The sequence below is a fragment of the Muscardinus avellanarius genome (genome assembly GCF_963383645.1).
Source record: "Muscardinus avellanarius genome assembly, chromosome: 4".
Taxonomy (NCBI): Eukaryota; Metazoa; Chordata; class Mammalia; order Rodentia; family Gliridae; genus Muscardinus; species Muscardinus avellanarius.
This window is the reverse complement of record NC_137789.1, coordinates 117,503,838-117,575,417: the sequence shown is the minus strand read 5'-3', so window position 1 is coordinate 117,575,417 and position 71,580 is coordinate 117,503,838. Positions and strand designations below refer to the sequence as shown.

The 71,580-nt window shown below is 50.3% G+C and overlaps 1 protein-coding gene across 1 annotated transcript; it reads right to left on the bottom strand.

The window, feature by feature from the left end:
• Positions 1-16,547: 16,547 nt before the first annotated feature.
• On the bottom strand, positions 16,548-70,827 carry TSPAN15 (tetraspanin 15; the record flags this gene model as incomplete). The annotated part of the gene is made up of 8 exons (XM_080693681.1): positions 16,548-16,697; positions 17,146-17,262; positions 20,463-20,510; positions 24,006-24,128; positions 26,290-26,385; positions 33,897-33,971; positions 36,256-36,441; positions 70,732-70,827. 8 exons carry the CDS (start codon positions 70,825-70,827, stop codon positions 16,548-16,550), a joined length of 891 nt encoding a protein of 296 aa, XP_080549807.1.
• Between the last annotated feature and the right edge of the window lie 753 nt (positions 70,828-71,580).

Genomic DNA, 71,580 nt, shown 5'->3' with positions numbered 1-71,580 from the left:
TCTTGTATGAGATGCTTCTGCCTCCTCTTATATTTTTTCTTGTCCCAAAGTAGGAATCTTCTGCTTCTCTAAAATCCCACTTTTAGCACTATAGATCTGGGTCTTAGGAATGCTCATTGCTGCTGAGTTAGTCATTGTTCCCCGGTCTTTTGGTAGACAGAGCTAGAAAATATAAATAAAATACATAACGCTTTCAGATAAAATATGTCAATAATTCATACGTGGGCTTCCTACTAAAATTTAATGTTACAGTTTTAATTTAACCTCTGCTATATTGCATCTGTATCTACGTGCTTCCATGCCAGGATTCCTGGTCATCAGCGCATCTGAGATGAAAGGACTAGAATGGCTCATGAACAGCCCTTTGCTGTATCCCGCATTGCACGCACAGCTCGATCACAATGACAATGGCAATACTACCGCCGCCACCGGCATGATTACTGAAAATGGCTTAGAGTACTTTTGCATTTCCCATTATCTTCCTGCCTCCATCACTTGGGAGACTGCACTATACTTACACAGTCAGACCATATAGCCACTATATTCTACAACCACCCCTGTATTTCACATGTATCTTTGGGCCTTAGGCAACTGCCCCTACAGTCATTCTGCTGTCTGAAGCGCATTCTCTAGCAGACCCCTCAGGACGGGCCATGGAAGTAGTATTCCCTGAATGCTTGCACATTGATAACAATTTGTCTCTGATTTTGTACTTAAAAATCCGTTTTGCTAGGTATAACATCCTTGGCTCATGCCCTCTTTCCTTGAGTTATTATTGTTGTTGTTTTGTGGTGCTAGGGATTAAATCCAGTGGCATTCTACCTCAGAGATACAGCCCCAGATCTATTGTATTCTTTAAAAAAAAATTGTCTCACTAAGTTTTCAAGGCTGGCCTTAAAACTGCAATCCTCCTGTCTTAGTTTCCCAAGTACTGAGATTACAGGTGTGTGTCACTGTGCCTGGCTTTTTGTTGAATATCGTGTGTGTGTGTGTGTGTGTGTGTGTGTGTGTGTGTGTGTGTTTTACTGGGGATTGAACCCAGGAACATTATACCTCTGAGCTACAACCCCAGCCCTATTTTTTTATTCTGTATTTTGAAACAGGTTCTCACTAATTTGCAAAGAACCTCACTAAGTAGCTGAGGCTGTCTGTGAACCTATGATCCTCCTGTCTCAGCCTCCCAAGTACTAGTATTACAAGCATGTGCCACAACACCTGGCTTCCTTGAATATTTAAAATATGTTATTTCATTTAATCTGGCATATTTATGATACTATGATAATTATGTTAATTTCATTTTCCTCCCAAATCACTTGAAATCTTTTTCTTTATCTAGATAACCAAATATTTTTTTTTTCTTTTTCTTTTTCTTCAAACTCCAGTCATTTTCCTAGAATGTGTTTCTGGTATTGTTAAATCTGAATTGATATTCTGAGATATGTACTCTTTTCAATACGTAGCTTCTCTTTTTATTTTTATTTTATTTATTTTTTATTGGTGCATTGTAATCATACATCACATTGGAATACAAGACTTGAGAGGATATACAAGCACACATCATCCAATTAGCCCTCATCCAGCCCCCATCCCATCCCCTCCCCCTCCCTCGATCCCATGCTTGTCTTTTTATTTGAAGAAAGTTTTCTCGCATAATGGTTTTTGTTATTTGCTCTGTACTCTTACTCGGTGTTTCTTTCTCAAGGACTCCCGTGATCCTTGTATTGGCCCATCTTCCATATTTGTCATCTTCTGTTTTTCTTAAAGCATTTCTATTATATTTACTAACTGCTGTGTTCCTTCTGTTTTAGTTTTAATTTATGATGTGAGGTCTTCCCGTTTTTTGTTTTGTTTTGTTTTGTTTTTTGGTGGTACTGGGGTTCCTAGAAACCCTTCTACCTCCGGGCTACACTCCCAGACCAATTTTTTAATATTTTTATTTGGAAACAGGGTCTCTTAAGCCAGCGCAGCTGGCTTCGAACCTGCGTGATCCTCCTGTCTCCACCTCCCAAGCGCGGGGATTACAAGCGTGCGCCACCACGCCTGCCTTCCCTTTTTTTTTTTTAAATGGCACAGTACTTGAGATTGAACTTGGAGTCATTCTGCTTCTGAACTACAGCCCTAGTTCTTTTTCATTCTTATTTTATTTATTTATTTATTTTGGTGGTACTTGGGGTAGAACCCAGGAGCTTTCTACCTCCAGGCTATATACCCAGACCTATTTTATATTTTATTTGGAAACAGGGTCTCACTAAGTTGCTGAGAGCCTCACTAAGTAGCTGAGGCTGGCTTCGAACCCGTGAGATCCTCCTGTCTCAGCCTCCCAAGCGCGGGGATCACAAACACGTGCCACTATGTCCGGCTTTAATTCTTATTTTATTTATTTATTTATTTATTTATTTATTTATTTATTTATTTATTTTTTGTGTGCGGGTCTGGGGATGGAACCCAGGAGCATTCAACCTTCAAGCTACACCCCCCCTGCCCTATTTTTTATTCTTTATTTTGAAACTGGGTCTCACTGAGTTGCAGAGGGCCTCACTAAGTAGCTGAGGGTGTCCGTGAACCGCAATCCTCCTGTTTCAGCCTCCGGAATGCTGGGATTACAAGTGTGCATCACCACGCCCGGCTTTAATTCTTATTTTAAAACAGGGTCTTACTAGGTTGCTGGGAGTCTGACTAAATTGCTAAGGCTGGCTTTGAACCTGTGACCTTTTGACTCAGCCTCCCAAGTACTGCGATTACAGGTGTGCACTACAATGTCTAGTCAGGTTTCCCTTTTATTTTTAATTATTTCCTGAAATTCTATTATTATATCTTTATTAATTTATCTATTTATTCATTCTATCTCTATATATTAATTTTTCTGAAGTCACCATTATATCTCTGATTTTTATAATCTTAATTCTTAGTCTTTCATGTTTGCATTAACTTCTTAATGCATTTTTCTTTTACCACTTTGAGATAATAGATGATAGTTTTATGCTTTTTTTTTTTTGCGGTATTAGGGATTGAACCTAGGGGCATTCTACCTCTGAGTTACACCCCCAGCCCTATTGTTTTTATTCTTTATTTTGAATCAGGGTCTCAATAAGTTGCTGAGGGCCTCACTAAGTAGCTGAGGCTGGCTTTGAACCTATGAACCTTTGGTCTCAGCCTTCCAAGTAGTGGGATTATAAGCATGCAGCATCATGCCTGGCTTAGTTTTATGCTTTTTATGTATGTTTGCTAACATGTCTGCAGCAATATTATTTTGTGCCTTATTCTCTCTTTTGTAATAATTTTAAGATTTGACCTCAATTGTTTGTTTGTTTGTTTGTTTGTTTGTTTCAGGGATGGAGCTTGAACTCAGGGCCTCACATATGCTAAGCACACTGCAACTGAACAGTCTTTCTTGACAATTTATTCTTACATAAAATTATTTTTCTGAACTTTTAATTATTTTCATTTGTTTATTTACTTGTGGCACTGGGGGTTGAACCCATGGACTCCCTACCACTAAGCTACATCCCCAACACTTTTTATCTTTAATTTTGATACAGAGTCCTATTAAATTGCCCAAAATGGCCTTAAACTTGTGATCCTTCCTTCTCCTTCAACCTCCCAAATTGCTGGAATTACAGGTGTGAACCACCATGCCTGACTTTTTCTGGAGTTTGAGAAAAAAAACATGATCCAAGGATTTTAGGGGGTGTTTGTTTGTTTTTATGGTGCTGAGGATTGAACTCAGAAGCATTCCACCTCTGGTCATACCCCCAGTCCTGTTTTATTTTTTACTTAGAAACAGGGTCTAAGTTCTGAGAGCCTTACTAAATTGCTGAGGCTGGCTTTGAACCTGCAATCCTCCTATTTTAGATTTCCAAGGACTGGAATTATAGATGTATAGTTTTTATTTGTACATAAAGTTCTCTTTTGATTTTTTTGTTTTTATTTTTATTTTTATTTTGGTGGTACTAGGGTTTCTGGAAACCCTTCTACCTCTGGGCTGGGCTACACTCCCAGACACACACACACACACACACACACACACACACACACACACACACACATATATATATATATATTTTTTTTTTGGAAACAGGGTCTCTTAAGCCAGCATGGCTGGCTTCGAACCTGTGTGATCCTCCTGTCTCTGCCTCCCAAGCCCGGGGACAAGCATGCGCCACCACGCCAGGCTCTTTTGATGTTTTTACATAGTATTAGAATACAGAGGCTGCTTGCCTGGGTTTCCTAGTTGTTTTACTTGCTCCGCTTCTGTGGAATCAGCTCTTTACTTCACCTCTTGTATTCTACTGCAGCCTTTACCATCTCCAGACACAGTCATTATATTCCTATGTCAGAGATCGCTAGGGAGTTTCATCAGTCGTATTTTTAGCACTTATTGATAGAGTTATATTAACTTATTTTAAATGACTTTCACTTATATTAACAGTCTTAGTTTTCAACTATGTGCACACAGGGCTTTTGCAGTGCTCTGTAGTTTTTTGGGTACCACGTTCATCAGGTTTTGTTATTAAGGTCGTGCCTGCTTTACAATTAGCTTTCAATTCTTTCCAAACATCTGGAAGAGTTTGAATAAGGAAGTTTTCCATCCTTAAAGCTGGGTGAGAAGTCAGCATTCCTTCCTCCCCGGGGCTTGCTGCAGACTACATCTCGCTGTTAGGAAAGCGTACGACCGGCGTCTAGCTAACAGAATGGGGCAGAAGCAGATTTCTTCCACGCCTGGGCAACGAACACCTCCAATTTTCCATCCTCCCTGCCCTTTATTCTGCAATGACCTTGGGAGCTACTTGGTAAAGATGATGGAGACCCAAGATTCTTGAATTACTACTGGTAAGTGGCCACCCATCAATAAGGGTTTGGGCCTTTATATGATTAAGAGAAGCTGGGTATGGTGGTACAAGTCTGTAATCCTAGTACTTGGGAGGCTGAGACAGGAGGATCACAGGTTGGAGGACAGCCTCAGCATTTTTTATTCTCCCTGGCCTAGTGAGTGGGAAGCAGCATCTCCATCTTGATTTTGACTTAGGCTCCATTGAGGGTTAATGGCTTTGAGTATCTTTCTATGTGCCTACTGGCCATTTACAGATCTTCCTTGGAGAAATATCTGTTCAGATCCATTGTCTGTTTTTCAATTTGGGTGTCTTTTATTATTGAGTCATAGATTTGCTTTTGTGTGTGTGTGGTCCTGAGTTTTGAATCCAGGGGCATTCTAGCTCTGTGCTACACCTTAAGCCCTTATAATTATTTTTAAACAGGGTCTCACTCAGTTGCTGAAGGCCTAAGTTTCTGAGGCTGGCCTTGAACCTGCGATCCTTCTGTCTCAGCCTCCCAGCCCTGGGATTATAGGTGTGTGCCACCACATCCTGCTTCTAAGTCATATATTTTTAATCACATACTTATCTTACATACATTTATGGCCCTACTCAAGTTCACTTTTTCTTTTTAGGTTAGTTTTGTTAATTTCTTCTCTTCTAGAAAATAACTCATTTCTCTAGTTCTTCAGAATTCCACATTGTATTTGTGTATCATTCTTTTTCTTTCTTTTCTTTTTTTTTTTTTTTTTGGTGGTACTGGGGTTCCTGGAAACCCTTCTACCTCCGGGCTACACTCCCAGACCTATTTTTACATTTTTTATTTGGAAACAGGGTCTCCTAAGCCAGCGCGTGCGGCTGGCTTCGAACCTGCGCGATCCTCCTGTCTCTGCCTCCCAAGCGCAGGGATTACAAGAGTGCGCCACCACGCCTGGCATATTTGTGTATCATTCTTAAAATAGTTTTCATATCTGTGTTTCTTTCTTTTCTTTCTTTCTCCCTTCCTTTCTTCCTTCCTTCCTTCCTTCCTTTCTTTCTTTCTTTCTTTTTTTTTTTTTTTGGTAAAGGAAAATGAACCCAACAAAGGGGCCAAAAACATACACTGGAAAAAAGATAGCCTGTTCAACAAATGGTGTTGGCAAAACTGGTTAACCATATGCAGAAAATTGGAAATTAATCCCACTTTCTCACTCTGTACAAGAGTCAATTCAAGATGGATCAAAGACTTGGAAATCAAACCAGAGACCTTGAGGCTCCTTGAAGAGGGCATAGGTCCAACACTGCAACACATAGGCACAGATAAACACTTTCTCAACAAGACCCCAAAGGCACAAGAAGTTAAAAGGCGAATCAATACGTGGGATTGCATGAAACTGAAGAGCTTCTGTTCAGCAAAGGAAACTGTCAAGAACCTCAACCGAGAGCCAACAGAATGGGAGAAGATTTTTGCCACCTACACCTCCAATAGAGGACTAATATCTAGAATATACAGAGAACTCAAGAAACTCAACACTAAGAAAACAGAGCATCCAATAACAAAATGGGCAAACAAACTAAATAGACACTTCACAAAAGAAGAATTTCAAATGGCCAATAAATGCATGAAAAAATGCTCAACATCACTGGCAATCAGAGAGATGCAAATCAAAACTACACTGAGATTTCACCTAACTCCAGCTAGAATGGCAATCATTCAAAACACAAACAACAACAGATGCTGGCGAGGATGTGGAGAAGTGGGAACTCTAAGACATTGTTGGTGGGATTGCAAATTAGTGCAACCACTTTGGAAAACAGTATGGAGAATCCTCAGAAGAATGGGAACAAATCTACCATTTGATCCAGCAATACCACTTCTGGGTATCTACCCAAAAGAAAAGAAACCAAACTACCAAACTAATGCATGTGTATCTATGTTCATAGCTGCACAATTCACCATGGCTAAACTATGGAACCAGCCAAGATGTCCATCAACAGATGAATAGATTACAAAACTATGGGATATGTACACAATGGAATTTTACTCAGCCATCAAAAAAAACCTCAATTACATCATTTTCAGGGAAATGGATGGAACTGGAGGACATTATGCTAAGTGAGATTAGTCAGTCACAAAAAATAAGAAATCAGATGCTTTCCCTAATATGTGAAAGCTAAGGAGAAATGGGTCATAGGAGAAACTCTAGATGAAAAGGAAATCCTATAGAGGAGCAAATAAGACAACCTAAAGGAGGAGAAAGGAGGGGGAAGAGGAAAATCTCTAAAACACACAATGTACTTAAACATTAGTCAACCACTAAGCCAAGCAAGGGAGGGAGGGACGGGGAGGGGATGGGGTAGGAATTGGGTAGGGATTAAATCAGTGATGTGTACATGTATGTATACACAAGTTCTTTACCCCAATATGATGTATGAATATAATTCACCAATAAAATTTAAAAAAAAGAAAATGAACCCAGCAGCATTCTGCCTCCAAGTTACACCACCAGCCCTATCTTATTTTATTTTGAAACAGGGCCTCACTAAGTTGCTAAGACTGGCTGCAAACCTGCCATCCTCCTGTCTCAGCCTCCCAAGACTGATGACAGACATGCTCTGCTACTCCTGGCTCTGCTGTGTTTCTTGTTCCTAATCTGGTATATTTTGTCTTCTTCTCCCCTATTCTTCCACCCTAAATCAGGCCTTTCAGTAGAAAATTCTTTTTCTATTTTTTTTTCCTTTTGTGGTACTGGGGGTGGAACCCAGGGGCATTTTACCTCTGAGCTACACCCCCCAGCCCAATTTTAATTTTTGTTTCAAAACAGGGTCTTGCTAGGTTACTGAAAATCTCTCTGCTTGCTGAGGCTGTCCTTGAATCTGTGATCCTTCTGTCTCAGCCTCCCAAGTACTGGGATTACATCGTGCCCAGCTTAACATTTTTTTGTCTTCTGTTATAAAAGCGGATGCATAGAACTTTAGTTCCTTCATTTAAAATGGTACATAGCAGCCATGCAGTCCCAGCTCATGCCTGTAATCCCAGAGACTGGGGAGGCTGTGGCAGAAGAATGGAAAGTTCAAGGCTAGTCTAGGTAACTTAGCAAGATCCTGTCTTGAAATAAAGACAATAAAAAACTGAGAATGTCGCTCAGTGTAAGGCACCCTGGATTTGATACCCAGCGCCACAGCACATACACTGTGCTATAAAATACTCACCGGCAGAAATATACCTCTATCCAGCTCCTCCCTCCTCTCTCCACAAGCACTTGGGACGTTTCTCATTTTTCATCCCTACGAGCAGTGCTGCAGTGGACATTCCCATGCCCCTCTCCCAGGGCCCCGGCACCGCCAGGGCTCACCCCTGGCCATGGACCACAGGCAGCCGAGATTCTAATCCCCAAGCCCAGGGCCGAGGCGCCTCCTCCCTTGACCAGGGTACTCAGACAGCGCTGCTTTCCGGGTCAAGATTAAAGGAAGATGGGGAGAACTGCCATAGGATTTGCACATTTTTACTTCACTGCATCTTTTTCTTTGTTCAATCAGAAGTTTAGTTCAATCAGTTGTTTAGTTCAATCCCTGATTTTCTTTCTCAGCCCCTCGCGGGTGCGTCTGTCTCAGTCTTTGCCAGAAGCCGCATGAGAGCTGCCTCCGGCGCGGCTCAGCTCCCTAAGTCCGCGCAGAGGTTTTCCTACTTGTGTGATTTCTCTGGGTTTTCGCAGAACATTCCAGGCACGGCATGTTTACTTTGGTGGACGGAGGGGAGGATGTGGGAGCAGGGAGAGGAAGGAGCTGTGCACCAGCTAGGTGACAGGTGGCATTCAAGGGCATCTGACATCTGACCGGCTGCCACCTGCGCCATCATCCTGGAGCTCTTAGATGCTCCCTCTGGAGTGGAGGAGAGAGAGGCCAGAGAGGGACAAAGACTGGACCAGCCTGGGAGCTGTCAGGCCGTGTGGTGCGACTGGTTGAGCCTGGCCCTCTGGGCATCGGGGATGGGACGCAGCGGGCCCACTGTGTCCCAGGGCCCAGCCAGGCAGGCGCCATGCACGGCAGCCCAGCGCAGTCTGCAGTCACGGCCTGCTTACTGAGCCCACAGCCTGAGGTCCAGGGAAACCGCAGAGCACAGAGCAGAGCCAAGTCCCGCTCATCAGTGGGGGGGGGGGGGGGCTGATGTTACACAAGCAAAGGACAGCAATGTCCCTGCACCCAGGGCCCACTGCCACCCCTGTCACCCGGGTGTGGCCGGCTCAGTGCAAGGCGAGGGCGTGGGAAGGGCGGGGCTTGGCACCTTTCTCCCCTGGTCCCCTGTCATCCTCAGAGGAGCCGCCCAGGAAAGGACGGTCATGGTTAAAGGTGAACAGCTGCCGGACGTGGTGGCACATGCTTGTAATCCCCGCGCTTGGGAGGCAGAGACAGGAGGATCGCGCAGGTTCGAAGCCAGCCGTGCATGCGGGCTTAGGAGACCCTGTTTCCAAATAAAAATGTAAAAATAGGTCTGGGAGTGTAGCCCGGAGGTAGAAGGGCTTCCAGGAACCCCAGTAACACCAAAAAAAAAAAAAAAAAGGTGAACAGCCCCCATGCACACACATCCAGGCATCCTGGCATCGAAGTTCCAGCTGCTCTCGCCAGCCTCATTCCAGGCTGACTAAAGGCGGAGCTTTTCCTGGGCACACCGGCACATCCCTGTAATCCCAATACTTAGGAGGCTAAAATAAGAGAATCTCAGGTTCAAGGCCAGCCTCAGCAATTTAGCAAGACTTTGTTTCAAAATATAAAATAAATAAAAAATTTAAAAGGCTGGGGGTGTAGCTCAGAGACAGAATGCCTCTGGGTTCAATCTCCAATATGGCAATAGATAAACAGACAAAAAAGTCCGTGGTCTCTTTCTGGCAGCCACACGATCTCAGGCTGAGGCTGTGCTGGCTGAGGGGACCTCATCTGGGGTCCTGTGACACATGGGGAGAGCAGGCGACATGGACCCACAGGTGGCCTTGCCCCTTCTGTGCCGCTCAGCTGCAGCGTGGCTCACGGCCAGGCTCTTCACTTGCTCTGACTGTGTGACCTGAGCAGGTTCTCAGCCTCTCTAAGCCCCTAGGTCCTTACCCTCAAAATGAGAATGATAAGTATTTGCTTCATTGCCCTGATGGCTAAGATAAAAGTAAAATGGACTAAGCGCAGTGGCACATGGAAACCTAACGATAACTGATAATAGTTACTTTGGTTACTGTCACTATTATTTGTATCCAGCCTCAGTTTCTAGTCTGTAAAATGGATGCAGAAATTTTCCATCTATGTCTACCACACAGGAAGGTCATCTATTCATTCAACAATTACTTATTAAGCATCTAATATATGCAGGTACCTATAGTATTTCTAGGATCCTCACTTGGTGGTCTGCTCTTTGGGTGATGGGGAGGGGGCCCACTTCAAGCTGCTGCCCCAGCCGGCTTAGACACGGGAGAGGAGTTGCTGAGCGCTGGGCTCTGAGCAGCGGTGAGCAGCGCCATCTAGTGGCGATATGCTGCCATGTCGGCTCCTCTTATTTTCTTGTGCCCACGTTGTGGCAGTGGGGAGCCTGGGCCTCCGTGCCAGAGCCAGCAGCAACATACTTTTGGATGCCTCCCAAGTTCCAGGATGATAAGAGTCAAAGCCAAGACTTGGAAGGGTCCAGGCCCTGGAATTGCCAGCAGTGCCTCTTGGCAGACAACTTAGTGTGCTAGTTTGGCCTCAGTTTTCATCTGCAAAATGAGTGACAATCAAAGTAGTCCTTCCACACACAGCTGGTGAGACTCAGAGGGGACCTAGAGGGGCTGTGGGCAGGGAATGTGAGAGAACTGGGTGCTGGATCTTTTCTGGGGAGATGAAACATGTGATCCAAGAAAGACCTGGGTCTGGCTGGGAGCTGACAGGAGGAGGGCTCGGGGGGCTGCAGCGGCAGACTGACCTCCAATGCCAGGCAGCCAAAGGTGGCCCACATCCTGGCTGTGCTCCGTAGCAGTCAGGGACCCTGGGCAGGTTGCATAGCACTGCACGCATGTGGGGGCACATGTTACTTGACCGCCGGTGGGACAGTGCAAAGAGACCACCCAAGGAAGGGGTGGATGTCCCAGGGATCGGGGGGCCCGGGTTCATGCATATCCCTGGTCGCAGAACAGCTCCAGCACCTAGCAGGATTCAGATCGTGAGTCTTGGCCCCACCACTCACCTGCTGGGATAAGGCGAGGGGCTGGCTCTCAGGAGCTACTCCAAGTGTATTTCCTCGTGGATAGTATCTCCGCAGCCCATCTGCATCCACTCCACCTTCACTCAACTCAGATCTGTTATGCCAGGCGCTGGGCTGGGAATGGGGCTCCAGTGGGGCTTGGCACCTCTCAGCCTCATTCCAAATGCTCTGGGGCTCGTGTCTCATTCTATCCAGGGCTGCAGGATCCAGCATCCTGGGCAGGATCAGGACGTGCCTCATCTCCAGCCTGCTGCCTCTCTCTGCCCACTCTGGGGCTCCCCTAAGGGGTGGCTTGAGAAGCCACAGAAGCCAGCTGGGTGCTCACATGCGCAGCCCCCAGTGCGGAGGAGCTCATGGCTGCAGGAACACTTGTTATGCTGTGCAGCCTGGTCCCAACTCCTGGGCTCAAGTGATCCTCCAGCCTCACCCTCCCGAGTACCTGGACTACAGGTGTTGCCATGGGGAACACCACAGCAGATGGAGAAGTGTTTCCCTCTTTCCACCTCTGGGTAGACAGTTCATTCCCATCTCCTGAGCCTTTCCATGGGGAGCAGGTAACCCCACTATAGCACTACGGTGGCTGACACACAGAGGTTGGACCCAGGGGCATTCATTCTACCTCTGAAATACGCTCCCAACCCTTTTTTGTTTTTGTTTTAATTGCTGAGGCTGACCTCGAACCTGCAATCCTCCTGACTTAGCCCCCAAAGTATTGGGATCACAGGCACATCCCATCGCGCCCAGCAACACAGTACATTCTTATACCCTCTTCTCTCCTTGTCCCTCACTCTTACTCCCTGGGGTCGCTTCCCAAGCACATCATCTGTGTGAGGCATTGGTCTCAGATGAGCTTTCAGGAAAGCCCAAGCTCAGGTAGTGGTGAACAAAATACACGGATACTCCCAGCTTCACAGAGCTGTCAGACCAGGGGTGAGGATGGAAAATAAGACTCTTAGGCAAGGCCTGTAGCAGGTAATACAATGCTAGGAGAAAAATAAAGCTGGGAGGGGCACAATAAATAAGGGAAGGAGACACAAGTGTCACTGGGGATGGCCAAGGATGTCCCACCAAGAGCTAACACTGCCTGGATGAGGAGGAGAGCCAGCCAGGCTGCTGTCTGAGGGCACGGAGCTCCAGGCCAGGAAACAGCAATGCAAAGCCTGGGCATTCGAGGGATATCAGGAGGCCAGGGTGGCTTTGGCGGGCAGCAGGGATGTCACAGCAGGGACAGGCGTAGGAAAGACTTTAGCTCTCACCCTGGGTGAGACGAGAAGCCACTGGAGGGTGAGAAGAGACAGCACGCTCTGACCAGGTATAATATTTTTGCGGGCACTTGGGGAGGAAATCTGGGGCACTCTATCACTGAGTTGCAGAGGGTCTAAGTAGCTGAGGCTGGCTGCGAACCACGATCCTCCTGTCTCAGCCTCCAAAGTACTGTGATTACAAGCGTGCGCCACCATGCCTGGCTCCCTTCTCATTTTTTTATTTTGAGACAGGGTCTCGCTAAGTTGCCCAGGCTGGCTTGGAATCTGTGGTCCTCTTGCCTCAGCCTCCCAAGTGGCTGAATCACAGGCTGCGCCACCACTCCTGTCCTGGCGTAATGTTTCAGCAGCCAACAGTATGCTGGCTACTGAGCACAAGGAGGGCCATGAAGAGACCAGGCAGGGGGGCCATAGGTTGAGCCGGGTGAGAGCTGAGGGTGGCTTGGAAGTGAGAAGTCCCCGCAGGCGTCTTGAATGTGGAGCTGAGAGGATTTAACTGATGACAAGGCAGGCAAGAGACAAAACAGCCATGCTGGACCCTAAAGATTTTGGTCTAAAGAAACAGAAACATAGAGCCATGTTCTCTGACCTGGAGAAGACCGAGGTAGGAGGTTGAGGGCTGGGGGACTCAGGAACTAGCACTGAAATGTTAGGCGCGGGTGTGTATTTCTGCTAGACAGCCAAGGCAGATGTTGACTTGTCAGGTGAATGTGTGAGTCCAAGGGACAAAGGTCACTTGGGAGGTCACAAGCTTAGAGGTGATGTTTCCAGAAGCCTGAGGCTGGTTGAGGTCCCCAGGGGAGCGACTGGAGATAAGAGGATGAGGAGGCCCTCTAGTGCTAAGAGACCAGGGAAGAGGGACCAATAATTCAGAAGGGGTAGCCGTAGACATGCAAGAAAAGACGAACGAGGCCTCAGGTCAGCAGGCTGATGTTGCAGCCGAGTGGAGGCGGTACGGAAGCCACAGGGACACTGGGCTTAGCACGGGGTTGGGCGATCTCCACGGGGCGCTTTCGGTAGCAGTGCAGGGACAGGAGTCTGGTTGGGGAGGTTCAAGATAAATGCATGTGGCATGGCAACACGAGAGGCAGAGTACAGATGCCCCAAGTTACTGCCGTGAAAGGACGGGGAGAGATGAGGTGGCTAGAGGGGTAAGGTACAGAGAGGTTTGCTTGTCTGTTGGTTTTTTTTGGGGGGGGTTGTTTTTGTTTTTGTTTTGTGGTACTGGGGTTCCTGGAAACCCTTCTACCTCTGGGCTACACTCCCAGATCTATTTTATATTATTTTTATTTAGAAACAGGGTCTCTTAAGCCAGCGCGGCTGGCTTCGAACCTGCGCGATCCTCCTGTCTCCGTCTCCCAAGTGCGGGGATTACAAGCGTGCGCCACCATGTCCAGCTTGTCTGTTGGTTTTAAGACAGAATAACAGCCGGGCGTGGTGGCGCACGCTTGTAATCCCCGCGCTTGGGAGGCGGAGACAGGAGGATCGCACAGGCTCGAAGCCAGCCACGCTGGCGTAAGAGACCCTGTTTCCAAAATATAAAATAGGTCTGGGAGTGGAGCCCAGAGGAAGAAGGGCTTCCAGGAACCCCAGTACCACAAAAAAAAAAAAAAAAAAGACAGAATAACAGCTTGTTTAAATGTCCATGAGAATGAGCCAGCTGCTTCTTGGAGAAAAATTAATAAAATCGATCAACTCCAGCCAGATGCAGTGATGCACACCTGCAATCCCAGCTACTCAGGAGACTGAGGCAGGAGAATTATAGGTTCTAGGCCAGCCTGGGCAACTTGGGGAGACCCTGTCTCAAAATAAAAGATTAAAAAAAGCTGGAGCTGTGGCTCAGTGGCAGAGCTCCCCCAACCCCTAGGTACAATCACACTCACACACACACAGACACACACACAAATTGATAAACTCCCAACCAGACTGATTGGAAAAAGAGAGAAAAGACAAATGACCAATATTAGGAATAAGAGAAATGAAATCACTGTAGATTCTAGGATAATAAGAAAATGTTAAGAACAACTTTTTGCCCATAAATGTGACAGCTTAGATAAAATGGAGATGTTCCTTGAAGGACTAAATTACCAAAGCTCTCACAAAGAAATAACTAACCTGAATAGCTTCATTATTTCCATTTCAGAATTGTATTAATCAAGCCAGGCGTGGTGGTGCATGCTCGTAATCCCAGCATCCAGGAGGCTGAGACTGAAGGATTGTGGTTTGCGGACAGCCTCAGCTACTTAGTGAGGCCCTCCAACAACTTAGTGAGACCCTGTTTCAAAATAAGTAATATAAAATAGGGCAGGGGATGTAGCTTTGAGGTCAAATGCCCCTGGGTTCCATCCCCAGACCCGCAACAAAACAAAACAAAACAAAAACTGTATTAGTCATTAAAAATCTTCCTCCACGCCGGGCATGGTGGCACACACTTGTAATCCCTGTGCTTGGGAGGCTGAGACAGGAAGATCGCAGGTTCACAGCCAGCCTCAGCAACTTAGCAAGGCCCTCAGCAACTCTGTGAGACTGTTTCAAAATAAAAAATAAAAAGGGCTAGGGGTGTAGTTCAAAAGTAGAATGCCCTTGGGTTCAGTCCTCAGTACCAAGGAAGTAAGGAAGGAGAGAGGAAGGAAAGGAAGGGAGTAATGACCATGATGGGGCCGCGATGGCCACCCCAGGAAGGTGTGGCGCCAGCAGCCAGCCGCACTGGATTTGCACCTAGCAGTGTGACACACGAGGCCACAGAGGCAGCACAGTAGAGAAGCTTTTGACCAGCCGCGCACCTTCGCAAGCTATGTAACCATTGCCTCAGCTTCCCCACAACAGAATGAAAATAACAAGAACTAAGAGTTAGTATCTGCTGGGCGTGGTGGTGCACGCTTGTAATCCCCACGCTTGGGAGGCGGAGACAGGAGGATTGCGCAGGTTTGAAGCTTAAGAGACCCTGTTTCCAAATAAAAATATAAAATAGGTCTGGGAGTGGAGCCCGGAGGTAGAAGGGTTTCCAGGAACCCTAGTACTGCAAAAAAAAAAAAAAAGAGTTAGTATCTATAAACTGTTTAGACACGTTCCCACCACAAATCATTCCCTGTGCCGTGTCATTGTTCTGTCCTTAAAACCCCCACACCTGCCCTTTGCCAGGCACATCGACACGCGGGCCATACACATGTAGACAGACCAAGCGCCTGGCCACTTAATTTCTGGGTGTCAGGGGCAGTTCCCTGAGTTGTTTTGGTTTAACATACTTGTCATTTTATTCCTATTGCCCTGGCCACTAAGAATTTCTCAGAACGTCTGTGACCCAGGTCTTGGGTGGCTCCCTGCAAGTCCTGCTGCCGCCAGCAGGGGGCGATCAGCACCAGCCGCTGAGTAAGACCAGGCACTTACCCTTGCAATCTCTATTTCTAGAGCCTCGGGTGGATTTGTGGACACTGTTACTTCCCAGACCCTCCGTGGTCCTGCTTCCCTGTCATGGGGCCTCAGGCCACACATCACACAGCCTCAGTTTCCCCATCTGTAAAAGAGCGTTGTCACCTCTGCCTCCCATCTGAGATGCTCCTTGGCCTCAGTCTCCCAAACTAAAACCTTCAGGCCAAGGTGGTCCTGCTTCTATCTCTGCAGCAACAAAGGGCTGCCAAGTCCAAGTCAAGGCCTCCTCCCACCAAAGAGCACAAACAAAAGAAAAAAAACCTTGTCTTTATTGTTTGATTAATGAGCTGACTTGGAGAAGGGTGGACCCCGTGGGGAATGTTCAGCTTCCATTAGTCAGAAACTCTTGTTACTGTGTATACAAAACATGTACAAAAGTCACATAGAAAACGGGTCAGCAGAGCAGCAGCCCTGGCAGAGGGCTCAAGGCACGCGAGAGGCTGAGAAATGGCCCCACCTGGCATCCAGGGTGTGGCCAGGGCCCTGGGGACTGAGGGTGCACCCCACCCTCCTGCCCTAGGGGTGCGACATACTCTTGTCTTTCCCCACTTACAAGTCACCGCAAAACTGCCCGCGAACGGCACAGCGTCCACTGGCCAAGGCACTGAGCCCCGAGCCCCTTCCCTCAAGGGCCAGGCCTCGGGACACTCGTTCCCTGGCCCGGCAGTGTGGGCGTCAAGTCTAGAGGAGCAGCCTCTCAGGGAAGCGCAGGTGCCGCCGGGGCAGTGGCCCACCTGGGCCCTGGGCCTCAGTACCATCCGACAATGCAATTCGATACAGCCCGACGCCCGGGCAACGGTGCTGTCCGGCTGGGTCCAGCTGGATCCGCCCTCCCGGGCCTGGGCCCTAACTGGGGTAGCACAAGCAGCACCCTGTGCCCGCTGTCTCCACGCTGGCCTTGGCACCAGGCCCCAGGAGCCCGTCAGTGGCAGAGTGCTCCGTGATGATGTCCTCCACCCGGGTGATGTACAGGAGAGTCAGCAGCACCCCCAGGAACTGAGAAGAAAAGGTGGGGCTGGTGAGAACGGGCCCCAGCCCAGAGAGCCAAGCGGCCACTGGGCTCCCCAAGGCACTGGGCGGCCTGGGAAGCCCAAGCATCTCCACTGACCCACGGCCCCGGGCCTGGGCCTCCTCTGCCCTCCCAGGAAGCCCCACAGGCCTCTGTGTCCCATCAGCCAGGGCCCCCCATGCTGGGATTCCTGCCTCCACCCCAGCTCTGCCACGCCTTAGCCAGCTCACTCCACCTTGCCAAGCCATGGCTTCCTGCTCTGTAAAATGGGCATGCTGATCACACCCACCTCGCCGAAAGAAACCCGAAGCTTAACACCCAGCGCTACCCCCGCCCCCTCTCCTTCCCACCCTCCTGGAGCCGCCTGCTCACCGTGTCTCCCTGGCACTTGCCCTGCGGTCAGCCCCGCCACACTTGGAATCTGTAGCCACCCACCTGGGGGAGCAGGATACCCAGCAGGAGGCCCGCCATGATGGTGTAGTTGTCCATGAACCAGATGAGCACGGCGTTGGTGCAGCCCCGCACATAGATGACGTCTTGTACGCTGAGGCGCTGCAGGGGAGGAGGCTGGTCAGCAGCCGAGCATGCCACCCAGAGCCCGCCTGCCACTCAGTAGAGGTCCAAGCCGGTCCCCAGCCACATGCAATGTGGGAAGATGACCCCGACCCCTGGCTCCCTAGTGAGCACTTTGGTGTCCAAAGGATTGGGGCTGGGGCCTGAGGGACAGCTGGGATGCAGAGCTCAGGGAGAGCCCAGCCACAAGCAACTACCTGCATGCATGTCTCTCAAATGGACCCTGGCACTGGTGTGGGTGAAAACCTATCTATAATCACATGAGCCAAAAGCCTAACTCCAGGCCCATATAAAAACAAAGTATTGGGCTGGAGATGTAGCCCAGAGGTAGAGTGCTTGCCTAGCATGCACAAGGCCCCAGCACTAAAAGGAAAAAGAAGTGTGAGATGTATTATAGCCAGACATGGTGGCACAGGCCTGGAATCCTAGTACTTGGGAGGCTGAGACAGGAGGATCAGAGGTTCAAGGCCAGACAACTTTCCAGGTCCTTGGTAACTTAGCAAGATCGTTTCCAAAAGAAAGGGCTGGGGGCATAGCTCCAGAGGAGGTAGAATGCTGTCGAGTTCAATCCCCAGGGCCCCCCCAAAAGTACTTTTTTATGGTTCCGATATGCAACGAATCTTCCAAAATTATTACTATGTAAATTAAGAAATGACTATGTAGGCTGAGTATCCTTAATCCAAAATCAAATTTGAAGTGCTCCAAAATCCAAAACTTTGAGTACCACCATGATGCCACAGGTGAAGAATTCCATACACTATGAAACTTTATTTCATGCAGAAATTTATTAAATACAGTATGAAAATTACCTTCATTTTGTGTATATAAAGTGTATAGAAAACATTAATAATTTTTTGGTGGTACTGGGGTTCCTGGAAGCCCTTCTACCTCCGGGCTACACTCCCAGACCTATTTTTATATTTTTATTTTTGGAAACAGGGTCTCTTACGCCAGCGCGGCTGGCTTCGAACCTGCGCGATCCTCCTGTCTCCGCTTCCCAAGTGCGGGGATTACAAGCGTGCGCCACCACACCCGGCAACATTAATAAATTTTATGTTTAGACTGAAGTCTCATCCCCAAGATATCTTATTATGTATATGCAAATATTCCAGGATCTAAAAAAAAAAAATCCCAAATCAGAAACACTTTGACTCCAGTCATTTCAGATAAGAGATGTAAGGGATATTCAACCTGTACTTTTTTTGTTCAGAACTTTATCAAGAATTGTTCATTTTTGAGCCAGGCTTGGTGGTGCAAGCTTGTGATCCCCGCATTTAGGAGGCTGAGACAGGAGGATGGTGGTTCGCGGACGACCTCAGCTATTTAGTGAGCTCCTTTGCAACTCAGTGAGACCTTGTTTCAAAATAAAGAATAAAAAATAGGGCTGGGGGTATACCTCGGAGGTAGAATGCCCCTGGGTTCCATCCCCAGTACAGCAAAAAAAAAAGAAAAAAGAATTATTCTTTTTTTTTTTTTTTGATTAACTGATCTATTGAGATGGGGATCTTGCTATGTTGCTCAGGCTGGCTCTGAACTCCCAGGCTCAACAGACCCTCCTGCCTCAGCAGTAGCAGGAACTAGAAGTACATGTCCCTCTGCCTAGCTCTATTTATTTATTTATTTATTTATTTATTTATTTATTTATTTTTGGTACTGGGTGTATTCTACGTCTCAGCAATAACCTCAGCCCTATTTTATTTTTACTTTGAAACGGGGTCTTGCTAGGTTGGCAAGAGTCTCCCTACTTGCTGAGGCTGTCCTCGAACCTGTGAACCTCGAACCTCCTGTTTCAGCCTCCCAAGTACTTACTTGTTCACCATTTAAAAAAAAATCACACGGAGGCTGAGACAGGAGGATCACACAGGTTTGAAGCCAGCCTCAGCTACTTAGTGAGGCTCTCAGCAACTTAGTGAGACCCTGTTTCTAAATAAAATATAAAATAGGTCTGGGTGTATAGCCCGGAGGTAGAAAGTCTCTGGGTTCCACCCCCAGTACCACTAAATAAATAAATAAATAAATAAATAAATAAATAAATAAATAAATAAATAAAATCACATGAAGCTGGGCATGGTGGTGCATGCCTGTAATTCCCAGCATTTGGGAAGCTGAGACTCGAGGATCTCAGTTTGTGGCCAGCCTCATCTACTTAGTGTGGCCCTTTGCAACTCAGTGAGACCCTGTTTCAAAATAAAGAATAAAAAACAGGGCTGGGGTGTAGCTCGGAGGTAGAAGGCCCCTGGGTTCCATCCCCAGTACTGCAAAAAAAATAATAATAATAAATACAAAATAAATACAAATCACATGAGTGGCAAAAATGACACTGTGCTATGCAAGGCACAACACAGCCCCCTGTATCACTGGCCCAGGAGGTGTCAGTCTTGGGGATCCCTCTTCTTTGTACAGACAACCACTTCATCTTCTGCTGCATCTATCATGTGAGATCTTCTAGGTTGAAATATGTCAGAGCCATAAACTACATCATTATATTTCTCCTTTCCTTGATCATTATGTTGATTATTTTGAAACTGGGTGTATGTAGGCAGGTTATAGCATCTATGAATTTCATTTGGGGATAATACGTAAGTCATTACCTAGGATCTATTTATTATGCAAACAGCTATTGGCTCCAGTGGGTGGAGAACCCTTGCTGGTCTAGGGTTCTCAGATTTTAGCTTCTCAGGATCACCTGCTGGGCCCCCAAACCCTAAAGATGTGCCTTTCTAACAGGTTCCCCTGAGGACGCTGTTGCTGCAGGTTCAGGGACCCCACTTTGCAAGCCACATCTCTGAGGCATCTCAGGCCACTATATTTTTAGTTTCCTTCCCAGCACCACCCCAATTCTCTCCTAGTCCAGGAGAACTGCCCAGGAAGCTGGCCCAGGGGGACCCCCAGGAGGCTTGCTGTCCTGGGTCCCAGACAGAGGGAACCAGTGTGAGTTGTCCACAAACTGGCAGCTCCAAGGGCGGAGGCAGGTGAGGCGGAGCAGGGCTGGGGGGACCCGCAAGGCACAGGACAGCCTCACATGGACAAGCCTGAAAGAGGTGTTCAGCACACCCTGGCAAATATGGGGAGTTGCAGGACCCCCTGCAACTAGACCCCCGCCGCTAGACCCCCTCCATTATCCTGGGGGCTGGGACAGGAAGAGCAACACGTCATGGGAGGGGTTCCAATGATATTACCTCCTTGTCGATTGTTTTGTAGCCGCACATGGTGTTGACGACATCTGTCTGAAACAGAAACAGGAGAACTGACACTCTAGTGCTTACTCTAAAAGGCACTATTATTCCACCCACTTCACAGGCGAAAGGACGGAGGCATGGTGAGTTGCACTATTGAGTGATGGAGGTGAGGCTCCGACCTGAGCAGTCAGGCTTCAGTCTGCACCTGAACCAGCCCCCTCCACCCACAGCAGCAGCGTGGTGCGCAGCCCTGTTCCCCAGCAGCCCTGTTCCCCAGCCGGGGCCCCTCCTGGAGCCATGCTGTGTTACGCCCTTCTCTTCTCGGAGGGAGGTTGGCCCAGGCAGGGAACCTCAGCCTGCAGCTGGGACCATGCCAGCCGTGTTTAACCTGAGGTCCTGAGCTCCCGGCTCCTGCAACAGTGTACTCGCCCCCTCTCCAGGATTCCCAGCTACTGGTTAATTTAGGGAAAGCTGTGGCCAGGCCCTAGACTGTTGAATGGCTTCCCAAGGAAGGCCCTATGTCACAGGAGGCAGGGCCACTTTCCATCACTACCTGAGCCCTGTGGGGTGTCCATCTCCATTCCTTAGGTGAGAGGAAGATCCCTGCGTCCAGCCAGTGAGCCCTAAAACTCGCCCTCCATCTCAGTGAATGCACAATGGGGCTAAAGGGCCCACAGGTGGCCTGAAGGCACGGGAAAGCAATGGCTGAGCGGCCTCTGGCCTCCCATGTTCTGCATCCAGGGCTGCCCTGCCACTTGGGAGCTTGGGTGAGCCCCAGCTGGGCCTCAGACACACCAGCATATAGAGGAACTCGAAAAACACTGGACGGATGGATGGGGTCCCCAGTCTCTCATAAAGGCATGAGATGATCCATGAACCCACCTCATGGGCTGTTTTGGACATAAAGTGAGATCCCCATGTAAAGTGCCTATCCAGGCCGGGCACATGGAGTGGCACTGGCTGGAGGGACATTGCTCACAATCCCGTCCCTGGAAAAGCAAGGAAGGGGTTTAGCTTTCCTCGGGAGAGGGTTGGGCCTCAGATGCAACCCAGTTTTTTTTTTTTTTTTTTAATTTAGTGTGTCACTTTATTTTTGCTGCTGCTGTTTCTTTTTGTTTAAATTGGTATAGTATGGTCATCCGTAATAACAGGATTCATTGTTACATATCTGTACATGTGCATACATAATCTGGTCCATTTCATTTCCCACCTGGGACCATCCTTAAGGCCAGGACTCTGTGTGCGGACAGAATCACCTCCCTCCACCAGGAAGGGAAGGTGGCCTCCCTGCGCTGCTTGGGCTTGGCCCTGCTCTGGGCTGTGAACACAGCCCCATGAGAGGGCCAGGCCTGGAGTAGCAGGCGCTTTCTATTTTATTCATTTACTCATTGAACAAACATTAACAGGGCACCTACTGTGTAGCCATCACAGCTCTAGTACCTGGAATACAGAAGAACAAAACAGAGCCTCCGTGGTACTTATCTCCTAGAAGGGGAGACAGTGAACTTTAATATGTAAGCTACACAGTCTAGGCGGTGGCAAGAGTGACTTCAGAGAGCCAGCCCTGGAGGCCAGCCCTCGTGGTGCCCGAGGGACAGCAGGGCACAAGGGCGCAGCCCCCTTGCCCCAGCACAGACAACTCCGAGGACCATCCACATCAGCCCAGCTGAGGCACCGCCGCTGCATGTGTGGAGACCGCGTCACGGCTCCGCGTTCCTTCCACCCAGCCCTGCTCCGGCTCCGTCCACCCCAGAGCACCTCCTGCTAAGTCTTCTGCTCACTAACCAGCATCTCAAGTCAGCACCCCAGGAAAGGTGACTGAGACCCCAGAATCACTCCACTACTCTGTCACTGAATGGGGATGTTGGAGTCTGGCTGGGGCCTTCAGGCATCCAGTACGTCCTGCCTCCCCCTCCTGCTGCCCTCCTCAGGCTCAGCCTGCTCCAGGCACACAGGGCTCCGTGCTTCCTCTCAAACACACCAGGGCTGATCCACGACAGGGCCTTTGCACCTGCCATTCTCGCCGCCAGCGATGCCCGTCCCGTAGCATCTGCGTGGCTCACTGCTTCGCTTCCTCCAGGGTCTCACCCTGAACCTCCTTTTCGGCACCTACAATTGCAACCCCCACGCCTCTGTATTTTTCTCCTTAGCATTTGCCACCTTCTAAAATACTATCTTACCCAGGCGTGGTGGCACACACCTGCAATCCCAGTACTTGTGAGAATGAGACAGGAGGTCACAGGTTCAAGGCCAGTCTTCGCAACTTGGCAAGACCCTGTTTCACAATAAAAAAAATAAAAAGAGCTGGGGCTGTAGCTCGGGGGTAGAATGCCCCTGGGTTGAATCCCTAGCACCAAAATAAAATAAATAAAATGCTATCTTTTGTCAGTCTTCTCCATTACAATGTCATTTCTGTGTGGGCAGAAACATGTCTCAGATTCTAGCCATGCGCCCGGCACACAGTAGGTCTTTGACCAATACTGGTTACATGAGTGAACAGTTACAACTCAGGCTTTCCTGTCTCAACCTGCATATGCAGTGCCCCTGCCCTGGGTGCCGAAGCTCGGGATCGTCCTCCACAGGTCTCAGAAAACCCCAGGCTCCTCCACAGTACCCCACTGCTCAGAGATCTACCCTAAAATGGCAGCTGACATTTCCACACAAAGCTCCCGGCCTGGCCAGGCCTTTTTTAGGGCGAGTGCGCTCGGCGCTGGCTCGGGCTCATGGGCGAGGCCCCCACCGCAGCTGCCTGGTTTATAGAATCAGCAGTGGGCAGAACGGAGAAGATGTCAGAGGAGACATTTTCCATGACCGTTTGGGGCAAGAGTAATTGCCGAGCCCTCGGCTTCCTTCCCATCCAGAACCCAGGCGGCTTCTGGACACGTTAGTTCCACACAAGGATTGACGAGGCGGTGACCGCAGAGGACAGCGTCGTGACTGAGGAGCTGACCGCCGAGAGAGACGGCTGTGTCGGGGAGAGGCGGAGGTGGGCACTGATGTCACCAGATGCCATTCTTCCGAGCACTCTGCTGCTGATGATGATCACAGGGACCTCAAGACCGAGTCACTGGAGACACCCAAAGCAAAGCACAGGCCGGCTCCACCTGCAGCTGCCGCCGCGGAGCACTGCCCACCGAGCTCTGGGGCCTGGAGACCTGCAGGGAACTGCAGCGCACAGCTCTGGGTGCACCGCCTACGATTTCTCCTAGCCCCGCCAACCCCGCGCAAGACCCCTAACCTTTCAGCATCTCAGTTTTCTCATCTGTAAAGTGGGTAAAATAACAGTGCCTACCTCACAAGCTCCTTACAGGGCTAAGTGAATTAATACACACAGAGAACCTGGGCCGGGCCGGCACCTGGTTCGTGTGTAATAAATGGTAACTAATGAGGCACATCAAGACAGAGAGCCCCCCAGGACCCCCCTTGCAGAAGCACTTCAGGCTCAGGAAGGCCAGGCTCCAGCCACTACCCCATGCCTAGCCCCAGCCACTGCGCCCATCCTCAACCCCGCCAGAGAGATGACACGGGAGAGGCACCACCTACCGCGTTCTTGTCTCTGATGCAGCAGGTGTAGGGCACCCCGCAGGCCAGGGGCCCCGGGGCGCTGCAGTCATGGTACTGGTTCTTGCTCCAATCTTGGTAGTCTTCCCCGCCACAGCACTTGAACTGAGAAAGACAGCAAGAGGGAGAGAAGAGCTGCTGTCACTGCGAAGCCTCGGGTAGATGCAGCGAGGAGCCTGCCAGGAGACGGCAGGTTACTATGTGGGTCACCCCGGGGGTGGGGGTCCCAGAGGCCACGCAAGGCTGCATGCTGTCAGGCCGGAGCCATCGGAGAGTGGCACACGGGAGCGGAAGGAAAGGGGCAGGGCAGGTGGCTTTAGGCTGGGAGGTTGGGAAATGCCACTCTGAGGAGAAGATGTTTCATCTGAAACAGGAACAAGAAAAAAAGCTGGTCAGCATGTGCAAAGGCCCTGTGCAGATATGAGTCTGCGTTTCCACAGTGGGCACAACAGCCAGCGTGTCTGGAAAAGGGAGGGCGAGAGAGGAGGAGACAAGGTGAAGAGGCCACAGAGGATCTGCAATGCCCTGGCTGGCATGGGGACTAGGCAGCTGGAACTGTATTCCAGGAGTGCTGAGAAGTCAGCTGGGGAGTGCTGTGTAAGAAGAGCTGGTAAAAAAAAACCACAGCAGACGCTGCCCCTTCTGCCACCGGGTTCTGGGACCTGTGGTGCAGTTCAAGGGACATTTGTTTTGCGACCAGACACACCCATGTTAAATCCTCACACCACCACTCCCAGGTGGCCTCAGGCAAGTTGGTCGGCTTCTCTGGGCCTCAGATTCTTGTCTTTAAGGCAGGAAGAGCAATGGTGCTTTGTAGAACTGACCTCACTGCGATTCCAAACGTGTTTGTGCATCAGACACACTGCACCCAGCAGGTGCCCAGTGAGCATGAGTCACCCCACTGCCACCCTAGGTCAGGCGAAATCCCCATGCCAGCTAAAGGCTGGTTCCAATAAAAACATCTTGCACTCCCGGAGTATGACTCGGCTCTCCGAGCCAGAGCTGGCAGCCATGGCTGGCAGGAAGAGCTCCCAGCAGCTGCACCTGTTCTGGGCACAGAGAAGCTCTGGGCCAAGCCCTGGTGGGGCGAGAGGCCGTCCCCACGGAGGGCCAACACTGGGGAGCGCACCAGCCGAAGCCCCCAGGCCACAGCCCAGGAGGTGCTGCCAGGGCTGGGTGGACCTGTGACCCCCCAACTCCACTGTCCTCCCCAGAGAGAGAGTGACCATGACACCGCCGCTGACGCTGGCGGCCTCACGATGTGCCTGGCCTGTTCTCAGCACTACCCGAAAGAAGGCGGGGCGCCCCACAGCAACGCAGGGGGTGAGCCAGGCGGAGGGAACCAAGGACAAAGCCCGCTCTGCGCCTGCGGCTGTGCTCTTGCTGTTGGGTTTATTTATTTACTTATTTATTTTTATTTATTTTTGCAGTACTGGGGATAGAACCCAGGGCCATTCTACCTCTGAGCTATACCCTCGGCCCTATTTTATTTTTTATTTTTGAAACAGGGTCTCACTAAGTTGCAAAGGGCCTCATGAGGTTGCTGAGGCTGGCTGTGAACCTGTGATCCTCCTGTCTCAGCCTCCCAAGTACTGGGATTATGGGTATGTATCACCAAGCCTGGCTTCCAGCCCTTTCTAAAATTTTTTATTTGAAAACATGGTCTTGCTAGTGCTGGGGGTCTTGCTAAGTTGCTGAGGCTCGCCTCCAACCTGCCGATCCTCCTGTCTCAGCCTCCCAAGTGCTGGCATCACAGGCGTGCACCACCACACTGGCTTACAGCTGCTATTATTATGGCACAGACAGACTTGGCGGGCCTAGGGGACAGGGACAGCGTCCAAAGAAACCCATGATCATGACATTCAAGGAAATGTCACAGAGGGAAGGAGGGGTCTTGTTTTATGCTGAGTGGGGGGAATGGAATCAGCTGAGCTCCCTGCACTCGAGGGACTGGGGGCCGGGGGAGGTCACATCCTACGGAAGGAGGGTCCTGCCTCTTGGAGGAGGTGTGCCCTGCACAGCTTGGAATCGCACCTTGCTGCAGGTTTGCATGGGGGCAGGGATGTGGCCGGGCAGGTAGGGTGAGGACATGGTGGTCAGGCACAGGAGCAGAGGACTGCTTAATCAAGTCGGGCCCATCCCTGGTGGGCCATGCCTCCTGGCTTAGCCAAGCTACCTATTTTCAATGGAAACATCACCTGAACCTTGACCCCACCCTCTTGCGCAGGGGCCCAAGTGGCGGTGGCAGAGGTCCCGGAGGCCTCACCTGCTTCTGAACGAAGTCCATGATGTTTTTGAAGTCCAGGTCATCGTAGTAGTTCTCAATGCCTCTTCGGATGTTGTCATTCAGAAAGTCAATGGTCTATTGAGAAGGAGAAATCACAAAGGAAAACGGCCATGCGTCACAGTTCAACCCACGATTTTCCTGAAGTTTTGATTGGTACAGAGGGCCCTGTGCCTGGGCAGGCCACTGAGGGTGTACCTCCCCTCCCCTCCCTGAACGCCCCTGACGTACCACCCATACCGTCCCTGTGCCTCCAAGGCCCAACTGGTGCCCGAGTCCCTCTGCCATCTCCAAGCACAGCAATTGACCCATTCCCTTTACAGATCTGAGAGCCCAGGCAGCCACACTCGGCTGGGACTTGTTCATCCAGGTTCCCAGACCCGTGTCTTTCTAGAGTCCAAGGCCATTCCCGGGCTAGAATCTTCCCTTTGCCCTCCAAGTCACAATCTTCCACCATCTAACCTCTTGTTCCCTAGAGAAGGAAAATGCAGACTCATTGGGAGGGAACCAGTGTGTGGGGCGGGCAGCAGGGCAGGCGGGCTGGGGTCCAGCCAGCACTGGAATACAGGTCTGACTTCGGCATGGGCCTCTCTCCACTGCCGCAGTGCTCCGGCCCCTCTGGGCTCGGGCAGAGACAGTCCTCACTGGGAAGAGCACTGGCATGCGCTCCCAGTCACGCTGTGCTCTCTGGATCAACAGCCCGGCTGTTGTGCTGAGCTCACAAAAGGCCCCACAGCGGGTAAGGGCGGGGGTGGAGCGTGGGCCCCCGCTCCCTGCTCGCTGTGACAATCGCAGCTTTCAGAGCACCGAGGCCCAGCCTCGGCAGAGACTGGGGACAAAGGGCCATTCTTGGCTCTGGTGCCCGAGGGAGGAACCAGACAATTCCCCGGGGCGGCACCATGGGACAAGAGGGCCGGTCAAGGCCCCTCAAGCTCCTTCCCCTCTCTGAGACTCCATGTCCCACGAGTAAAGCAAACCTGTAGGCCTATCTTTAGGGCATCTCCCAGATCTGAGGGTCAAAGACTGAGCAGAGAGGGGCCGTCAAGCCTCACGGCCCAGGGCACAGTCCTTTCAGCCACCAGGCTACAGCTTCCACGCATCCTTTTCCTAACATGCAGAATCGCCAGGCAGGTATCTATGCTCACAGGGATGTGCAACATTAAAGCCACGAGAGCATTAGCAGGACGCCAGACGCGCAGTCCACCTTGGCACTGTAGACTCTTCTGTTTTTCCAAGAGACAAATACCTTTTGGTAGCACTTCATATCCACCATGTCATGAATGAAAATGGCAGTCCAAGGGAAGCTGAGGTCCCCAACTCCCATCCAGTGACCTACTGTAATGGAGGCAGCCTCTGGGCCAGGAGTCCTGGGCTACCCTCAAGTAGGCCCTGCAGCCCGGAGAGATGGCACTCATCCCAGGTGGCCTCGCTGGCCCCTAGCAGAGATGCTGAGGTCAGCGTGTCAAACTCCCTGGATGACACACTTTAAGGTGCCAAGCTAAGGACCCAAGATTTAGATTTGGAGTTGCTTCTCCAGACTATTTCCAGTGTCAAAAATAGAGGAACAAGCTGGGCGTGGTGGCACGCGCTTGTAATCCTCGCGCTTGGGAGGCGGAGACAGGAGGATCGCGCAGGTTCGAAGCCAGCCTCTCTGGCTTAAGAGACCCTGTTTCAAAATAAAAATATAAAATAGGTCTAGGAGTGTAGCCCAGAGGTAGAAGGGCTTCCAGGAACCCAGTATCACCAAAAAAAAAGAAAAAAAGAGGAACAAAGCACGCAGCAGCCTCCTCCTCCCTAAGACTCATACCACAAAGACAAAATCATGAAGAGCCTGGAGCCCGGCCCTCTACTGATGGCGAGCGGCAGTTCCGCGTGGACCTGGAACTGGGGAACACAGGCTCCTGCAATGGGCTCCGAACTCGCCTGCCCATTTCCTTTCGCAATCTGGCACTGGACCCTAGGGCAGGGCTGTGGATGGGCTGCTGCTAGCCACATTGTCTGAGCAAAGCAAGGACCTCCACAGAAGCCCCCAGGTCACCAAGCCTTTCAAGCCTTGGGTCCCTTCTCCTCTGGGAAGGGACAGGCCAACAGCCCGTGGCATGGGAGGGGATGCCTAAGAAACAGGACACCAGGGTGGGTCAGTGCCACCTGCGCCGGGCAGAGGAAGAGCTCACAGCCCTGAAGGACATGCTGCTGGGGCCCTTGGCTGAGCTGGGCGTGCGGGTGATACCAAGGCCAGGGATGGGCTTCAGGCTACAGGCTGGGAATGTGACAGTGGACGGCTTCTCTCCCTCTCACAGCACTGCACAGTCCTGGCCCAGCATGGCCCTCTGCACCCACTCTGGTCCACTCCCGACCTTCTGCTGGGTCACTGCTATTAGGACTCCCTTAGAGCTGGCAACAGGGTAGGAAGAGGGTGGCAGGCCCCGGGGCCGGGAGGAAGACAGTGGCTGGTGGCCTGTGGGGAAAGGTCCTCCTTCTTGCTCTTGGCCTCTCCCCAAACCACTCTAGTCCTTGAGCTCTTTCCAAGGGTGCTGACTCCAAGAAAGGTCTTTTCATGAAAATCAGGCCTTCCATCTGGTAAGCTGAGCCAGCCCCACGGGGACGGAAAGCCGCTCTAAGGCCTCTGGAACCTCTCAGATTGGGCAGGAGAAACAGATGGCCCTGGGCTGGTGGGCACAGCTGGCCCAGCTCCCAGGAGGGGCTCTTCTGCCTGCGTGTGTGTGTGTGTGTGTGTGTGTGTGTGTGTGTACGCGCACACGTGCGTGTGTGTTCACGCACGTGTGTACAGGGAGACGAGCAGGGCATGGAGATGGTTCCCGTACTGTGGGATGAGTGGGACAGTCCCGTGGGGGACAGACTGTTCAGTGTGTGAACTATAAAGCGCTCACCAACAGCGACAGCCCCAGCAGTATCTGAGGGGTCCTGGGAGCCAGCTGGAAGGCGTGCTCCATGGGAGCTTGGCAGGGCAGAGAGAACTCTAGTTTTTGCCATCACGCCCAAAGGCCAAGCGCACCAGTGCCACCTGCGCCCAGCCCTAAACCAGGTCACGCCAGCAGGGGCAGCTCTAGTGAGGACTGAAAACCACTTTTCCCCAAGCGCTGGCACGGCCTCAGATGGTCACATGGCCCGGGCTAAATTATGCCAAGACTAAGCAAACATCAAAAGCCACGGGATTTTCAGAGCACACTGTTTAAGCCACCAGATAAAGCCACAGAGGACTGTCCTCTCTAGTTTTTTCTTTTCCATCCAGTTTTCAAGCTCTCTGAAGCCCCTGCATCACTCTCAGGAATGGCTGGGGTCACAGTTGATCCTGTGGTATAAGAGGTTACGATTCAGAGTCCCAGGAGCTCGGGGCTCCAGCCCTCACTCCCAGTGGATTTGCAAGTGGGGTACACCAGCTGGGGTGTGGCCAGAGCAGCACAGAGCCTCCTCTACTTCGGGGGCCACAGGAGGCCTGGCTCTGGGAGGGTTTATATACTCAGGTGCTCACCAAAGGGCCCCTGGGGCCTCCTTCCTCCTCCTGTCCCTGACCTCGAGGTGTGGCAGGATTGGACAACCAGGCTTGTGCACTGGCCTAGACCCCCTCAGATGGAGACTGAAGCAGGCCTGGCAGCGAGATATGGTCATAACTAGCTATAGCCTAGGACCCTCCGGCGTCCCTGCTCAGCTCTGCCTATGCCTGACACCCTCACAAGAAGCCCCAGATCAAGCTGGGACAATAGCAGGTGTTGTGCAAGTTGAGATCCACACAGTCGGGGGTCACTCGGGTCCTTCTCCAGCTGGCCTAGGTCAAGGTACCACTCCCACTGCTGCCTCTGATACCTGCTCAGGCACTGCCCCGGGCGCGGCTGCTCAGCCCCAGACGTGGAGAAGCCGGTCCCGTCTGGCCATCAGGCAGAGTCTCTTCCTCATACCAAGTCTGTGTCTTTCCCCACCTGGCCTGGCCACAGCCTGGGTACCTCCCTGAGCATCCGGCAGGAAGCCCTCAGCCCGAGGACTTGCAATGTCTGTCACAAGTGGGTTCTCAGTCTGAACAAGTAGCCTGTGGCGCCAGAGACTGTACTTGTTATTTGGAGGCTGAGAGAACTCTGCCTTCTCCTGACAAGTCAGTGAAAGGATGAGAAGTCAGATCCCAATGGTTTGTGAGTTCTGTGGCTCCTAGAGTTGCTAGTATTATCAGTGGAAGATTGAACAGTGAAAAATGTTTTCTTGGCAAAAGCATCCTGGTACTAGCACTGCTGCTTTCTTAGAAAGGATTGTTTATTAAGGCCACTGATGTTGCTGACCACGAGCCAGGCCTGGGCTCAGGCCAGGAAAGCACTGACCCGTAGCCCCTGCAAGGCCACAGGTGGCAGGAGCCCTGCTGGCTGCATGGAAGAGCACACCGCGTACACACGGAACATACATATGTACAAAATCATATCACAGAGCCATAACACACAACTTTTAAAATGTTAAAGCAGGATACAAATTAGAAATGTAGTAAGATCTTCATAATGAATAAACGAGGTCTGGAAAAAGATTAAAAGAGAAAGAAATGCGAACATATTAAATCTGCTTCCTCAGAAGGCTTGGACTAGGGTGATTTTTAAACTCTCTTTTATATTTTTTTCCTAGCTTTCAATTTTTCTTTTTTTCTTTTTTGTGCTCACCCACAGAAATAGAACAAAATGGGAACCCAGGGGCTTTCTACCTATGGGCTACACTCCCAGACCTATTTTTATATTTTATTAGAAACAGGCTTTCACTAAGTTGCTGAGAGCCTCACTAAGTAGCTGAGGCTGGCTTCGAACCTGTGTGATCCTCCTGTCTCAGCCTCCCAAGTGTGGGGATTACAAGCATGAGCCACCATGCCCAGCAAAATTTTCTTTTTTTATAGTCAAGAGAAAGATTATATGAAAAAACCCAACGTCCAAGCCGGGCGTGGTGGCACACGCTTGTCATCCCAGCGCTTGGGAGGCTGAGACAGGAGGATCTCAAAGGTTCAAAGCCAGCCTCAGCTACTTAGTGAGGCTCTCAGCAACTCAGTGAGATCCTGTTTCCAAATAAAATATAAAAAATAGGTCTGGGAGTATAGCCCGGAGGTAGAAAGCCCCTGAGTTCCACCCCTAGTATCACCAAAAAAAAAAAAAAAAAAAAAAGTCCCTTCCAACTCTAATGCAAGGTGGTTTTGTAAGACAAGAGAGGCCAGTGTTGGGTCCAGGGAAGGCCCAGTGAAGACAGGAAGGGGAGGTAAGTTAGAAAGCTAGGGAGGAACAGCCAAGGCCGGCTTCCAGGAGGAGGTGAGTCCCTGATCCCGTTTTAGTTCATCATACCATTCTACCATAACAACAATGAAGAGAAAATATATTCAAAAACCTAGTGTCCCTTCCAGTGGCAATGTGGGTTTATAAGACAAGAGAAACCAATGTTGGGGACACTCCAGAAGCCATGGTGCCTGCAGGGGCTGAGGATCACTGGAAACTGTCCCCTGATCTTGGCCCGTGGCTTCCTCAACTGCAAGGACTGAGGACCCAGGAGGCTTTGAGGCCCTGTCGTGGCTCAGCTCCCTCACTCAAAAGGCGGTGATGCCATAGCTCTTGTTGGTCTACAAGGTGTTGGAAATGACAGATCTTTGGCGAAAGCATGCCGGAACTAGCACTGCTGCTCACTTAGGAGGGATTGTTTATTAAGGCTGCAAGTGCTGCCGACCACAAGCCGGACCTGGGTTCCAGCCAGGAAATCACTAACCCGAAAACCTGGCTACCCAGAAGGGCACCGCCATGCACACATGAGTAAACATCCTCTCCCCTCAAGGCTACTGAAAAATGAATCAGTCTCCTAGATCTGCCAGCTCAGAGCAGATAGCAAGACTGGATTGACGTAGCCCCGAGCAGCCTCTACTTTGCTGTAGGGGTGTGTGTGTGTGTGTGTGTGTGTGTGTGTGTGTGTTACTGGGGATTAAACCCAAGAACATTTTACCTCCCCTTCGAGACACACTCCCAGCTTTTTTTATTTTTGGGTTGGAAACAGGGTCTTGCTATGTTGCTAAGGCTGTCCTTGAACCTGAGATCCTCCTGTCTCAGCCTCCCAAGGACTGGGATTACAGGTGTGTACTACCATGCCCAGTGTAGAAGGGCTTCTTCTGTGTACTGATGACTCCATCAATACAATGTGAATTGCCCCTCCCCTCTCCAGGGCTTGTCCAATAGGAAACAGACCCTTGGATTGCAGGTATGGAGACCCTTCTGGGGTTGGGTCCCACCTGAAGCCCAGGCAGAGCACACTGGCCCCTGCTCCCAGCTGAGCTGGAACAGCAGCCACACCCATGCTCAGTGGCAGGGGTCAGACACTGAGCTATTAGAGGGACCACACAGCCTAAGATATGGAATGACGACTGCTGCCTTGGGCTCAACTTCTAATGAGAAAGATAATTTGGCCATGGACCTGATTCACCATTCCAACAGCAACAGGAATGCTAGGAGCCCTGCTGTCTGCAATGGGCAGAGGTGGCAGCAGAGGAGGGACAGAGAGGCCTGGGCTTCTTGGACATGCCCTGCTCCTCAAGTTCTGCCTGCAACGCTGAAGCAGGATGAAGACAACAAAAGATCAGGGGGAAAAAGCAGAATCCTGGCTAAAAGGATTCTAGCTAGAAAAAGCTGCCCCAACTACCAGCTTCCTGTGGGACCCTGGACAAGAGGATCTAGTTAGGGCCCAGAATGTGCTGAGCTGTGCCAAGTTCCTCATATTCATTCTTTTATCCATCCTCACCCCAAACTTCATGAGCTAGAAACGGTGATCCCCTAAAGATCTGCTAGGTCAAGTGACTTGCCTCAGGTTATACATTAGTAGGGACACCTACATGTAGACTGAATGGAAGGAGACAGAGACCAGGAGCCATGAGAAAGGTCCAGCTGGACCAGGCCCTTGTTGACGAACCCTGCTGGGGCCAGGATGTCAGCCATTACCCTGTCTTTTTCCCTCACTTCTATACCTAACACAACAGTCTTGCTGGCACTACCTCCAAAGATACACCAAATCCCACCACAGTGGCCTAAGCCTATAACTTCTTCCTTCCCCTCTTCGCTGGACAACCACTGCAGCCTCCTGGCTGGTCTCCTGTACCAGCCCTTGCTTCCTTACCATCCATTCTCCACTTGGCAGCCAGAGTGAAATTAAACTGGGCTACAAACCTGCCCTGCATAAGACTCTCCAAAGCTTTCTTCTGCCTTTCAGAAACATCATGACCCCAGATGGGACCTTCCAGCTTTGCCTTCCGTCCCCCCCATTACTCACCCAATTGCCACGTGGCCTCCACACTTCCACACACCTGCCACACTCAGTCCTGCTCAGCTCCCTCTGCCTGGGCTGTGCTTGGCTGGATCTTCTCGATATCCAGCACATCCTCCCCCTCCCCCCCAGGCTCTCTCAGGTCATCCTGCTTCATCTTTTATTCTCCGGTTTACTTGCTCAGCGCCCATCTTCCCAGCAGAGTGGAGGCTCCGTGAGGATCATCCGTCCTGCTCACTGCAGCACCCGGTTCACAGCCCAGGGCACGTGGCAGGTGCTCAGTGCACATGCAGCTGATGATTGAGCCCCAGGCCCACCTGGTTCCGGAAGATCAAGGCCACCACACCACCAATGAGCTCCATGATGAGACAGATCCCAAGGATGTACATAAACTGGAAAACAAAATTCAGAGATTCACCTGGGAGTTTGGGGGGTACAGGAGGTGTGTGGGGTGCAGGGGAAGTGAGATCTGCTCTAAGGTCAAGCACAATAAGGAGAGTCACCTTCGTGGCAGCTCTCGCTGGCTCCTAGGCTTTCTGCCCTTCCCACTGGGAGAACACAGGACCCAGAAGGTCCAGGAGAGCCCATTTCTAGAGCCAGGGTCAGGAAGACTGACTTGGGCAGATTGTTACCCATGTGGGTCCCAGTGTGGCACGCGGGGTCCAGGTGGACATGCCAGCCCCCATAAGAGGAGCTGGGCTTGGTCCAGCACAGCCAGAGGGCAGAGGTGTATCCAGCTCCCCAAAGAGGTATCTCGGACCACCCAGGGTGGGTACCTAAAGCTTAGAGGACACACAGCCCTGCCTTCATCAATAAACAGACATTGTCCAACTTCCCGCCTCAGGCAACACCAGGACCCTGCTTCTGTGGGGTCACAAGGGTTCCAGATGATTGGAGACAGGGAGGTCAAGATACACCTCAGAGCAGAGTGAGGGGATCTGCCTACCTGGCGTGCCCTGCTTTGAGGCCATCCCTCACCAATAGAATGGGGATGCAGGTCAGGTTGACCACATTCCCTGACCCCAGAATGGACACACAAGCCAAGCCAGGCCTGCAAGAGCCTGATGGTCCAGCTGTGATCAGAAGCCTGAGGCTGCCAGTGACCACTACACAGGAAGCCAGAGCAGTGCTGGGTGGGAGCAGTTCCACTAGGAAAGGCTGCCCAGCTCTACCTGAGAGCCCTGAAGCCCGGCGCCGATGCAGGTCCGCCATGCGGGGCTACAGCTCAGAGCCCGTTCCTCTTTTCTTTCTTCCTTCCTTTCCTTTCTTTCTCTCTCTTTCTTTCTTTCTTTCTTTCTTTCTTTCTTTCTTTCTTTCTTTCTTTGTGTGTGGTACTGGGGATTGAACCCAGGGGCATTCTACTTCCAAGCTGCACCCCTGCCCTATTTTGTTTTTTTTATTTCGAAACAGGGTCTCACTAAGTTGAGGAGGGCTTCACTAAGTAGTTGAGGCTGGATACAAACCTGTGATCTTCTGTCTCAGCCTCCCAAGTACTGAGATTATACGCGTGTGCTGCTACACCTGGCTATATCCACTCCTTTTCTGTCTTTGTTTGAACTAATCTGAGTGTGGTTTCTCCTCTGGCAATTGAGGGTCGAGATGAACACAGAGGTTTTTTATGTTTTTATTTTTATTTATTTATTTATTTTTATTTTTAATTTTTTTATGGTACCGGGGATGGAACCCAGGGCCATTCTACCTTGGAACTACATTTCCAGCCCTCTTTTTTATCCTATTTTTTTTTTTTTTTGAGGGTCTAGGGATGGAACCGAGGCTCCGAGCTATACCCCCTGCCCTATTTTGTTTGTTTGTTTTTTTGGTGGTACTGGGGGTGGAACCCAGCGGCTTTTCTACCTCCAGACTATACTCCCAGACCTATTTTATACTTTATTTGGAAACAGGGTCTCACTAAGTTGCTGAGAGCCTCACTAAGTAGCTGAGGCTGGCTTTGAACCTGAGTGATCCTCCTATCTCAGCCTCCCACGTGCTGGGATTACAAGCGTGCACTACCATGCCCGGCTCTGTATTTTTTTTTTTTTTTTTTTTTTGGTGGTACTGGGGTTCCTGGAAGCCCTTCTACCTCCGGGCTACACTCCCAGACCTATTTTTACATTTTTATATTTGGAAACAGGGTCTCCTAAGCCAACGCGCGCGGCTGGCTTCGAACCTGCGCGATCCTCCTGTCTCTGCCTCCCAAGCGCGGGGATTATAAGCGTGCGCCACCATGCCCGGCTGTATTTTTATTTTGAAACAGGGTCTCACTAAGTTGCAGAGGGCCTCACTAAATAGCTGAGGTTGTCCGCAAACCGTGATCCTCCAGTCTCAGCCTCCCAAATGCTGGGATTACAAGCGTGCGCCACCACGCCTGGCTTATCCTTTATTTTGAAACAAGGTCTCACTAAGTTGCAGAGGACCTCACTAAGTAGCTGAGGCTGGCCAAGAACCTGTGATCCTCCTGTCTCAGCCTCCCAAGTACTGGAATTACAAGCCTGTGCCACCACGCCCAGCTGAACACAGAGTTTCAGTAGAAGAGTGTGCAAATTAGCTGTTATATGTAGACAAGGAGTGGCCTGGGCTCTTCTGGGTCACTATGGTTCCATGGGCTGGTCTAGGAGGAGCTGCCCAAGGGCCCAGGGGGTCAGGTCATTCTCCATGAGCTAGGCAGGGCCTACTCACCGCCTGGAGCAGGTACAAGTTGTCCCGGAGGGAAGCCAACACACCAATGAAGGAGACAATGAACATGATGACCCCCAGGAGGATGAGGATGATGGCCGGGGCCAGGAAGGCGCTCTCCAGTGTCTTGTACTTCTGCCGCTCGACCTCGGCATAGATCCCCACGGACAGGACCAGGGCCCCGATCAGCTGTGGAGAAGGCAGGCAGTGAGAGGACTCTGTGCCATCCCTCCAGCTTCCCACCAAAGGCTCGCCTAGGGCCGTGGCGCCTGCCACAGGGGCTCCCCCTGGTTGACACATGAGACCTGTGTCTCCTAGAATTTCTCTATTAAAGCCTTAACATTCCTGGCACCACAGCATGTGACTGTATTTGGAGATACGGCCTTTAAAGTGGCAATTAAGTTAAAATGAAGTCATTAGGGTGGCCCTAATCTACTAGGAGTAGCCTCCCATCCCCCATGGTACTGAGAATTGTGCCGAGATCCTCTGCTGTGAGCTATACCCTAGCTTTTTTATTTTATTATTTATTATTTTTATTTTACTATTTTTATTATTAATTTATTATTATTTATTTGTTTATTTATTTATTTGTGGCACCAGGAATGGAACCTAGGGGCTTTACCTCTGGGCTACACTCTCAGACCTATTTTATTTGGAAACAGGGTCTTACTGAGTTGCTGAGAGCCTCACTAAGTAACTGAGGCTGGCTTCAAACCTGTGTGATCCTCCTGTCTCAGTCTCCCAAGTACAGGGATTATGAACGTGCACCACCACATCTGGCTTTTATTTTTTATTTTGAAACAGAGTCTCACTAAGTCGCTGAAGCTGGATCCTTCTGTCTCAGTCTTTCAAGTGCTGGGATTATAGGCCTGCACCACTATGCCTGGCAATGGCGGGCACAGAGTTAGAAGAGATCAGGACACAGAAACACACAGACAGAATACCACGTAAAGACACAGGGAGAAGAAAGACATCTACAAGCCAAAGAGGGAGGCCTCAGAAGAAACTGACTCTGTCAGCACCTTGATTTTGAACTTCTAACCTCAAGAACTGTGAGAAAATAAAGACAGTGGTACCTAACGTTACAGCAGCTCTTGCTGGCTAATACAGACCCAATTTGGAGATGCCACTTTAGAGAAGGGTACTGGTAGGTCAGGAGACATGTCATTGGTTAGAGGGTCAGTAAACATGGGTTCTAGCCCCAGTTCTGCCATTTGCTATCCCAGGACTTGGACAGGCATCAACAACACAAACCTATGTTCTCATCTGAAAAATAGGTATAAACACACTCTCATCTGCCCTATTCATCCCAAAGCTCTTTGCAAGGCTTTAGCAAGACAATGGAAGCGGGAATTCTATAAACCTGAAAGCACAAGGCCACTATGATGTATATCAAACAGGCAGGCACCTGAAGGAAATTTCAGAGCTGCTCAGAGAGACAGACATTTCACACAGTATCAGAAACAAGGAATTTACTTTCAGGATGACCAATCGGGAAGACCAAAGCTTAGAGATATTTTGAGGGAATTTTTAAGTAGAATCCCCCTTGATCAACTTTTCTAACAGCCAGGAACTGGTGCACTCAATGTGAACTGGTTCTAGGACACAATGTAACTTCCATCAGGACAACCCAGGCTGCTCAGTGCTGTCAAACCCACTAAATGTGTGTACCGCATGGTGTTGGGTGGTTCTCACCACCTGTGAACTTCCTCCTGATATCCACATGGTCAACTCCCCTTCCTCCTTCTATCTTTGTTCAATGGTCACCTACTCAGTGAGGTTTTCTGGGGCCACCTCACATAGAAGTAGAAAGTCCCTCTTCATGAAACTCCTCATTTCTTTTTCCTGTTTTGTTTCTCCCCTTTATACTTACCATACTACATTATTATTATTGTTATTATTATTATTATTATTGTATTGGGAATGGAACGCAGGATCATTCTACCTTCAAGCTACACCCCCAGCTCTATTTTTTAGTCTTTTTTTATTTTTGAAATAGGGTTTCACTGAGTTGCAAAGGGTCAAAGTAGCTGAGGCTGTCTGAGAACCACCATCCTCCAGTCTCAGCCTCCCGAATGCTGGGATTATAGGCGTGTGCAACCACACCCGGCTCTACATTTTTTTTTTTTTTTTTTGTGGTACTGGGGTTCCTGGAAGCCCTTCTACCTCCGGGCTACACTCCCAGACCTACTTTTACATTTTTGTTTGGAAACAGGGTCTCCTAAACCAGCGCGCGCGGCTGGCTTTGAACCTGCGCGATCCTCCTGTCTCTGCCTCCCAAGCGCGGGGATTACAAGCGTGCGCCACCACGCCCGGCTCTCTACATTATTTTTTTAAATCACTTTTTGGCCGGGCGTGGTGGCGCACACTTGTAATCCCCGCGCTTGGGAGGCAGAGACAGGAGGATCGCGCAGGTTCAAAGCCAGCCGCGCGCGCTGGTTTAGGAGACCCTGTTTCCAAAATGAAAATGTAAAAAATAGGTCTGGGAGTGTAGCCCGGAGGTAGAAGGGCTTCCAGGAACCCCAGTACCACCAAAAAATAAAAAAAATAAAAAATAAATTAAAAAAAAATAAATCACTTTTTGTCTGTCTTCACGACCAAAACAGAAGTTCCATGACAGGAGGGGTTTTTCTACCATCTGGGGCATGCCCAGCATGCCGACAGCCCTGACACTGGCAAGTCGATGTTTACAACCAACATCTGTTGAATGAACATGCTGTGTTTTCCCACAGGGCCCTCAGATTTGAGTCAGACACTATTTACCCAGTCTCCTGCCTGTCCAAGGACTCCCGACTCTCCGGACCATACATTCCAGAGGGCAGGAAAAATCACCAGATAACTGAATTCTCACAGAGCTGAAGGCAGCCCGGGAGGGTAACTGGAAGTTGTGGTGCTAACAGCTAAGGTCAACTAAAGGAAATGAAGGATAATACAGACAGGATGTTGGCAAGAGATGCCAAGACACAGCTACCCCAAAGCCCCCATCCAGAACCCTGAGAGGCTGCCCTGAACTTACATCTACCCTAGTCTTCAGTTGGCCATAATGGGTTGGGGACAGTGGTACACACCTGAAATCCTATACTTGGGAGCTTGAGATGGGAGGATCTGGGGTTCATAGTCAGCATAGGCAACTTAGCAAGGCCCTCTGCAATTTAGTGAGACCCTATTTCAAATAAAAAATAAAATAGAGGTAGGGGACAGTAAAACACACCTGGACTCAACACCCAGTACCCCCTCACACACGTACGCACACATTGGCCAAGTCAGGCATGGTGGCACACACTCGTAATTCCAGTACTTGGGAGGCTGAAACAAGAGGATTGCAGGTTTTCAGTCAGCCTCAGCTACTTAGTGAGACCATCAGCAAATTAGTGAGACCCTATTTCAATATAAATAATAAAAAATAGGGCTGGGTGTGTAGCTTGGATATAGAATGCCCGAGTTCAATTCCTAGTACCACAAAAAAAATATGGCCATAACAGGCTCCTTATTAATCATCATGTACTCACAGAAGACAGAAGACCCCCCCATGACCAAGGCTGTTCTGGTAAAGGGAAGTGCTTACTTCCTCCTAAATTCTGACAAATGATGGGGACACGAGAAGTCACACAAATGGGGCTTCCTAAGTAGACACACTGCTGACAGGGGACTACCAGGAAAATGGCTCTCTGGGGCCCGGAACCCTGTTGTATCTTAAAGCTAAGTACCATTTCTCTTGGCTGGAAAGGGTAACTCCCCATAAGTCTAAAGCGCTTGCTGAGACATCCTCCGCCCCAGTTTGGGAGGAATGCCTGGGCCAGGAGGAGCTAAAGACATTCACATGCTTGGCCATCAGCCACTTACTAGCAAGTTGGCTGTATCAGGAAAAACAGGACATCATCAAAATTACCCACTGGGGTAAAATAAAATTTATAAGGCAGCAAATACTTATGTATACACACACACCCCTCTGCTTTAAAACAATGACTATAGGAAATATTTAAATCTACCTTAGACAGGGAAAGATTAACCAGAGGCTATCTGGTCAGTCAGGCTCCAAACCCTAGACCATGGTAAAATCAGTGTTCGTGGTCAACCTCAGCCCCACAGGCACTCTGAGGGTGGAGCTTTCTCTTCTGCTTAGTGAAAAGTATAATTCTCACCCTGTCTACTGAACCCACACGACTCTTCTATCTTAATCTTTTCAGAGCTGATTCCACGCAGCCAGGCGTGATGGCGCGCGCTTGTAATCCAAGTACTACTTGGGAGGCTGAGAGAGGAGGACCACAGGTTCACGGCCAGCCTCAGAAACTTAGTGAGGCCCTCCACTACTTAGCAAGATGCTCTTACAAAAGAGAGAATGAAAAGGCTGGGGGGTGCAGCTCAGAGGTAGACCGCCCCTGGGTTCAATCCCCAGAACCACACACACATATACAAAAAGAACCGAATCCATGCGCTTGCATGAGTTCTGTGCTTCCTGTGGTAGAAAAGGTTCTTCTCCAGCGAGACTAGAATGTGGGCCCTGACGTCTCCCCACCCTCGGGCCTATCTCCATCTCTCCTTCCTGCCTGGGGTTGTGTTTCTGCATCCAGGTGCTCAGCTTTGGAAACCATTTCCCAGACACCAGAGTCGTCTTTGGCCCCAGTTCTGACAGAACTGCCCTCAGTCCTCTGGACAGACAGTCAGTGCCTTCTATTTTCACAAGCTCCCGCGGGCCCAGGGACCACTTCAGAACAGCCTTGCTGGCAGGATATGAAGCTGCCCTTGGTCTGATCTCACTCCCCCACTAGAAAGCATTGCCATTTCCTGGCTAGATGGCCTGTGACATTTCCAGACCACAACGGCCATGGGAACAGCTCCCACGGCAAATGCACACACAGCCCTCCGACTCTCCCGCCACTGTGCACAGAGCCGTCACCGGACACCTCTCCTGGTCCAGCTGGAGGTGCAGCTGCCCCGCCCTCCCACAGCCCTGCGGGCGAGCCCCATGTGACCTCCCACAGGGCACAGGTGGATCCGGTCTCCTTATCCAAGTGTTCTCTGGGGCGGTGGATACCGGGAGAGGCCAACACAGACCTTCCCAGGAACTTCAAAATTTCCAGATGATATTTACATCCCTGATGACATCAGTTTATCCATCTGAGTAAAAATGATCCTTCGGTGCCAACACGCAATCCCGTCCGCTCCTCTTTGCTAATTATAGCCCTTCCCCAGGCAGCCAGCCACTCCATCCCCGGCCCAGGAAGCAAATGGCCCATTTGTCAAGCAGGACAGCTTCAGCTAAACAAGGCTGGGGGTGAGGAGGCATCATGCCCATCTTGGGCCATAGAGGGAAAGAAAGAACAGGCTGCTGGCAGGCCAGGGGCCAGGCCCAAAGGCTGAGGCTTTGTAACCACGCAGCATCTTCAGTGGACTGCAGGGGAGTCCTGTCACCCAGTGTGAGACAGCCTGAAGGTCCCCCTGCAGCCTGGGACTCAGCTTCCTCCTGTGCAGGCAGAAGCCTAGCTCTATGCAGCTGCTGGAAAGCAGGAGGTTCAGGGTGACATTCTAGCACCTGTGTGTCCTTCAGGAAGCCTCTGGTCACTGTCCTGGCTGGCACTGTCCTGGCTGGCTCACCCTCAGCTGGGGCAAAGCTATACAAGGTCCACTCTCATCCCCAAAGGCATATACCAGGCTCTACTGTATTCTGGCCTCTGGGGCAAGACTGGAGCAGGGAGAGTAAGAGACCCTTGAAATGACAGTCCTGTGGGTAGAATTCAGGGAGTCTTTGCATAGGGGCTGGGGGAAAAAGTCGCACCTAGCTAACCAGGCGTGGTGGTGCACATTTGTAATCCCAGCATTTGGGAGGCAGAGATAGGAGCATCGCAGTTTGCAGACAGCCTCAGCTACTTAATGAGGCCCTTTGCAACTCAGTGAGACCCTGTTTCAAAATAAAGAATGAAAAACAGGACTGGGGATGTAGCTCAGAGGTAGAATGCCCCAGTACCGGGGGTGGGGGGGAGTTGCACCTTTCCTTTTGTTAACCTCTGCTATGGTTTTAAAAGCCCATGTGGAAAGGCTTGCTCCCCAGCATGGTGCTCCTGGGAGGTAGGAGGCCGTTGGGTCACTGGGTCACTAGGGTAGTGCCCTTGAAGGAGACAGTGGGACTCCATCCTGATCCTCTTCCTCTTCTGCTTCCCTGGCTACGAGGTGAGCGGTTTTGCTCTAACACATGCTGCCTCACCACAGGGCCCAAAGCTACTGGACCAGTACATCATAGGATGGAACCTCCAAACATGTGAGCCCAAATCAACCTTTCCTTTCTGTAAGTTGATCATCTCAGGTATTTGTTATAGCAACAGAAAACTAGCATAACCTTTAACCGAAATACTACTTCCATTTTGAATGCAAGCAACCAACAGAGGCAGTTACCAACAACCGCGGCTTTGTTGCCAACAACAATCACATCACAGTGCGAATATCTTTTTTTTTTTTTTTTTTTTTTTTTTTTTTTTTTTTTTTTTTTGCGGGTTTGGGGATGGAACCCAGGGGCATTCGACCTCCAAGCTACACCCCTGCCCTATTTTTTATTTTATTTTGAAAGCAGGTCTCACTGAGTTGCAGAGGGCCTCACTAAGTAGCTGAGGCTGTCCGCGAACCACGATCCTCCTTCTCAGCCTCCCGAATGCTGGGATTACAAGCATGTGCCACCACGCCCAGCTCAGGTGCAAATATCTTAAAATATCATTATGTTCCTCCTTACTTCAGGATTATAGTAGTATTAGGCTCAGTGCTAAATCTTGTGATTTGATGCATCAATAAAGAATCATATTTGTTATTCTATCACAAATCTGCTTATACAATATTTTAATAATTTTATCTCAATATAAAAGTTTCTTTTGTAATCTGTGCATTTCATTGCACATTTAAATATCTTGTTCTGAGGACCCTAGAAAGCTGAGGGGGCTCCTGGTACCAAAAGCCCAGGGGAAACCCGACATCAATTCCTGCCCTGGAGAGACGCAGAGGACTCTGGGAATTGGCATAACAGTGAGAGGGAGGAGGGAGATGTCAGAACACCGGGATGGGCCTGCTGGAAAGCCCCCAAAATGCCTTCATTCTGGAACTATCTCATAATGCACCGAGGCCCCAAAGCTGAACTGGGCCAAAACAAAGGACTCTTCAGAGCCCCTAGCTTGCAAGGAGGTAGGGAACAGGAGCTAACCTCCAAGGCCCGAGGGACATTTTGAGTCAATGGGCTAGGAGGGCCCCTGCCTGTGGCCCAGAGAAACCCTGCTCTTCCCCTTCAGCAGCCTTTCTCCCAAAGTCAACCCTGCCTGGCCCTGGCCCAACCCAGGACAGACACGAGCTCAGCAGCTCTGTCCCAGCCTCTCTCCTGTACAGACCAGGTAGCTGGGAGGAGCAGCGAGAGGCAAAAGAAAAGACAGGAACTGGCGCTCTGGACCTGCACGCGCTAGCTCAGGGCCCTCGGCCACGTCACGTGCCCTCTCTTTTGGCCTCGTTTTTCACCTGTGAAATAGTAAAGCCTGCTGCTGCCAATAGAGGAACCGTGCTGTGCCTTTATCATCCCGCCCAGTGCTACACCTGCACCCCTCCTCACCCCTCCTCAACCACAAGAAGCGGGCAGTCTCGCTTCACAGACCAGATCAAAGGGGCTGAGCCTCACGGAGCGTGTGAGAGGGAGAGTCTGGATCCCAGCCCACGAGCTGTCTTCTTGTCTGTCACTAAAGCTCCTGGATGGGCCTCTCATGAAGCCCTGGGAGAGGACTGGTGTGAAACAGCTTTACAAAATGCAAAGGCGCTACAGAACTCTCTGCAGCGTTGGCAATGCCACTAGCCATCGGTGGCTACGAGGTCCTGGAACGTGGCTCAGGTGGCTGAGGAACTAAATTTGTAATTTTATTTTTATTTTAGGTATTTATTTTGTGGTACTGGGGATTGAACCCAGAGGCATTCTACCTCTGAGCCACAACCTCAGCCCTCTTTTATATTTGATTTTGAAATAGGGTCTCACTAAGTTATGGATGACCTCACGAGGTTCCTCTTGCTGGCCATGAACCTGTAATCCTCTGCTGTCTTAACTCCTACCGAGTGCTGGGATTATAGGTGTGTGCCACTGTGCCTGGTTTGCTTTTTTGTCTGTTTTCTTTTTTGGGTTTTTTTTTTTTTTTTTCAGAGATGTGATCTTAGCCAAGCTTGGTGGCACATACCTGTAATTCTAGTACTTGGGAGGCTGAGACAGAAAGATAGCAGGTTTGATGACAGCCTCAGTAAGTAGTGAGACTCTCAGTAACCAAGGAGACCCTGTTAAAAACAAAATAAAATATGGCTGGAAGTATAGCTCAGAGGTAGAATGGCCCTGGGTTCAATCCCCAGTACCACAAAAATAAATAAATTAAACAAACAAATAAACATGGGATCTTGTTGTGATGCTCAGACAGGCCCCAAACTCCTGGGCTCAAGCAATCCTCCTGCTCAGCTTCCCAAATAGACAGAACTACTGGCATGAGCCACTGCACGCAGCATGAATGTGTGATTTTACTTCATTTCCATTTCAATTTGACCATATGTAGCTAGCGGCCACTATTGGGCAGCAGAGCCTAGACAGTCCCTCACCCATTGTTGTCCCCCGTGGCTCCTTTCAGATGACAGGAACCACCCTTACTAAAGAATCACAGGCCGGGCGTGGTGGCGCACGCTTGTAATCCCCGCGCTTGGGAGGCGGAGACGGGAGGATCGCGCAGGTTCGAAGCCAGCCGCGCTGGCTTAAGAGACCCTGTTTCCAAAAGTTAAAAAGTATAAAATAGGTCTGGGAGTGTAGCCCGGAGGTAGAAGGGCTCCAGGAACCCCAGTACCACCAAAAATAAATAGATACATACATACATACATACATACATACATACATACATAAAATAAAGAATCACAGGCCCATCATCCTGCCAGCTAGAGGAGGCTCGACAGGCAGGAACCCACTCCATCGGGAAGAAACATCTCTCCTCCCACTTTCTCCAGAGAGTTCAGTTTTTGTCCTACTCCCCCCACCCCTAGGGAAAGCAGGACAGACCCAGTGCCCCCAACCCCACCGCTACAGGGTCTCGTTCCCGGAGGGCGCAGCCCCGCCTCCAGGACACCAGGGAGTGTTCTAGGTATGGGGCCTGGGCCTCCTGCTCCTGACCTGGCTCCTGCGCCACTGCAGGCAGCCTGTGCTTAAGGAACACGGCTCCTCCCCAACCCAACACACGGCCAGCTCCCGAGAAAGCAGCAGAGGTTGCCTCCCACTGCTGGCAACACAGCCGCCAGGGCCTCTGTCAGCAGGACCTTGCTGCCAACTCCACCTTGACCCTGGATAAGAAGGATGTCCTTTTAAAAAAAACAATAGATATCAAATTCAGAAATTTTGGTTTCTTATGATCCCCAGTCCTGGCACAGGCTGCTTCTGTGTTACTTTTAGTCATGTCATGGTACCACTTACTAACCAGTCCCCCGTCCTCACTGTGTGCCAAGCCACACCGCCACACCCTGCGGCCTCACACACACCTTTTGGGCCTGTTTCTGGATCTCTGCATCTTCCATTGGTCAGTTTGTCCCTAAACAAACCTCCCTATTGTGATGACGACAGGTGTATAGACCTGGCATCTGGTAAACCAAGTCCTACTTCCTGTCTTCTTCCTAAAAGTGTCCTGGGTCTGCATTCTTCCATATACATTTCAGAATAATCATATCAACATCTATGAAATAAACCACTGGGGTTGGACTGAAATCACATTGAACGCATAGCTCCCTTTGAGGAAAATTGACACTTTTGCTTCCTCAGGCCTTCTGGCCTCTGAGCATGTTGATCTCTCTCCTTTATGTACAGTTTTGTGTGTAGGGGGGTGGGTGTATACTAGGACTTGAACTCAGCCACACCTTCCAGCCCTTTTTATTTTTTATTTTGAAACAGGATCTTGCTAAATTGCCGAGGCTGGCCTTGAACCTGCTATCTTCCCAACTACTGGGATTACAGGGTTGTGCCACCACATCCGGCTTATGTACGTTGTCTTTATGTATGTCTTTAATAGTAGCACTGTCCACCTCCCTCAAGCTTTCCTATGTGGTTTGGCAGAGATAGAGAAAGGCTCCCAGAGCCATGCTGTAGCTGTCTGAGAAGGCGTCAGGGGAGGCCCACAGCAGAAACCAGAGCCACTGGAAAACAAGCTTGCCGAGGAAGCAGGCCGGGCACTCTATCTGCCAGCTGCCCCTCCTGCCAGCAGGAACCTGATTTAAAAGATTCCTACACGCACACACACATTCCAGGCTATGAAGGAGGTAAGCTGGGAGGTTTGCAAGCCCCACAGTTATTCAATCCAGCCAGGGCAGAGTGGAATTTCTCATTCAGAACAACAAAAAACATAGGAGGCTCGGCGCTAAGCACCAACCCAGCCGGGCCCTTCCTGGCCCTGTGTGAGAGCGTGCAGGTACAGTGGCAGGGGAGACCGATGGGCTCATCTGAGGCAAGATGCAGAGGGATCACTTCCTCCTGCAGAAACCAGAGCAGACCATGTGCATGGGCTTGAAGGACACACTGGGTTGACTTCGTGCGCCTGGGCTGTCCAGGAACACAGGGACCGCCCAGTACATCTGTTGGAGGAACGAATCCAAGAAACGTTACTGCTTCAGATGCTGCCGTAGCCCAAAGAAGGAGCTCCAGGGTGATCCCATCCCATAATAGAGGCCCAGGATAATAATGATTCATGCTGAGTGTGAAAACCATGAAACCAGCCACAAAGGGGCTGAACACAAATTCACCTCTACCCTACACCCCCACACACTTTCCTCCCTCTCTGGACCTCTCTGTATCCTTTGCAAACCACGAGTCTGAACCATGCCACTCGGAGCCTGCCCCCAGGGCAGTGCCCCCACAGTCCACGGGTAATGGTGCCTACAGAGTATCATCCCCATCACAGCCCTGCTGGGCCCCAAGCCAAGGGGCTCATTAGCCAGAGGCCAACCAGAGCAGAAGACAGTGTTCCCCAGGGCACCCTGGACGTCTGGCCATGGGGACATGGAGTTCCCAGCTCAGGCCACTGCAGGGAGCACCCAGGTGCAGGCATGGAGCTCTAGCTGAGGGCAGGAATGAAGAATGGAAAAGGGTTCTGGGATATGAGGTTGGGGGTTGGGGGATGAAGAGCCCCTGGGTGGGGGTTGCTTCCTGCTGGGGTAAGCATTAGGGCTACCCCTGTGCCAAGCACTCTGCTCAGCCCTCTCCCTGCTCCAGGGGCCCAGGCCTGCAGCCTCAGCACCGGCCTGCAGAGGCGCCACCTTCCACCGAGGAGGTTTCCAAGCAGGAGTAGGCAGGAGAGCCTGGGCCTCCCCGTTAGCACCCTTTAAAAGAAGATTTGAGGCCAGGTGTGCTGGTGCACGCTTGTAATGCAGTACTTTGGAGGCTGAGACAGGAGGATGGCAGGTTCAAGGACAGCCTCAGCAAGGATGGAGACCTTCGGCAACCTAACAAGACCCTGTTTAAAACAACAACAACAACAACAACAACAACAACAACAACAACAACAAAAATCAGGCTAGGAGTGTAGCTTGGCGGTAAAATGCCCCGAGTTCAATCCCCAGTAACACACACACACATACACACACACACACACACACACACCTGAAACAAAAAAAAAATGGAGATACAGGAGATGACATTCGTCCTGTATAGCGTCCTCCTTCTTGGGTCCCAGCAGCCTTTCAGCGCCCACACTTGGCCGGCAGGAACTGGCCCAGGCACCCTTTCTCTCCCACTGGCTGGCCTGGGTCTTTAGCAGAGTCTGCCTGAGGGTGGTCTCCGAGGGACCCAACTTGAGGACAGGAGGAACTCCAAGGGGTGAGGGTCCCTGTGAGAGGCCTTCCCAACCCCTCTGGGCTGCTGAGGGCGAGGTCCCTAACATGCAGGGAGCAGCCTGGAACAGGAGAAGGCAGGGGGACGGGGTGGGGGGCGGGGGGCTGAGGGAGGGAAGAGAGATGGCAATTCCTACAGTGCAAATTCAGCAACCTGGCTCGGCTGGCACACATAATTTAAGAGCTGTCTCTACACAATTTCGGCCATGATAGAAATTGCTAAGTATTCATGGTCCTTATTTTAATGTTTGATATCTGAGGAAAAAAATGAACCAAATAACTTTTTATATGTATGTGTGGCCCCTTGGTTCATTTTCCCCTCCAACTCCCGCCCCCCCCGCCATTTTTTTTTTTTTTGGGTGCTGGGGGGTAAACTCAGAGGCATATGCCTCTGAGCTACACCCCCAGCCCTATTTTATTATTATTATTATTATTATTATTATTATTATTATTATGGTACTGGGGGTGGAACCCAGGGACTTTCTACCTCCGGGCTATACTTCCAGACCTATTTTATATTTTTTATTTGGAAACAGGGTCTCACTAAGTTGCTGAGAGCCTCACTAAGTAGCTGAGGCTGGCTTCGAACCTGTGCGATCCTCCTGTCTCAGCCTCCCAAATGCGGGGATTACAAGTGTGCGCCACCACGCCTGGCAAATTTCTTTTTATTTTGAAACAGGAACTTGCTAAGTTGCTGAGGGCCTCACTAAGTTTAGAGGCTGGCCTAGAACATACGATCCTCCTGTCTCAGCCTCCTGAGTACTGAGATTATGGGTGCACACCACCGTGCCTGGCTTCATTCCTCCCACTTTGCACAGAACCCCACATCTTAACTAAGCCCTTTGCCACTGGGATTGGGAGGTGAAAGAGGCAGTCAGATCACAGCACCAGTGCCTGGCATGTGCAGGGCCTTAGAGACCAGAAAGTGCCAAGGGCTCTTGGCTCCAAAGAGGTCCAAGGGCACTGGAGGAAAAGAGGCAATGTTGCCGGAAGGGGCTGAGCTGGGGCAGGGAGGTCTCAGACTCTAGTCCCAGCTCTGCCACCTGTCCCTTGGTACCTTGGGCACGCCCCTTCCCTCTCTGGGTCCGCTCCCCTTACTGTCCCTCTGCCGCCCCAGCAGGCCTTGGACTCGGGCTCACTTAGTTCCTCCAGCAACTCCATGAAGATGCACACGCTGGCACGAGTCCTGCACAGGCCCACAGTGCCTTTCCATCTGGCCCAAGGATTTCGCCATCCTGCCCGGGCAGCGCCCTGAGGGGCACAAAGCCTTGATCAAGGCGCACCCCTCCAGCACCTTCCCACAGCAGCCTCAGGAAAGGAGACCAACTGCTCTTTGAAAATACTAAAGCCAAGCCGGGTGTGGTGGCGCACACTTGTAATCCCAGCATTCGGGAGGCTGAGACAGGAGGATCCGGGTTTGCGACCAGCCTCAACTACTTAGTGAGGCGCTTTGCAACTTGGCGAGACCCTGTTTCAAAATAAAGAATAAAAAATAGGGCTGGGGGTGTAGATCGGAGATAGAATGTCCCTGGGTTCCATCCCCAGTACTGCAAAACACACACACACACACACACACATAACAAAACAAAAGAACAAAAAGAAAATACTAAAGCCATCCTCTGAAGCCCAACTCAAAGTCCTCCCCCCAAGGAGGCTTCCAGGACCACCCCGGCCGTTAGGCTCCCTCCCACATCTCAACGCCAGTGAACTGACAGCAGGAAGCCCTCGCTGCTGCTGATCTTAACAGCGTTGACGATGGCCACCGTTGATGATGGCCAGGTGTCTATCACCTGCCGCCGGCAGGACGTGGGGCAGGATTCAGTAACTCCATAGCCCCCGCGTACTGTCAAGTGTGCCACAGAAGTTTACAAGAAGTTCTGTGCATTACCTCCCAGACCACACGCAACACGGAAGCCTTTGGAAAGCGGCTATGAGGTAAGATAGGAGAAATAAAACATTAGGTAGAAAGGAGATGAACTGGAAAGGGGAGAGATGGTTTTAAAATCTAGAAACTTCATAATCCGTAACTTCACTTCTAATCACAATGGCCTATCTGGCCTGTCCTTTTAAGAAAGATCCTGCACTTCTTAATCATAATGGCCTATTTTCACACCTGCGATTCCTGGGAAGCTCAGTAAACGAAGAATCTCCAAGAAATCTGACCTTTGATCAAGCCCGCGCATCACCCAGCACCCACCCATGAAGTGGCCGGAACCTGAGGATTCGAAAAAAGTCCACCAGTCACGCCACATCACCCCATCCCGGCCATGTGCCCCTCGTAAGCCCCCTCAGGGTCCCCTACAAAGAAGGACTGGAAAGACCCCAAGTGCTCTTGAGATGCATCCTTCACTTTCCCTAAATAAACCTCTGTCTTGTCCCTGACTGGAGTGTGCTGAAATTCTTTCCTGCCACGGAAAACAAGCACCCTTAGGTGAATTCCTAGGTGAGGAATGGAACCCTCTCCGCCCTGTTGTTAGCCAAGCCAATTCACAATGGCTGAAACAACCACAACTCAGCACAGCACCCCTGAAGCAAGATACTTTGCGAAAGCTCTCGGAAGCCAGCAGGTGCTCAGTGTTACTTCTTCACGGGTAATCATGAGGCGCTGCAGAACTAAGAAGCCAGAAACCATTTCCCCTTTAGAGCCACTTTGGTCCAAGATTAATTTCAGGGAAGGAGAAGAATCCCCTATCTGAATTACAACACTCACCGATTCAACATACACTCAGCAAGCACCGACTGTGCAGGCACCAGAATGAACAGGTAAGACCTCCTTCCTCCATAGGGAGCCCAGCCTAGGGAGGCACACACGGCCCACCATGGCAAAGTTGGGTAAACTGAGGTAGAAGCAGTGGAGTGTGCAGAGGAGCCAGAGATGAGGCACGCTAAGCCAGATGTGGGAGAAGCAGGGACGGCTTCCTGGAGGAAGAGATGTTTGAACTGAATCAACTTACTGTTCTAGAAGGAATTTTCTTAGATGGACATAGGTGCACACAAAGCTATCATGGGGACAGCAGGCTACCGTGGCTGGAGCCAAGGGCGGGCAGAGGATGAGCACGGGGACAATGACAGCAGGCTCACAGAAGCCACCAAGGCCGGGGCTCAGGAGTCAAGACAAGAAATCCATTGCAGTTATTACACACAGCACTGATGTAAGCCAGCAGTTCTCAAAGTCTGGTTTCAGAACTCCTTTTTACAATTAAAAATCTTGGAGGATTCTGGAGCTCCCATTTTTTTATGGATGACATCCATCAATCATGTACCATAAATTAAAACAGATATTTTAAAGATTTATTAGCTCAGCCAAGCGTGATGACACACACCGGTAATTCCAGCATTTGGGAGGCTGAGACAGGAGCATCGCAGGTTTGAGACCAGTCTTAATAGCTCAGCGAGACCGTGTTTCAAAATAAAATGTTTTATAGTACTTGGGCGGAGGCTGAGACAGGAGGCTCAAAGCTTCACAGCCAGCAACTTGGTGGGGCCTAGTAACTTAGTGAGACCCTGTTTAAAAATAAAGAATAAAAGATAGGCCTGGGGATGTAGCTTGAAGATAGAATGCCCCTGGGTTCAATCTCTAGTACCAAGAAATAAATAAGTACTTATTTATTAATTCATTTAGAAATAACAATAGGTTTATATGTTAACATAAATAGTACATTTTTCATTATAAAAATTTTTTAGAGCCAGGTGTGGTGGCGCACACTTGTAATCCCAGCATTCAGGAGGTGGAGACCAGAGGATATTGGTTCTCAGACAGCCTCAGCTACAAAGTGAGGACCTTTGCAACTCAATGAGATACTGTTTCAAAATAAAAAATAAAAATTAGGGCTAGAAGTGTAGCTTGGAGGTAGAATTCCCCTAGGTTCTATCCCTAGTACAAAAAAAAAAATTAGAAAAAGAAGACTGAGATGACGAGCTGGGCGTGATGGCACAGGCTCGTAATTCCAGCATTTGGGAGGCTGAGACAGGAGGATCACAGTTTGCAGACAGCCTCCGCTACTACTTAGTGAGGCCCTCTGCAACTCAGTGAGACCGTGTTTCAAAATAAAGAAAAAAGATAGAGCTGGAGTGTAGCTCAGAAGTAGAATGCCCCTGGGTTCCAAGGGCAAAAAAGAAGTACCTAGTACGAAGAAGAAGGAGAAGGAGGAGGACAAGAAGGAGGAGGAGGAGGAGGAGGAGGAGGAGGAGGAGGAGGAGGAGGAGGAGACAACAACAATGACTGGGATGAGTGGCATAGGTTTTACATTTTTACAAATATTATGTTTCATGTTGCTGCAATATTAATATTTGGCTGATAAGAGACTGATTAGAAATCCTCATATCTAGCCGGATATGGTGGTGCACGCCTGTAATCCCTGCGCCTGGGAGGGAGGTGGAGACAGGAGGATCGCGCACGTTCGGAGCCAGCCGCGCTGGTTTAAGAGACCTGTTTCCAAATAAAAAAGTATAAAAATAGGTCTGGGAGTGTAGCCCGGAGGTAGAAGGGCTTCCAGGAACCCCAGTACCACCAAAAAAAAAAAAAAAGAAATCGTCATGTCTGCTCCTCATTCCATCCATTGCCACAGCTGCCACGCTCCTCTGAAACGCACCACAGGCCCTGAGAGGATGAGAGTGGGATGTCAGTATTCCCATGAACGTGTTTTGATCTCATGGACCCCCAGAAAGGAGACCCAGAGCTTCCTGGACCCACTTAGAGGACCACTGTGCTCAGACTGCGGATAAGCCCAAGGCAGCCACCCAAAGGCAAACCCCCAACTTTGGTACATCTCAAATTCTAGTTGGGGAGAGATAATTTTTAAAAATATGTAATGTGTTCTAAGTGCTCTGGAGAAAACTAAAACAAGAAAGCGGGCTGGGAAGGCTGGGGGAGGGGCCAGTGGTGTGGCTAGGGAAGGTGACATCTGGGGGAAGAGAGGGTCCATGCCACGTTGTCAACACTGGTGAGAGTTGGGGCGGTTCTCCAGGATGCGGGGGAGGAGCCCTCTGCAGAGCCGAGATGAGGGTGCAGGTCCAGGTGGGCACTTCTGGGCCACCGAAAAGTCTCTGACTTTTGCTCTGAGTGGGTACAGATGCTGTAAGTTTGCAGCCCTTTTTAAATTATTATTTTGCTGGGCGTAGTGGTGCACGCTTGTAATCCCAGCGCTTGGGAGCCTGAGACAGGAGGATCGCACAGGTTCGAAGCCAGCCTCAGCTACTGAGTGAGGCTCTCAGCAACTTAGTGAGACCCTGTTTCCAAATAAAGTATAAAATAGGTCTGGGATGATAGCCCAGAGGTAGAAAGCCCCTGGGTTCCACCCCCAGTACCTAAATAAATAAATAAATAAATAATTTTGAAACAGGGTCTCACTCTGTTGCCCAGGCTGGCTTGGGATTAGCAATCCTCCTGCCTCTGCCTCCAGAGTAGCTGGGATTACAGGCATGTCACCAGTGCCTGACTGGGATTTTTTAAAGGATATTCACTTGCTGTGCCGGGAACAGACTGGGGGAAGGAGGTGAGGTGAGAGGCCAGTCAAGAAGCGCTCACAACCGACAAGACACAAGGTGATAGTGACCTGGACCACGGGATGGAGGGGGCATAGAGGTGTGGAGAAGGAGGCAGGCCTGACCAACTTTGACGCTGAATAGGAAAACCAGTGAAACAAGGTAAGCAGGGTAGACACACACTCAGCACTTCCAAAGATTCTGTCACCAGCAAAACATCCATGCAGCCCAAGTGTCACCCACAGCCTGCATCTCCATTCTCTGGGGCAGGTGCTAGGAGAGGGCTGGTCGTCCAATTCAGGACGGCCAGGCAGCACACGGCTCCGAATGTGGTACCCTGCACCTCCCACAGCATCGCCCCCCGGGGGATCGCTCTTGCCCGAAACATGTGGCCTGAACCTAATTATCAAGAAACCTCAGAGCAGATCCAGATGTTCTATAGATCCAGGGCTTCAAAGGATTAAAAAAAAAAGTGATGGTCGACATGTGGGGAGATTAAAGAGCCACACAGCAACCAAAAGTAATGTGTAACTGCCGCAAAGGACATGTGGGGAGGGAGGGGCTTTCCAACATCTACAACCAAGTCTCTGTCCAGGAACACAGCTGCTGTTCTGTGATTGAATCCAGTTCTGACACTCTCTGGAGTTAGCATCAGACCCTGCAAATCCCACAGGACTGTTCCACCTTCGGGAGCCAATTGCAAGAATGGGCCTAAAAGTCTAGCAATAAATCGGGGTTCCCGTGACTCTTCCCTTGAGTTCAATAATTTGTCAGAAGGGCTCACAGAACTCAGGCAAACACTCTACCTGCATTAGCCAATTGATTATAAAGGACACCAGTCAGGAAGCCAGATGCTAGAGATGCACAGGGCACTGTGGCGGAGCGGGGAGGCAGAGCAGAGATCTGCCCCTCTCCAGGGCAGCAGCCACCTCCCAGCTCATCCAACCTCACGGTTCAAAAATCTCTTCATAGCTGGGTGTGGTAGCACACCCTTGTCATCTCAGTATTTGGGAGGGTGAGTCAGGAGGATCGCAGGTTCTCGGCCAGCCTTAGCCACTTAATGAGACCCTGTTTCAAAATAAAAAATAAAATAGGGCTGGGAGTGTAGTTCAGAGGTAGAATGCCTCTGGGTTCAATCCCCAGTAACCAAAAAAAAAAAAAAAAAGTCCTATCAGACTGGAATCTCCAGCTCCTTGCCCTTCCTGAGGTTGGTAGGTTGGCCTGAACATCCCAGGCCCCTATAATCCGTTTGCCTTTCCAGGACTGACCTCCCTGAGACCCTAGAGGCCCCATCCTAGACCACATCACTATAAACATAGGTGCCATGAAATGGCCCCGTGATAACAAAATATACTCAATCAGGAAATTCCAAGGATTTTTTGTTTTGTTTTATTGGTTTTTTGGTTTTTTTTTTTTGTTGTTTTTTTTTTTTTTGTGGTACTGGGGTTCCTGGAAACCCTTCTACCTCCGGGCTACACTCCCAGACCTATTTTTATACTTTTTTTAAAATTTGGAAACAGGGTCTCTGAAACCAGCGCGGCTGGCTTCGTCGAACCTGCGCGATCCTCCTGTCTCCAAGAGTGGGGATTACAAGCATGCGCCACCACACCCGGCGAAATTCCAAGGATTTTAGGTGACCTCTACCAGTAACTGGGGACAAAGACTAAACATATAGTTGGTCCTCCATTATCTGTAGATTCAACAATGGATTTAAAATATTCCAAAAGTGGGCATGGTGGTACACAGCTATCATGCCAGTACTTGAGAGACTAAGACAGAAGGAGAACAGGCTCTAGATCAGGCTCAGCTACTTAGCCAGACCCTGTTCAAAAATAAAAAAAGATTGAGGATGTAGCTCAGAGGTACAATGCCCCTGGGATGAATCCCCAGGAACAAATAAAAAAATAAATGAATAAATGAATAAATAATACTGGAAAATTGTGTCTGTGCTGAACATATAAAGACTGACTTCATGTTGTTATTCCCTAAACAATATAGTATAACAATTAGCTCACACGGCATTCACATTGCATTAGGTATTATAAGTAATCCAGAGATGAGTTAAAGAATGTGGAGGGTATGTGTAGGCTACATGAAAACACTGTGCTATTTATATGAGGGGTTTGAGCAACCTCCAATTTTGATATGGGGGTCCTGGAAACAATCCCCTCAAAATCTGAGGGCTGAGTGCATTTCTTATTATAACACAGGGAACCACTGGAGAAGCTTGACCATGGACAGAGCATGGGATTCTGGCTCAATTCCCTGTGATCTTTTCCAGACAATGGTGGTGTGTGAAGGAATGCCTGTTTGGGGACGCTGAGCCCAGGATACGCAGGGGTGACTGTAGCTTCCTTTCAGCTCCATTGGCAAATCAGAAGTGGTTAAGAGAGACACTAAGGAAAGATGGTACTAACTGACAACTCAAAGGTGGGCAAGTGTTCTTTGAACTCAACTGTTCTTTCTTTCCTTCCTTCTTTCTTTCTTTCTTTCTTTCTTTATTTATTTTGGTGGCACTGGGGTTCCTGGAAACGCTTCTACCTCCGGGCTACACTCCCAGACCTATTTTTTATATTTTTTTTATTTGGAAACAGGGTCTCTTAAGCCAGAGTGGCTGGCTTCGAACCTGCGCGATCCTCCTGTCTCCGCCTCTCAAGCGCCGGGATTATAAACGTGCGCCACCACACCCGGCTGAACTCAACTTTTTTGTGTGGGTTTAAATTTTCAAAAAATAAGCCAGGCGTGGTGGCGCACGCTTGTAATCCCCGTGCTTGGGAGGCGGAGACAGGAGGATCGCGCAGGTTCAAAGCCAGCCGCACTGGCTTAAGAGACCCTGTTTCCACATAAAAAAAAAAAAAAGTATAAAAATAGGTCTGGGAGTGTAGCCCGGAGGTAGAAGGGCTTCCAGGAACCCCAGTACCACCAAAATAAATAAATAAATAAATAAATAAATAAATAAATAAATAAATTTTCAAAAACAAACCACAGCTCATTTCCATGCCAGGTGAATTTCGGAGGTACTGACTGGGGGCTTCTGCAGCAACTTGGTAGTGTGCCCCAGCTTGTAGGAAAGGAACCCAGGTAGTGTGCCCCAGCATCGGAACCCAGGATCCAAGAGCACTGCGCCCAGGCAAATGGGCACACTGACTTCCCGAAGCCGCTGTAGCATCCCCAGCAGGCTGGGTCTCCCCAAGGAGCCTGGGTCTTGATGCTCTTCTGAGGGTCTCTTCCCAACGAGCGTGTGTGGTGATTAAGGGTGGGCACTCAGAGGGTCTGCCAGGCTTCAGGCCATCAAGTAAATCTTTCTAGCAGGAAGGTCTTCCAAGGTAGAGAGAGGCTGTGTGAGCAGAAGGCCCACGGGGCCAGTAAGCCTCTCCTGTTCTGCTTTCTGAATTTCTCATAAGCAAGGAGAAGACACGGCCCCTGCAGATCAAGGCAGATCAGGCACAACAGAGATAGGCAATACACGAGGGCCCTCCCCGAAGAGGTACCTATTGTGTTTCAGATGCACTGGGACCCTTAATGTCAAAGGAAAATCGGTTGCAGTAGGTGCACCGTGATACTAGCTCCTGACCGGTTTTTGTAACATATGAGAGACATTTTAGGGACAATTGGAGGACTTTTGATACAAACATTTTTGTATTTTCTTAGGCATAGAAATGGTGACGCACTTGAGAGGCTGAGACAGGAGGATCCAGGTTCACAGCCAGCCTCAGCTACTGAGTGAGGCCCTCTGCAACTTAGTGAGACCCTCTTTCAAAATAAAGAATAAAATAGGGCTAGAGGTATAGCTCGGAGGTAGAATGCCCTTGGGTTCAATCCCTAATACCACAAAAACAAAAAGAAAAGATAAAGAAAGAAAAGAAAGAAAGAAGGGAGGGAGGGAGGGAAGGAAGGAAGGGAGGGAGGGAGGAACATGCTTCTGTAATCCCAGTACTTCAGAGGCTGAGATAGAAGAATCACAGGTTCAAGCTCAGCCTCAGCAACTTAGCAATGCCCTCGGAACTTAGTAAGACCTTGTTTCAAAATAAAAAATAGCCGGGCGTGGTGGCGCACGCTTGTAATCCCCGCGCTTGGGAGGCGGAGACAGGAGGATCGCGCAGGTTCGAAGCCAGCCGTGCTGGCGTAAGAGACCCTGTTTCAAAAATATAAAATAGGTCTGGGAGTATAGCCTGGAGGAAGAAGGGCTTCCAGGAACCCCAGTACCACCAAAATAAATAAATAAATAAATAAATAAATAAATATAAAAATAAAAAATAAAAATAAAAATAAAAAAAATAAAAAGGTCTAGGAGTATAGCTCAGAGGTAGAACACTCTGGGTTCCATTCTCAGTACCACTAAATAAATAAATTTAAAATGATGTTATATCTCATCTTTTTTAAGGCAATACATCCTGACCTATTTGAGGTGAATTCTTATGCCTGCAACTTACTCTGCAATGGCCAAATATTAAAATTATTGGTTCCAAGCAGTGACCATATGAGCGCCCATTTCATCATTCCTTCATCTCTTCCATAAGTTTGAATCATATACAATAAAAACTAGGAGAGCAAGCAAGGGCCGGTCCCTGTGTTTCCCAGGAGGAAGCCTGCTTGAGTTGTCTCTTACCAGATGCTCCAGATGGACTGGCGGGGAAGTCTCAGGGGTCACAGTCAGGCCTCTGAGGTGGGGCCTCTGGCCTGGAATTAATGCCCAAACCAGGTATTTCACTAACTGCTGACTAGAGCTAAATACAGGCTACAACAAGAACATACTATTATACATCAAGTGAGCCTACTACAAAACAGGATGCCGGGGACTTTTTTTTTTTTTTTTTTTTGGTGGTACTGGGGTTCCTGGAAGCCCTTCTACCTCCGGGCTACACTCCCAGACCTATTTTATATTTTTGAAACAGGGTCTCTTACGCCAGCGCGGCTGGCTTCGAACCTGCGCGATCCTCCTGTCTCTGCCTCCCAAGTGCGAGGATTACAGGCGTGTGCCACCACGACCGGCTGGATGCCGGGGACTTTAAACATGGGTCTCGCTGCGCAGAGGAAGGAGACCTAAAGGACAGAGAGGGTGGCTCGGCACCTTGAATCCTTCCTCTCCTGCTTTGAGAAAATAAGGACAAGGGAGATGCCCACAAGGAACGAACGAGACAGTGAAACCCGGGTGCTGAGGGAGGAGGGCAGGCCACAGAGAGCCTCCCTGAGGACTGGACTGGAGTGCCCTTGTAAGAGCACCGACCTGCTGGGCGCACTCACCACTTGGGAGCTGGATGGTGCTAGACAGCCCACATCCCTCTCTGAACGCTCATCCTCTCCATTCAGAGGATCCCCTGAGATGGCCAAGCTCCTCTGTAAACTGTGAAGTGCAGCGAAATACAATAAGCATCCCTATTCTTTCTTTCAAAGTCAGCCAAGGTTAGGCTATGTTCTGACTTCAGGTGCCCAGGACCAAAGTCCTCAAGGAACAGGAAGCAGCCTCAGGAGCTTGCATGCCGCCTTCTCTCATGACATGGGCCACGTTGTGCAGCTACTCATACTAGAATTATTGACTTGATATTTCCCTTTAAACCAACTGATTCCTCTTCTGAAAATAAATATGCCTGGCCTAACCTAATCAACATCCATGAAAGTGCAGATTTGAGGTGCTAATTATTTTTCTGTAATACATATTCCACTTAATACATATAAACTAACATTTGTTAATGTTGCCTCATGGACCACCAGGAATAAGCAGATGGACGCTAACTGGCCCAACCCCCTTATTTTGCAGATGGGAATCTGCGGCCCAAAGAGAAGCTGTCACTCCCACAGGGTCACACAGTGAATTAGCCATGGTCAGCAGCTGTGACCCAGTTCCCCCGGCTCCCAGGCCAGCGTTCTCTCCACTGCAAACCAGCCTGCCTCATCAGGAACAAGGGTTCTCACGCCCTGGCATATCCTCTTCAAAAAAATAAAAGTAACTATTCCTGAAGGACAATGAAGCCAGCTCTAGTTTTGCCTTCCTGCAGCTCCAGAGATCCCGATGAGACCTGGGCACAGGAGGCTTCTAACACTTGGGTCTGCTTGCTCCCTCCTTTCCCACACCGGGCGCCAGTCAGCCCTCTTCCCTGGGAGAGCCATGGCCTCTGCTCTGAGGAGGGGCCTCTGCTCTGCTGCTCCTCCAACAGAGCCTGAGGGAGAATCGGAGGCGCAAAGATGCCAAGGAAATGTTTGACAAGTGACTGAACAATCGAACCAACGAACAATCAACCCATCCCCAAAGAGTCCACTTCTAAGAGAGAAGCATTTTCCCACAGAATAGCAGAACCTCACCGCCAGCATATACTAGTGAGTATCCCGACCACTCTGGACCCCTTTTCTCAGAGTAACGGCACAGGGCAGAGTCGCCTCACAGAGATGCAAAAGGATTGCATGCAAGGATGTCTAGAAAGCATTGTAGCTAGCACACAGGAAGGGCTCGGTCATTGTTAGCTTTAAAATGACAATGCAGGAGGATGCAGAAGGCAGGGCCAGAGCAGACAGGCAGTGCGGGGGGGATTTCCTGCAGGACTCCACGTGAGGCCAGCACCAGAGGGGACGGCAGTGGAGAAGGAACACAGCAACAGAGACAGGAAATGAGCCCCGCCATCTCGGGCTCTGGTCCCTGGGCGACTCCAGCCCTCATGTTGGAACATAAGTCCATCCGCCCAGCCCCTTGGGACAGTATCAGTCAAGTGTCCACTGCCATCCCTGTGGGAGCCCGGAGCTCAACTCTGACCGGTGTCCTTGACGGAGCCTCCTGGGAGCCGCTAACCAGACCCAGTGGCACACCCCGCCTGATCACTCAAGTTGGCAGCCATCTGAGCATGCTGGTTGGGCTCAGCCATTGCCAGCTCCTCCAGGGATGGGGCAAACCTGATCCCTCTGTCCCCACAGCCCATCACAGGGTTAGGTAGATGGCAGGGTTCCTGCTGCCTGGCTGTGGCCCTACAAAAACATTCTTCCCTTTCTTATGAGAAGTCACAGGCACAGCAGCAGCCTCTTTACAGCGCAGACACCCACACCCTGGCTAGAGAGGATGCAACTGGGAGAACCACCAAAAGTACCCACTGGGCCTCAGAAGGCTAGAGGTCATCCTATCAGCCAGAGTCCTAGCAGCAGGGGCATTTGCTGTGTGGCCTGGGGCTTGGATTCCTCAACTCTGTAAGGAAGGGGTAGACCAGATGCCCACCATAGCCCCTAAAAATTCAGCCAAACTGGAAGTCCAGGCTGTATCCTAACACCTCCACCCAACCCATGTTGGGCTGCTGATTCCGTTGTGAAGGTTGCAAGCAAATCCCAGATAATTAACAGCCCTGTTTAGCAAGCAGTTTTGGTTTAACTGCTTTTATAACCAGGAAGTCCTTCCTCACAGCTAACTTGCATTCCCTTCCTTTTTGAACCTCTTTTCATCAGGCATTGCAGAGGGGAAGGCCCTAAGAAAGCTGTTGTACAGCCTGGCCCCCTGACTTGTGTAAGGGGCATGTGAGGGAGAGGCTATGGGCCATGGGCAGGGCTACAGGCTTCACAGCCAGTAGAGCTCCTCCCAGACCCCCTCCTGAGTGCTCAGTCCAGTCCAGGAGGGAAAAGAAGGTTCAGGGCCCTACTCAGTTGGGCCCCTCCCTAGTGAGGCAACCTGCTGAAGCAGAAAGAGCTTGTATTAGATCCTAGGACTACCTGGGCAGCTTAAAACAACAGGTTCATTCTCTCAGTTCTGGAGTCTAAGAAGACAGCAGGCCAGGCTCCAGAGAATACCCTTACTGGCCTCTTCCAGCTTCTCCTGGCTCCTGGCCATCCCAGCTTCCACCCGTGTGTGTGTGTGTGTGTGTGTGTGTGTGTGTGTGTGTGTGTGTGTGTACTGTGCCTTTCAAATATCCCCTGCCCTTTTCTTCTAAAAACACACTTGTCGTTGGATTTCGGGCGCACCCAGGTAATCGCTGATGTCATCTCAATGACCCAGATTAATTGTATCTGCAAAGATCCTTTTTCCAAATGAGGTCCTACTCACAGATCCCAAATGGTGGGGCCACCATTCAACTCACTACAGAGCTCCGAGGTCCAAGTCGCAAGTCAAGTCCTCGTCCTTCCACTAACTAGCCCCCAGCTCATCAGCATGGCCCCAAGCAGCTCACATCACCTGTATGGTACTCTCCCCAGCCAGAAAGTAGGGACTTACCACACCTGCAGTAGCTCTCCTGGGGGGTTAGAACCGAGATCACAATGGGCTTCCACGTGTGATGCCCTCCAATCGGTAAGCTATCAAACTGAAGCCATAATTTAAGGGGAGGAAATGATCACAGATCATTTGAGCTTGTGACTCAAATCTGCTTCTATAGAAACTTCTTCAGATTACCAACTGCAGAGACACATAAAAGAACTCGTGGACTCTCCTCTCTCCCCTGAGATACATCCAGGTCCCTGGAGCAGGAATCCAGCCTCGCACACCCTCACCCCCAACTCCCCCCAGAAGCTGCTTCTCCATCCCTCGCTAGAATGTTCTCTCCCTTTCTGAGCCTCTCCTGATCATGCATGCTAACTTTCCCCCAGCCAGAGAGTCTGTCCAGATTGTCAGGGAAGTCAGCGAAAGGTTCTGTACAGCCACCAGGGTCCAGCTTACAAAGCAAGCCAGCCAGACCAGCAAAAATTCCTTCGTGGACACTGCCGAGGGCTGCTGTCCACACCAGCTGCACTTTCGATCAGTTGGGGAAGCCGAACAATTGGCAGGTGCCAGGGCCACGTGGCGACCCATTCAGCAAAGCTCTGAGGTCAGGTGTGGACATGTGTCCTGTGAAATCCTCCCAGTGTAGGAGGCCTCGGCCTCGGATCTGAGTCCCACTGCCTTCAGACCTCAGGAAGTGACCCAGATTCAGAATCAGCTGCTGGCCTCAGAAGCCAGCACCCACCCCATCACACCTGGGGACCGTCCAACTCATTTTAGGGTGGCCTGGAGGCTGGCCTCCACCCACCTCTGACCACACCACGCCCACCCCGGCACCCAGTGCCGAGCACAGCACCTGGTGAGGGTAACTGTGACTGCGGCCACCTCCACCGGCCGCCCTGAGAGGCCCAGCACGGCCAACGCTCTGGGAGGGATGGAGGACAGGAGAGAGGCCGTGCAGCTGTCCTGGGGAGACTTGTAGCTGCCCTGGGAGGCGCTGGTTCCGGCTCTCAGGGGCAGGAAGCAGGAGGGCTCTAAACACGGAAAAACAACCTCAGCTGGGCCAAGGCTGTTTTCCTTTACTCTCCGGGCAAATATTTGCTTTTTTGCAGGCCAAAATGCAAATAGCGTCCTTGGTGAGAAAGTCCCTTTTGGAGAAAAATAATGATAATATGCAAAATACAATGGGCATCCTTTTCACAGGAAAATAGCTAATGTCTCAGAGACAGATCTTTTGTTTTGTTTTTCACTAAAGGTTGAACCCAGGGGCATTCTACCTCCAAGCTACACCTCCAGCATTTTTTATATTTTGTTTTGAAATTGAGTCTCACTCGGTCGCTGAGAGTCTCACTACATTGCCAAGGCTGCCCTAGAATCCGCTATCCTCCTGTCTCACCCTCTCAAGTACTGGGAACACTGGTGTGTGCCACCATGCCTGGCTGTCAGTCTTCATTAAGGCCTTCCTTGCCCATATAGTCTAAGGTAGGGAACCCCAGCATTCCCCACTTACTCCCTGATTCCCTCTTCAGCAAGGACATTTATTTTCTGGGTTTTCCCTAAGCCTATCTTGTTCACCTATCACAGAGCCAGGTATACAACAGGTGTCAAATAACTATTTGTGGACTGAATAAGCAACTAAACCATCCCCCACCCACCCTGGAAAAAAACAGCTGGTCCAGACTGGACCCTTCTGCCTCCCGGCGGGGTGTCAATTCAAACCCCTCACATCCAAAGCTCTCTCTGCAGAAGTCTCTCAAAGCTCCATGCCCTGGCTCTCCCATGAGGTTTGCCTGAAGGTGGAGCTGGCTGGTACAGAATTTAACCTATCAGTCCCTTATCTGGTTTTCTTTGAGCCTCACCCAGGGTGGCACTGTGAGTCACCTAGAGACAAGAGGCGGGGCACTGGGCAGGAGGGCAGGTAGTTATGTCTGCTTCTCCAAGAACCAAACGCCAAAGACGTCAAGGTCCAGTCCTGCAAGTGAAGGCAACCACCCCCTTTCAAGAAGCAAGGGGCCATGTGCAGAAGTCGAGACCAGAAGGCATTCTCTCGGGGCCACGGTTTGCTCCTCAGTACAGGAAGGACAGTGGGAGGCGTTCTCACCCGCCAGCCAGCCCCATCCCGTGGTCAGTGAGGCATGGCTGGCGAATTCCCCAGCACGAAGGCTGCCCACTTCTGACTGGAGTTTCACTATTTCCTCTTTGAAATACCTGCCAAGAATAGGAAGATGGCCTTGCCTGATGACCCGAGAACAGGAAGGAAGGAAGGAAGGAAGGAAGGAAGGAAGGGAAAGGGAGAGAAAGGAAGGAAGGAAGGAAGGAATTAACGAACTTCTAAAGAAATAGAAAGCTACACATATGTGCAAAAAGACATCCAGATGGGTGCCTAACAAATGTAACAGTAGTTCCTTCCCAGGAACAAAATGGAAGGTGACTTTTATTGTCTTCATTATAATTTCCTAAATTGCTTGAATTCGGTTTTGAACCAGAAGCACAGATTCTGACAAAAACAATAAAGCCCAGCTGGGCGTGGTGGCACACGCTTGTAATCTCAGCATTCAGGAGGCTAAGACTGGAGGATCACAGTTCAAGGACAGCCTCAGCTACTTAGTGAGTCCTTTGCAACTCAGTGAGACCTGGTTTCAAAATAAAGAATAAAATAGGGGTAGGGGTGTCGCTCACAGGTAGAATGTCCCTGGATTCCATCCCCAGTACCACAATAAATAACTAAATAAATAAAGCCCTTTTTTCAAAAGTGGCGACCTGCTGGAATCCACATCCACCTTGTCTTCTGCCTGGCATCACCTGGTGCTACCCAGGGAGCCTGGTACCTGTCCCGTCAGGCATCACCTGGTGCTACCCAGGGAGCCTGGTACCTGTCCCATCGGGCATCACCTGGTGCTACCCTGGGAGCCTCGTATCTGGCCCCTCCTACTCCCACCCTGCACCGTGTAGGGAGAGGTCACGGGGCAGACCTGGGTGCTGGCCCTGGTCTGACACTGACTCACTGGGGCCTCTCAGGTGGGTTCGTTCTCCCCAGGCTGTTTTCTCAGTAAAATAAGCTGCCAACGCTCAAGGGGTCTTAAGAGCCCTTTTCCTTCTCTCTCAATGGTTCTTGTGCACCTGGCAGAGAGAGAGAGCTGGGTAGAATAGCTGACCAGTAGGTGGTGGAGTGCTTGGGGTGTGCCAGGCACTGTTCTGAGCATGTTGACACAGTAAACCATTTAACCTTCTGGCGGCTCTCAGGCAGGTTCTAACAGCCACAGATAAGGCAAGGGAGGTACCGGGACATTAGTGCCTACGTCACTAGAGCTAGAGTTGGGGTTTGAACCTAGACTGCCTGGTCCACAGTCCACACTCTAAACACTAAACTATAGGGAAATACAAAGATTTATAAGCCACACTCTCATAAACAGGCCCACTATCCTCAGAGAAAGCCAAGAAGAATGTATATTTCCTCTGGCATTCATTACTTCCACCTACCCAGCCCCACTTCCTCCTTCCTCCTCACCCATCCCCTCCACTGCCCCCATTGGGTCTTTTTTTTTTTTTTTTTTTTGTACTGTGGATTGAAGTTGCTGAGGCTCACCTCGAACCTGTGATCCTCCTGTCTCAGCCTTCCAAGCACTGGGATTACAGGCATGTGCCACCACTAATCTTTTTTTCCGATTAATCAACACCCCCAGCCCGGACACCCTTACCCAACTGGGAATCCTACTCATTGTCAAGGCAACAATGAGTCTGGCCCATTCTAGAGGGCCAGTGGCTACATGATCAGCCCAGTCCACTTGGCAAATCAAGGCCTCAGCACACCTGACCACATCTGGCCATACACCCCACTCGGCTCTGCGCCCGGGGGGAGCCTGTTTTGTAGGCACAGATGAGACTCCATCATGTTCATGCAACAAACCCTCCCTGAGCAACTACTATGTGCCCAGCCCTGAGCAAGCATTCAGGGAGACCAAGAACGAGCTACACCCCTGACCTCCAGGAGCCGGCAAGTCCAGCAAGAAGCAGTCATGTAAACAGATCTCTGGAATACCCTGGGCAGTGCTAAAATTAGAGGTGTGTCCCCAGCGGTCTGAGGGTGCATGTGTCAAAATGAATCACCCTGCACAGCGGGAAGGAAGCTAATGTGCCTTTGGGTGAGCTGGACGCTCCTGAAGCCATCTCAGGACTTTCTGCTGGAAGGAGCCAGGAGCACCTGAGGAGGAGGAGATCTGGGGGCTCAGGCCAGCTCCGCGGAGTAACCCGAAACGCACCATCTCAGGGCCCCCCAGCGTGGGACTGGCGATCACTGTAAGTGGTTCAGGGTCTTAGTCGCTATGACTTGTGGACTGAACTTTTGGTTTGAGTCCCTTCTGATTCCTCAGATCACATGAGTCTCAGTCTTGGTGCCAGCTTATCTTAAGCAGCTCCAGCATCTTCCCAAGCTGCCCTTTGAACAGAAAGATGGGTGTCAGGGCCATGGCCCTCAGCACCCACAACATGCGACTAGGATGTCATAATGTTTGTTTCCCCTGAATCATACTAAGTATTATCTGCTGTCTATGATGAGGGACAGTGGTTCCTCGTTGTTAGTAGTGATATAACACCTCCTTTAAAATAATTTTTGTTTGAAAAGACAGTTTAAAGACAGATAGATAATGTGTGTGTGCATGCATGTATGTGTGTAGAGAGAGACATATACATATATAAAGTCAATAATATTAAAATTGGCAATTTAACAACATCAAGATTTGAGGGCTGGGGTTCGGTTCAGTGGTAGAGCCCTTGTCTAGCATACTTGAGGCCCTGGGTTTGATCACAGCACCAGAAAAGAAAAAATCAAAATGCCCATGTGAAAACAAGCAACACTGTCCTAGGTTGCCAGGTGCTCGAGTGGACATGCCCCCACAGGACAGGAGTAATGACTGAGATGGGCAGGGGTGGAGCTGGCGGCTTCCAATGTCCCTCCTGCCCTTGACCTGGGGGCTGACTGCACCGGCACACAGCTTACTTTCCAAAAACGTATTGAGTTATGCGTGTACACGATGGTGTATTTCTGTATTATGTTATACATTTGTGTACCCTTTAACCCAACAATTCCACTTATAGAAATTACCCTGTAGATATACACACATATGCAAATGGCACAAACACCCACTCTATCAACTGCAGTAACACAAGACTGGGAACCACCCAGAATTCCCCAGCTGGGGTCTGATTTAATAAATTCTGGGATAGCCTAGAATGAAGCTGATACTGCTGTAAAACAGTGAGGTGGCCCCAGGCAGATGTTCAAACTTACACGAATTTATGTGAAAAAGTAAGGGGTTATCCACAGTTCTGTGTACAGTGTTACCTTATGTGGGGGAAAAAAAAAATATATATATATACACACACACATATACTATATATACATGTTTGTGCCTAGGACATCCTTTGCCTAGGAAATGATCATGAGAAACTGATAGTGGAGGTCCCCTCTGGACATGGCAAGCCAGAAAAAAAGAAAGGGGAAGTTGTTACTGACCCTTTTCTACTTTAAAATTATGTACTAAGTGCATGCATTTCCTGTCAATCTTTTTTTTTTTTTTTTTTTAATGTTGAAACCGGGCCTCACTAAGTTGCTGAGGCTGGTATTGAACCTGCCCTCCTCCTGTCTCAGCTTGCCAGGTACTGGGATTACAGGTGTGCACTACCGTGCTCGACTTCTCCTGCCAATAATTTTTTTGTGTGTATGTGGTACTGGGGATGGATCCCAGGGGCATTCTACCTCCGAGCGACACCCCCAGCCCTATTTTTTATTCTTTATTTTGAAACAGGGTCTCACCGAGTTGCACAGGGCCTCACTAAGTAGCCGAGGATGTCTGCGAACCGCGATCCTCCTGTCTCAGCCTCCCGAATGCTGGGATTACAAGCGTGGGCCACCACGCCTGGCTCTCCTGAACAATCATTTTGAAGAAAAAAGTTTCATAGAAGGTAGTAAACCTTATGATCTTTATCCCCAGACAGGGACGAAAGTGTTAGTGCTGGGGATTGTAAAGCAAGTAACCGTTGCCTCCAGGCCTCCTCGTGCTACAAGATGGCACCAAGATAATAGGCTTTCCTGTAAATGCCTTTCAATTTATGGCAAATCCAATCCAGGACAAATTATTTAATTCACACTGAGCCTCCGCCCTGTAGCCAAACCCTGGGACCTGGAGCTGCCCTGGCAGAGCAGACAGGCATTCTTGGCATGGCGGGGGAGACTGTTAAGCAGAAATTCTTCCAGGGATGGGAGTAAGGCAACCTGAGTTGGCTGAAAAGAAAGGATTCCAAGTTCTGAGTCCTGCCAGGCCCCAAGAGAAGCAAAACGGGGGGCAAGGGTGGGCTTCTCTAGGGGTTGCAAAAGGCAAAGACAGAAGAAAGCCTTGACATTGAGAGGTTGGTTTAATTTAACTGTATAATTTGCCTTTGTGTGGTGCTTTTCTTGCTTACTCTCTCGCCATACCATTAATTCTAAAAAACCAGTCCAGTGTGCCCAGCGTGGTGGCGCACGCCTGTAATCCCAGTACTTGGGAGGCTGAGACAGGAGGCTTCCAGATTCCAGACCAGCCTTAGCAACTTAGTGAGACACTCCGTAACCGAGCAAAACTCTGCTTCAAAATAAATAAAAGGGACTGGGGTGGAGCTCCAAGGTAGAATGTCCCTGGGTTCAATCCCCAGTACCTCTTTCCAAATTAAAACAACAATCCAGTAGCAGTACAGAGCAAAATGTCACACTTTCACAGATGAGAAAATGGAGGTGTGGAAGGTAAAGAAACTGGCCAGGGGTTACATATTGAGGGAAGAAGTGTACCCTGAGTAGGAGTCCCCATCTTTCCACCTTTCAGCCTTGGCCTTTGCTTTCAGGTCTGACTTACAGGGGGGTGGGGGGGGAGGAGCTCACAGGTTAGACAGGGGTGGGCAAGAAACCTAGGAACTTACAGGACCCATGAGACCATCTAGTGCAGCAGTACTTTGTGGTACTAGGGATTGAACCCAGGGGCATTCTACCTCTGAGCTACACTCCTAGCCTTTTTTATTTTTTATTTTGAAAGAAAGTCTCACTAAGTTCCAAAAGGCCTCCCTAAATTGCCAGGCTGTCTGCCTTGTTGATCTGCGATCCTCCTGTCTCAGCCTCCCGAGCACTAATTGTGCTTATACCAGGTGCACCACCAAGCCCAGCTTGTGCAGCAGTTTTCAATCCTGACTACACACTAGAATTATCTGAAGAGCTTAAGAAAATTTAAATAAATACCTATGTCAGGGCACAAGAATCTGTAGTGTTTTTAAAAACTCTTGGTTCTGATGCATCTTTTGGTGAGAATTTTTGAATTATAGTTTAAATTACCCACTCCAACCCCACATTAGACCTTCAGCCTCCTGTAGTTTCGACCGTAGTCCTTGCCCCATCCTCCAGCTCCAAAGCACACCGTTCATCTCTCTGCCATGTTACCCAAAGTCAGAGAACCGGATTAGAAGCTGGAGTTCTAAGGTTGGAGTTTTTGTCTGGGAAAGTCAGTTAATAGTTCTGAGACCCAAAACAGAGAAGATGATTTGCCTGAGATATGCCAGTGAGTCAGTAACAGGGCAAGAGTAAAACTGGGAGCTCCTGACTACCAGCTGAGACACCCACAGCGGGTCCCAGCAATCTAATCCAGCAGCTCGTGCTAGCTGGAAAAGAGGTCCAGGGAGGGGCTGAGGAGCGAACCAAGAAAGGAAGAGAGTTTCCAGGGGCACCCGGTACCTGTGACCCCCTGGCATCTCTGTGCAAATGTGCTTTTGTAGCATACACGGGGGATGGAGGGTATTCTAAAAGGACAGAGGTGGAGCTGGGCTCCTTTCTTCACTAAGGCCCAGGTATTTTAAAATGCCTCTCTAGAAGCTCCATCTCTTGGGGCAGTTTACACTACATGGGTCCAGATCCCCTGCCCATAAGAACAACAACAACACAACAACAACAACAATAATAATAATGGCGTGTGTGTGTGTGTGTGTGTGTGTGTGTGTGTGTGTGTTGGTAGTGCTGCTGCTGCTGCTGCTAGAGATTGAACCCAAGAGCATTCTACCTCTGAGCCACACCACCAGCCCTTTTTTATTTTTTATTTAGAAACAGGATCTCACTAGGTTGCTGAGATCCTTCCTAAGTTAAAGAGATTGGTCTCAAACCTGCAATCCTCCTGTCTCAGCCTCCCAAGTGCTGGTATTACAGACATGCCAGTGGCTCACACTTCTTGGGCTCTCCGCTGATCTCAGCGCTAAGTTCTGTGGTTGACTTCTCACTTCATATCTACCTGCATCCTAAAAGGTGAAGCTATTCACTGTCTCCCTGTGGAGCTAAGGAAACTGGCCCAGAGGGATGAACTCAAGATCGCTCAGCAGCTAGAAAGTGGTAGCAGCAGGATTCAAAGCCAGGTACAGGTCCAACCACTGCCACAGGAGACTGCTTCTAGCGGAATCCTCCACGCCACCGCAAAAGGCTGGGGCATCCTCATTCTACCCAAGAGGAAAACAAGACGCAGAGAAGCCTCTTGACCAGGGATGTAGGCAAGTAAGAGTGGTGACCCGAGTTGCAAAGCCTGACTACTTCACAGACCAATGGGAAGTCAAACTCAGCAAGATACCACCGTGCGGGCGTGGTGGGCGCGGCCAACAGGGTGCCCACGGCCTGCCCAGCCCTCCAGCTGATGCGCAGCGACTCCCTGGCACACCAAACCACCCATCAAGATGCACGCAGATGAGCCCTGTGGCGCTCGGTGGACAACTTGGTTCTAACACTCCCGACCAAGCAGCTGCAATTCGGGCTGAGCTGGAGCGGACAGAATGCCCCTGTTCCCAGGAGAGTCGGGGGAGGGATCCGCGCGGCCTCTCCGCGCCCTCCCTGGAGCGGCTAGGTCTACACCCAACCACCGTCTCCGCCGCGGCTGTGGAGGGAGTGTGGACCCCCAGCCCCGGGCCCCTCCCGGAGCACTCACCCAGAACACTGTGGAGTAAATGATGAGCGAAAACTTGAGCCAGAGGTAGGAGAAGCGCGCGCAGTAGCGCACCTGCTCCGAGTCCCCGCGGGGCATCCTGGCCGCTCCCCGCGGGGGTCTCCGAGATCCGGCTCCGGGATCTCGGGCTCGCTCAGTCTCTCCGCCACAGCCCCAGGCTCCACCTGCTGCTGCGGGCGGCCCGCCCAGCCACCGGCGCCCTCTCCCCGACCCACACGGGGCGGCAATCGCCGCCCCCGCAGCCAATGGGAGCCCGCGCGGCCAGCCCTGGGCGGGGCGGGCGGGGCGGGGCGGCGGAGACGGCGAGGGCGGGGCGAGTGTGCGGGAGCCCGCGGCCAGCTCCGCCCGCCGGGCTCCCGCTCCCGGGCGTGGAGGGAGCGCTGGAGGTGCGCTGGGGAGACCGCCAGCCTGTCTGATCCCGGTACACGGAAAACGGGCTTTCAGGACGCGTGCTTAGTGGTAGAGTGCTGGTACTGCCCCTCCCCCGACACACACACACACACACACACACACACACACACACACACACACGAGACTGAATGGGAGGCTGGCTTTCTACTGTTGTCTAGAGGGAAAACTATGGGGAAAGCGCAGAAATTAACCACTAAGCTGTTAAAAGTAGTGCAGATAAGCCAGGATCAGTGATGTACACCTGTAATCCAGAGGCGGGGGGGGGGGGGGAGGCCAAGGCAGAAGGATTGAAGTTTGAGGCCAGCCTGGACAACTTAAGGAAACCCTGTCTGGAGGGGAGGGCAGAGGTGTAGCTCAGTGGTAGAGGCCCTTGGGTTCAGGCCCCAGTGAGAGGAAAGAAGGAAGGAAGTCCAGCCAATA